General features: G+C 35.9%; 1 long non-coding RNA gene across 1 annotated transcript; it reads left to right on the forward strand.

Annotated features, from left to right (window-relative positions):
- The first annotated feature begins 25,102 nt into the window (after positions 1 to 25,102).
- LOC140013196 (uncharacterized) lies at positions 25,103 to 26,126 on the forward strand. The gene is made up of 2 exons (XR_011820259.1): positions 25,103 to 25,177; positions 25,961 to 26,126. It is a non-coding gene; the product is annotated as an uncharacterized lncRNA (long non-coding RNA).
- Positions 26,127 to 72,089: the final 45,963 nt, after the last annotated feature.

Below are 72,089 nucleotides of genomic sequence, written 5' to 3' on the forward strand. Positions count from 1 at the left end.
CGGAATAACAAATATGTGAGTAGTACACTCACCAAGTCAAACAAAGAAATTTCACAAATTTTCGCCCGACGTGAGCCTCGGATCACCGGCACGCCCTATAATAATCAAAAAAATACAATTAAGACCCAAACACAAGTCGAATACCTTTTGATAGGAACTATCAAGGCAAGACCCAAATATAGCTTGGAAATGAAAATACATAACATTTAGGGCTAAAAGTAGAAACAAACCCTATGACCATTCATTTCTATCAAATCTCAACCCAACTCACAAGAACCTAATATCCTAGACACTTGGACAGCATTTCCCCTAAAATTTCAGTTTTTCCATCCTACAAAACAACCATTAAAAGCCATCCAACACAACCACAATCACCCAAACAATTCATAAGGCATTCAATATACTTCATTAGGGTCACAATACCCCTCAATAATAGCCAATTAGAAGCTCAACAATCAACCATAGCAAAGCCCCAATTGAAACCCTAAATCTGGAATTTTCCGCACAAGCGGAAATTTTCCGCAATTAACGCACAAGAGAGCTATTTAATACCATTTAGAACCATCAATTCAAGCTCAATCATATCCATCATAGGAAAACAGAAAATTCCAGAAAAAAAATCCAGAAAAATCAGAAAATTAGGAAACTTCACTCCAATCCACCAAATCTTCCGTAAAATCGTGTAAATAGCTACTATAAGGCACCAATTGGCCAAATTTAGAAACAAAAGATGAGTTTCAAGCAAGATACCTTAGATCTTCAAGAAAGGTTGAAGCTTAGAGGGTTTCCTTCCAAAATAACACCACCAAGGTCTTCAAACACTCCTAGCAAGATGATTCTACGGACTAATTCAAGAAACAATCGGTTGATTTTAAGATTGAACAAGGATTTGGAGAGAGAAGGTTGAGGAATTTTCCCTTTTCTTGCTAGAGGAATTTCGGCCAAGAAGGAATGAAGAATGAAGATGATTTGGTCCAATTTTTGACTTTTATGTAATGACAAGAAAGTTAGGCAAAGTTAGGTAGCTTGGTCCAATAACACTTTGACACTTGTCACTTTGTTTTGTTTAGAGTTATCCTCTTGTTCCTCTAGATTTAATCCATCTAGGTAACCTCTAATCATCTCCCAATACCTAGTAATAAAATCCCTTTACGCAAAATTTAACCTAATCGGCCGAATTTCTCTCACTAAATACACTAGCGGGTCCCACGTCCAAAATACGTTCCAAATTTCTCACGAACTACCTTATACTAGAAAACTGATTTAAAAACTATATTTACTGATAAAATGTTGATAAAAGTAATATAATAAAGAAAATACAAGAAAACGGTGCACAGGAATAAAATAATAAATAAATAAAATTTTTTTTCTTTTCTGGGTTCTCACATCCTCTCCCCCTTAAAAAAAAATTTCGCCCTCGAAATTGCTCACCTGGGTTACTAAACAGCTCAGGATATTTCTTTTGCATCTCTTCCTCCATTTCCCAAGTTGCCTCTTCTATACCATGATTTCTCCACATAACCTTCACTAATGGAATTCGCTTATTCCTCAATTCCTTATTCCTTCGATCGAGTACTTGTACAGGTCTCTCTTCGTAGGTGAGTGCCTTATTTAACTCAATCTTCTCTGGTCGCACAATGTGGGTTGGATCAGGGTAGTATTTTTTCAACATCGAGACATGAAAAACGTCATGAATCCGAGCTAAACTTGGCGGCAACTCGAGTCGGTACGCTACTTTCCCAACTCGTTGAAGAATTTTGTAAGGCCCCACGAACCGTGGTTGAAGTTTCTTTCCTCTACCCGCAGTGACGCTTCGTAGTGGCGTGATTTTAAGGAAGACACGGTCTCCAACTTCGAACTCCAAATCTTTCCTTCGGTTATCTGCGTAGCTCTTTTGTCGGCTTTGAGTTGTTTGGAGTCTTTGACGAATCAATTTAACCTTTTCTTGCGCATCCTCCATCCAGGGAATGGTTGTTGGATCTAGAACTTTCTTTTCCCCTACTTCATCCCAGTAAATGGGTGAACGACACTTCCGTCCGTAGAGAGCTTCATATGGTGCCATTTGAATGGACGAGTGGAAACTATTATTGTAGGCGAAATCTACCAAAGTCATGTGTTGGCCCCAATTACCCCCAAAATCCAGAATACAAGTTCGTAACATGTTCTCGAGGGTTTGAATCGTTCGCTCCGACTGGCCATCCGTCTGGGGGTGATAAGTGGTACTAAGGTTGAGTTTGGTCCCTAAGTGCTCCTGAAATTTTTGCCAAAACCTCGATACAAAACGAGGATCTCGGTCTGAAACTATACTCACTGGAACCCCATGTAACCTCACAATTTCATTCAGGTACAACCGAGCTAGTTTATCCATGGAGTCCTTCACATTCACAGGTAAGAAATGAGCCGATTTGGTCAACCGATCAACGATCACCCAAACGGCATCATGTCCTTTTTGAGTTCTTGGAAGTCCAGAAACAAAATCCATCGTGATATTTTCCCACTTCCATTCGGGTATCTCAAGAGGTTGTAACAGTCCGGAGGGTTTTTGGTGTTCAGCCTTGACTTGCTGGCAAATCAAATAGGTTTGGATATATTGGGCAATCTCTCTTTTCATCTTATCCCACCAGTACAACCGTCGCAGGTCTTGGTACATCTTATTACTACCAGGATGGATCGTGTATTTCGATCGATGGGTTTCCTCTAAAATTTCTCTTTTCAGGTTTTCATCATTGGCCACCACTACTCGGTTCCTATACCTCAAAATCCCCTCAGGACCCACATTGAAATCTGGTAGTGCTTCCTTTTCTACCTTTTACTTCCACTTTTGTACCATCGGGTCCTTCTCCTGGGCTTCTTTAATTCGATCAAGAATAGCAGATGTTACCCGAATATTTCCAAAAGTTATTCTCTCGCATCCCAAGCTAGGGTTCCACTCACTAGCTGCTCCTAACATCTCCCACTCCTTGACCATCAACCCGGCTACTTGAGCCTTCCGACTTAGGGCGTCCGCTACTACGTTAGCCTTACCGGGATGGTAGTTGATCGTGCAGTCATAATCCTCTAAGAGTTCCATCCACCGGCGTTGCCTCATATTCAACTCTTTTTGGGAGAACAGATACTTAAGACTCTTATGGTCTGAATAAACCTCAAAGGTAACCCCGTAAAGATAGTGTCTCCACTTTTTCAGAGCAAAGACCACAGCAGCTAACTCCAAGTCATGGATGTAGACACCAAATTTTTGGTGTAATTTCATGTTTTTTTTATTTTATTTTTAGTTTTTTATTTTGTATAGTGTTAGTTTTATTCGCTTTTTAGTTTTTAGTTTCTAGTTTTATTTTTATTTTTAAGTTTTTATCATGGAATTTCTTGAAAAAGGAAAAAAGAAAAAGAAAAGCATTCAAAAAAAAATGATTTAGTTTTTTAAATTCAATGTTTTCTTGAAACTAAAAAAAAAAAAAAAAAAGAAAAATGAAAAATGAAAGAAAAGATTGAAAATGGCAATTTTGTTGTTTTAGTTTGTTTTTTTTGATGTAAAATTGTTATATTTTATTACTTAGCTTTTATTATTATTTTGTTACATTATTTTTAAAAAAAAAAAAAAAGGAAAAATTGTTGCCGCAGCATGAAAGCTGCGGACTTACGCCGTTTGCAAAGAAACCTGGGGCGGCTCCTGAAGCTGCAAATACAGAAGGATTGCTGGGGTTTTAGGGTTGAAGGGCTCTCATATAAAAAACAAAAGAAAGAAAACAGAGGAAATAGGAGCGACCGAGAGAGAGGGCTGGGGTGGCCGGCTATAGGAAGAAAAGGAACAAGAAAAATCTGAAAAAGGGTAAGATAGGCTCGGCTGAGGTTTTCGGCAATAGGGAGATCAAGAGGAAAAGAAAGAAAAGACCAAGAAAAGAAAAGAAAAAAAAAAGAGAGTCGGACTGAAACAAAGAGGAAACAGAGGCTTTGGAGTTGCGAAAGGAACAAGAACTAGAAACCCTGGAAAGAAATTGAGGGGGGGTGTTTCTGGAGTTCGGACCGTGATTAGAAAGGAAAAGCTGTCGGGCAAGCAAGTGAAAAGGGGAAGGAAGAAACAAAAAATAGAGAAAGAAAATCCGGAAAAGAGAGAGAGTGGAAAGAGGTCGACTTAGGAAAATCTGAGAAATTGCAATCGCCATCGCCGACCGCTTCTTCACCGCCGGCCGCCAATCGCCCCAACCCAACTCCTACGATGCTCAGGTCAATGAAGTCACCGCTGTCGGCTGCTACCGACCATGCCATCATCGACCTCCTAGTCTAGCGGCAGCAGCAGGTGGTTGCTGCCCACCAGACGTTTCCTAGCGCTCCGACCGCTATCCCTGCTGCTCAAAATCACTCAATCTGTATCGGAGAAACCACCGTGAGAGGCCAAGGTAAGTTTTTCTTTCTCTTTTACATTTCAGTCTTCCTTCAAGTACGGGTTCTGGAAGCTCTCAGAGCATGGCTGCCCTGGGTCTGTCATCATGATTTTTTTCTGTTGAGGGTCTGTAATTTTTTGTTCGCATATGTTTTCTGTGTGTGTGTTTGACTGAATTCCTTGTTTTTCTGATGATTTTGGGGCCGGTTGTAATGTAATTTGAGCAGAAATCTGTTGAGTTTTTTCATGCCCATTTGCTGTTAGTTAAAATGCCCGAATGAACCTTCTACTTGAAGATGATTAATTTTTTTTATGGAAGAAAGCTGTGTTGATTCGTTGTAGTTTTCCTGTTTTAGTCTCATACCTCTATGCTGAATTCGAATTGATGTTATGAGAAGGAGCATTGAGAGTCTCATTGTTCGTTGAAATGGTTAGAAATTGAAACCAGATTTCTGGTTGCAGAATGTTAATTGATGTTAGCTCGGCGGAGAAGACAATTACTTGTCAAAATTGTGATTTCAATCCTTCCATTTTGGTTTCGTGTTGTGTTTTTGCCCCAGAGTTCCAGAACTTCAGAATTTTGCCCCCCAAGCTGCTATAATTCATTCAATTGGGTCCCTGTTCTTGTTACATCTAAACCCCTCAAGTTGCCCTTTGTTCTGCATTGGCCCAGAAAATTAGATAATTTAACCAATTTTTGTCCTTTAAATGTTTCCTTCTTTGATACGATTTTATGTGACTTTGGATAGATTAATTTTGGGGTTTAATGCATAATCAGAGGTTAGCGATTTTTAATTGGGTTTTATCTTGTTGGACTTTTCATAAAAATAAAATTTGATTTGGTTTGGACTTTTTGTTTGGGCTCAAGCAAGTGGTTTTAGTTTATTTTGTTGGGTTTCTGACGTGGGTTTAGGAAGATAGAGCCCAACACTTTTGGTTGGGTTTTAGAATTGGGTTTGTGATTTAATTGGATCATTCTTAGGATCAGAATATTAGACTAGCCCATTTGTTTTGCTTGGATTTCTGTTGGGCCAAGTGAGTCTGGCCCAAACAAATAAAAATGGCCCATTCTTTTTTGTTTTGAACTTCAGATTGGGCCAAGTGGTTTTGGCCCAAGAAATAATTAAAATGGCCCAACAGTTTGTTTGATTAAAAATCTGATAATTGGATTTGCGAATCAGTCCCTGAATTTCTCTTTAATTGTACTATGGCCCTGGATATTTTCAACCTCTTTCAATTGGGTCCTTACTTTAATTGCAAATAAGTCCTTGAACTTTATTTTTTCTTTAAATTTGGCCCCAAAATTTTGTCAATCTTTGCAATCAAATCCTTTCTTCTTTTGACTTCTTAAATGTGGGTTGTTGACATGATTTAATTGATTCAAATTCATGTTTATTTTTTATCCTTTGTGATTATTTGTCAAATAAATTGGCACCTTGACTCCTTTATTATTTTGGAGGGTAAATAAGTTGATTTCACTCCATTAGAGCTTCATTTCAAGGGAGGTATAATTTCTTTTATCCCTTTTGTGTCTCCTATGTGATCCAATGTGCTAAGTGTGAATCGCATGCCTAATTTGCTTTCATTACCATTCTTTAGTTCCATTATTTCATTCATTCTTGCTTTTATTAAATTATTCTTTTAAATGGGGTATGTGTACACCTCTTGGCTTGTAATAGATAGGGCTGTGGCGAGCAATTTGATCCATTTTCCCTTTCCCCTTTTGTTTTAGTTAGTGAATGTAATAGGTTCATTAGTTTGGTTGCATGCCTACGTGTTAAGTGTCAATTTGCTTTGTTAGGGCCTTACATCTAGTCGAGCATGCTAAATGTTATGTGCTATGTGTTTATGAGTGTTTCGCATGTCTACTCGCTTTCCATATCCTTGAATGAATGTGATGGATGAATATACGTTTCCACTAGTCCAACGCTAGTCGGAATTCATAGAATAGGCTAGTCCAACGCTAGACCCTTAGGGATTTCCCCTCGTTAGTACATGTTTGCATGTTCATCACATGTCATGCATTCTTTTTAGTTTTATCATTTTGCATGCCCCTCGAACCCCTTTTCCCTCCATTTTTAGGATTTTTGCATTTCATGCTAGTTATAGGGTTCATTTGCTTGAGAGTCCCCTTAAATATGGGATATAGACGAGTGTGGCTTTTTCTAAACCTTAGCACGCTTGTATCCTCTCTATCAAAGGGCAAATTGAGTCACGATTTAGGTCTCCCCGTACCCATTATGCATGAATTCCCTAGGTTCATGCATCCACTCTATCATTACACTTTCATTTTTCCTCCCATTTTTGCACACGTGCACCTTTATGTTTCTTCACTTGCACACTAACACTTTTTATCATCACTTGCACACATGCACTTCATATTACCATTGCACATACCATACCTTGCCCACTCACGTGCACATTTTCACTTATGCATCTTTGTTTTTTTATTACTTTTTCAAATTTATGCCTTCACATTGCATACATGCATTCCCTTCATTTGCATCCCACTTGCATTATTCGTGACTTCTTCAAAGGATCGTTATTGGGCTTCACAATTAATGTGATTGGCACCACTTAACCTTTGAAGGGAAATTTCCCCCAATACCCCTAGGTCTAGGGTTTGCATTCACGTAGTGCATCCAAATGTAATAAATTCTTTGGTTAAAATAAGAAAATCTTTGATTAAATCATGCAACTAGCCTTGGCTAGGTCGAAAGGGTGTCTTGGATTTTTATCCTTGCCTTCCCCTTCGTCAAATGTGACTCCCGAACCTTTTTCATTGGTTTACGTGGACTAGAAGTCGTTTAAAAGGGGTTTCTTATAATTTTTTCCTAAAAAATTCATTTTTAGGTGACTTGGTACACCTTAACTCATTACCAAGTGGCGACTCCCATTTTTTTTTTAAAAACCCTTTTTAAACTATAATTTTGGGTCAAATCGTCGCATTTTCAAACCCCCATCTAGACCCATTTTTCTTTTAAATCACGATTCATTTTCCAATCACAAAATCCATTTTTCAAACCATTTATTTATTTCATCAAAAAATGGGGCGCGACAATGGATAGGGTAGTTTTGTTCATGGGTTTTTAATTTCCTAGAGGCAAAGGCAATCACGTTCTTATTTTGCATTAACACACACCCCAAACTTTCCTTCGAAGCATCGGTATAAACAGTGAAACTGTCCTTCCCACTAGGTAAGGCCAAAACAGGAGCTCTGGTTAACCTTCGCTTCAACTCCTGAAAACTGGTTTCACACCTAGTATTCCACACAAAACGACCGTTTTTCTTCGTCAGGTCAGTTAAAGGACCGGCCAACTTGGAAAAGTCTTTAATAAAGCGTCTATAGTACCCAGCCAACCCTAAGAAACTGCGAATTTCAGTGGGATTTTCTGGCCTCTTCCATTCAGCCACCGCCTCTACTTTCGCGGGGTCTACTGTGATACCTTCTCTTGAAATCACATGCCCCAAGAAAGAGATTTTCTCCAGCCAAAATTCACACTTACTAAATTTGGCGTATAGCTGATGATCTCTCAGGGTTTGTAACACTAACTTCAAATGCTGCTCATGTTCCTCACGGGTTTTAGAATAGACCAAAATGTCATCAATAAACACGACAACAAATCGGTCCAGATAGGGTTTGAAAACACGATGCATCAAATCCATAAAGGCGGCAGGGACATTGGTCAACCCAAAGGGCATGACTGCAAATTCAAAATGCCCATATCTAGAATTGAAAGCAGTCTTGGGTACATCTTCTTTCTTAATTAGCAACTGATAGTAACCCTGTCGGAGATCTAACTTTGAAAAGACCACTGCGCCTTGTAGCTGGTCAAACAGTTCATCGATATGGGGAAGTGGGTATTTGTTCTTAATGGTCAAGTTGTTTAGTCCCCGATAGTCGATACACAGTCTTAAAGTTCCATCATTCTTCTTAACAAATAGTACCGGAGCCCCCCAAGGAGATCCACTCTCACGAATAAATCCACGCCCCAACAGGTCTTGCAACTGCAACTTCAGCTCCTTGAGTTCAGCAGGTGCCATTCGGTAGGGGGTCTTAGAGATAGGTGACGCTCCTGGCAATAGGTCAATCTTAAACTCTATCTCTCTCTCCGGAGGTAAAGTTACTAATTCATCAGGAAACACATCCGGATATTCACTTACAATAGGCACATCTTCAACCCTCAGCTTATCAGTGGGAGTATTTATAAGAAAAGCTAGAAACCCTTGGGCCCCTCTATACAGAAATTTTCTAGCCCTAATACCCGAGATCAATGCAGATGAGGCTAAACTACCTCTTACATCTAACCTTAAGGTCGCCTCCCCCGGTATACGAAATTCCACTACCTTTCTCTTACAATCGAGCTGTGCATCGTACTTAGCTAGCCAGTCCATACCCAATATAACGTCGTACCCCTTTATAGCTAAACTTATAAGATTCCCCAAAAGCTTCCTCTCTCCTACCCAAATTTCACAATTTGAATACATCAAACCAGTAATCAAACGTTGGTTCCCCGTAGGAGTACTAACTTCTAAGTCATAAAGCAAGCTAACAGGTTTTATATCAATACCGCACATAAAATCGGGGTTAACAAAGGAATGGGTAGCACCAGGGTCTATCAAAATCCTAGCTAGACGATGGAAAACAGGGATCGTACCTTCTACAACCCTAGAGGAATCAGGGACTTGTTGTTGCTCAAGGGAGTAAACCCGAGCTGGCACCTTTGGCTTTGTCCCTTCTACCTTGGACTGTCCCGAGTTGGCCTTTGATGATTGGGTGGTTGCTCTCGCCTCCCGAGGTAACACTGGGCAGTTAGCTATTTGATGCTCTGCACTCCCGCAGCGTAAGCATCTTCTCTCCTTCCTCCAACAGTTGTCCTCAGTGTGGTTTGGTTTTCCACAAAATCCATAGGGTCCGCGTGCAACTGAGGCCGAACTTCCTTGTGAGGTGCTTTTCTGCGGGCCCCGTCCATTGTGACCACCCCTCGGCGGAGTCCCTCGCGTCATCCCCGGTTGCCTTCTTCCACCGGCACCTCTTCCAAACTTGGGAGGGGTCCCTTTATCCCCTTGGGTCGAATTACTCGCAGATAACCCTTGGTTTTTCACCTGAAAATTCCTTACTTGAAGCCTTGCATTTTCAACTCGCAAAGCTTTCTCCACGGCATCACTAAAAGTATGGATCTGGGCTACCGCCAGATCCTTTTGAATTTCCACATTGAGCCCCTGAGTAAAACGCCGAACTCTCCTTTGCTCCGTTAGAATGAGTTCAGGGGCGAACTTAGATAAACGAGTAAACTGGCTCTCGTACTCAGCCACTGATTGAGTCCCTTGACGGAGTCTAATGAACTCGTCCTCCTTCTTTTCCTGGACTAGAGGGGGAAAGTATTTCGCATTGAAGTCCCTCACAAAGTTTACCCACGTTCTTGGGGTTTGTTCCCGATCCCACTTCATTCGTATCACGTTCCACCAAGAACGCGCGGCTCCTTCCAGTTGAAAGACAGCAAAAGTAACCTGTCTCTCCTCGGAGTAGTGTAGGGCGGCAAAAATATCTATCATTTTCTCTAACCACTTTTCGGCCACGTCCGGATCTGGCCCGCCCAGAAATTTTGGTGGAGAGAACTTCTGAAATCTCTCTAGAGCCCGATCTTCACTCTCCACTACATGGCCAGGGTTCCCAGATTGCTGGATAGGAGGTTGGCCCTGCTGTTGCACTACATGGGCTAACAGGTCAGTCATTTGCTGCATAGCAGCAGCTATCTGGACACTAGGGTCAACTCTAGGTTCAGGATGTGGTTCAGTCGTGGTATCCCTAGTACCCTCGTCAGTTGTGGGTTGCCTAACCCCGCGCCCGCGGCCTCGTCCGCTACGAGTGCCTTCCATTCTCTAAGTTACTCTAAAGTCGAGGCACAAAAATAATATCAAAAGGGCATATCAATATAGTCATTAAGCATGAACAAAAATCAAAAGTAAACACCACATAAAGCACGTATACACATAGCACATTTATACATGGAACACATAATTGTGTCAAACAGTCGTACAAGCAGTCAAGCAAATATATACACAAGTACTCCCGTGAAGCCAAAAGATGGTCTGCCAAAATACACTGTACAACCTAGGTCTCAAAAGGTACAAAACAACTAACCAAAAGCTTTTCCTAGGTGTCCCTCACACGGGATCAAAACAAGGCTCAAGGAACCCTAATCTAGTCCTCCACGGAGCCAACCGACTCCCCCCCAGAACTAGAGCTAGGGGCGCCTCCCTAACCTGGAGCTCCACCACCTGGAACTCCCCCTGGCGCATTGGTGCCAATCACTCCTTGGATGAGTGCCCCACACTCATCGATAATAGCGCCAGACCGGTCTCTCACCTCTCGGACTACGCGAGTAAGGCGATCGTTCACCACCTGCAACTGCACTCGCAGAGCGTCCGTCCTCTCCTGCTCCATGGCCACGTCCCCCTGGAGCTCTCCAATCCTATCGGCCTGCATCCGCATGATGCTTCTAAGCCTAAGGGTCTCAGTGCGCTCCCTGGCGGCGTCACATCTCAGCCTCCGTCGCTCGGCAAGTACCGCCTCAACCACGTGGTCCGCGTAGAAGTAAAACTGGCAACGCCTACAGCGGCGGGTCCGGCTAGCGGTATACCACAGCCGGATCGGACCTCCGGGTCTCTCCTGATAGTCGATGACTCGGGGGCGCCTCTGAGGTGGCTCGCCTCCGCCTGCTCCACTGGTACCGGCCATAACCTACAAAGATAGCAAAGGTTTATAGCTTAAACAATATATTCACACTTAATGGTGTCTACACACAATCCCCAAGAGTTCTAAGAAACAGGTTTCAGGTTCGCCCAGGTTATTTCTAGCCTAGGCTCTGATACCACTTGTGACAGCCCCACCTTCCCCTAAGGCGTACCAAAGGAGTTAGCGGACTGTCTGCCCAGCTCTCGCCAGGACTACTAAAATGTCAAATCCTAACTCAAGTCGTTCGGAAAGCTATTAGCGCGCTTAGCCAACCCAACAATCGTAAAACGGAAAACAAATGTCAAAACGTAGGGTGAATAGTGACTGCCACGTCACCATCTGCCACGACCGAATCGAATACAGGTAATCCAACAATCACCGAAAAGAATATATACAAGCCAAATATAATACATTGGACCAGAGCACACTCACTATTACAAACCACATTCGTATGTTTACAAGCCAAAAGAAAGTATTCAATCCAAGTACAATTAAGGTTCCAACTATTGAGGAGCTATACAAAATCTCTTGACTAGCTCTACTCAACTCATTCTTCAAAAGCAAAAGTCCAAAAGATAATTCCCTGTAAGGAAAACAAAATTAACGGAGTGAGCTTTCGCCCAATGAGGTACTATCCCGTACATATACCAAGAGCACTTAAACACAAGAAATATTCAATCCAAATACGCATGTCAAGTAAGCGATAGTAACCACACCCAAGTGTAAGGAATAAAAGGATACGGGTGGCTCTCAGGAGCCCTTTTCCGCTTTTCCATACTTGATCTCATTTCATTGACCCTCCGTCAATGTATATCAGGTAATCATGACCGTAGACTCCTCTTTACTCCAATTATCCGTCCACCTCACTTTCTCCTTACCGGGCCCAAACACCAAACAGTACAGAATTGGTATTACTCAAGTATACCGGAATCAAGGGTCTCATACCCAAAGATTCCCAAATACAGTCCCCATGGCTTGTCAAATGTCCCCGACCAAGTCCTTACTGGCTCGAGTCCATTGACTTCCAATGAGGTAGAGCTCAGAGTGAACAGTAAAGGTTCAGAGATACAGTAAACAATGGTATCCAATCGACACCAAATCAAGTACATTCAAGAGTATTCAAGTGATATAATAAACAGTCAAGAGGCCAGAGAGTACGAGAGTGGTAAAGTACACCCCCGCCTCACCTAGTCCAAACAATCATCACAACTAGTCCAAATCACAGAATTCAAGTACAAGAAAGCCACGGAATAACAAATATGTGAGTAGTACACTCACCAAGTCAAACAAAGAAATTTCACAAATTTTCGCCCGACGTGAGCCTCGGATCACCGGCACGCCCTATAATAATCAAAAAAATACAATTAAGACCCAAACACAAGTCGAATACCTTTTGATAGGAACTATCAAGGCAAGACCCAAATATAGCTTGGAAATGAAAATACATAACATTTAGGGCTAAAAGTAGAAACAAACCCTATGACCGTTCATTTCTATCAAATCTCAACCCAACTCACAAGAACCTAATATCCTAGACACTTGGACAGCATTTCCCCTAAAATTTCAGTTTTTCCATCCTACAAAACAACCATTAAAAGCCATCCAACACAACCACAATCACCCAAACAATTCATAAGGCATTCAATATACTTCATTAGGGTCACAATACCCCTCAATAATAGCCAATTAGAAGCTCAACAATCAACCATAGCAAAGCCCCAATTGAAACCCTAAATCTGGAATTTTCCGCACAAGCGGAAATTTTCCGCAATTAACGCACAAGAGAGCTATTTAATACCATTTAGAACCATCAATTCAAGCTCAATCATATCCATCATAGGAAAACAGAAAATTCCAGAAAAAAAATCCAGAAAAATCAGAAAATTAGGAAACTTCACTCCAATCCACCAAATCTTCCGTAAAATCGTGTAAATAGCTACTATAAGGCACCAATTGGCCAAATTTAGAAACAAAAGATGAGTTTCAAGCAAGATACCTTAGATCTTCAAGAAAGGTTGAAGATTAGAGGGTTTCCTTCCAAAATAACACCACCAAGGTCTTCAAACACTCCTAGCAAGATGATTCTACGGACTAATTCAAGAAACAATCGATTGATTTTCAAGATTGAGCAAGGATTTGGAGAGAGAAGGTTGAGGAATTTTCCCTTTTCTTGCTAGAGGAATTTCGGCCAAGAAGGAATGAAGAATGAAGATGATTTGGTCCAATTTTTGACTTTTATGTAATGACAAGAAAGTTAGGCAAAGTTAGGTAGCTTGGTCCAATAACACTTTGACACTTGTCACTTTGTTTTGTTTAGAATTATCCTCTTGTTCCTCCAGATTTAATCCATCTAGGTAACCTCTAATCATCTCCCAATACCTAGTAATAAAATCCCTTTACGCAAAATTTAACCTAATCGGCCGAATTTCTCTCACTAAATACACTAGCGGGTCCCACGTCCAAAATACGTTCCAAATTTCTCACGAACTACCTTATACTAGAAAACTGATTTAAAAACTATATTTACTGATAAAATGTTGATAAAAGTAATATAATAAAGAAAATACAAGAAAACGGTGCACAGCACAGGAATAAAATAATAAATAAATAAACTTTTTTTTTCTTTTCTGGGTTCTCACATATTTCCTTTCGAATAATCTCTATTTTCTTATGCAGATCAGTCACATTTGTCACCTTGCCGACTCACTTAATTCAATGATAGCTTGCCAGCAACTCTAATTATGATTGGCTTCATGGAAGCTCTAGTCATATAACTTTTAAATTCATTCATTTCCAATCCAACCACGAGAAATTAAATTTAGCTATTCTCAAATGAGATAGACGAGAAAGTAGAACACAAGTGGAACAATACCTCAAAATACTATGTCACTTATTCCTATTCCGGAGTCTTAACACAAGGAGTATCATTGCCACTTATATACATAACAGTTCCCTAAAGCGTACTTTGTATATCGAAAGTTCCACATCCTATCTCAAACTCTTACATACAGGTATAGAACCCAATTCTTTTTTTTAAATCCCCATGTATAATTCCAAAACTCACGATCTCACCACGATAATAATCGAGTCAAGTCCATACTTAGACATTAGTGGATAGGTGTCAAGGAAGTATAGGAAAGAATATCACAAGAGGGGTAGAAATATCCATATAGTTGCAATCAAACCACCTCACATTCGAAATAAACACTTATCAAGTCTTCACAGTCATAGGAGAAGGAAATAGGTCTTCAGTGTAAATTTCCCAACGTACACTACAATCTAGCCACCGTCTATAGAAACTCTAACATACTATTTCTAGATTAGTTCATGATAACTTCTGAGATCCATTCCCTCAATCAGTCCAATAAGTAGGTCAAATGTCAGCATCTTTCGCGCCTTGACTTTTGCCATCAAAACTTATCTCTAGTGCCATCAAGATACATATCTTTATTCTAGTGCTCTCCACTTTTTGGTATTCAAGTACAAGAATCCGCAATAAGGTAATTCACAACTCGAGCCAGCCGGTCCCAAGAGTAAATCACCCATATTAGAGATTCCTACCCGACGTACATATCTATTTCTCTCAAGTACCCTGATAAAGGGTTTATGCTTATAACAGTCTTGATTCATAGCTTACGCCCAAGAACGTCACTTGATCCCAAGCTCACTTCGTGCAGAGACCACACGAAATAGCAAAATTATCTTCCATTTATTCAAACCAATTCTCGGCAGTTTCGGGATCTGGTCCTCTAAGAAATTTAAGAGGAGCGAACTTTTGGAACCGTTTCAAGTCCCTATCTTCATGGTCCCTTTGCTAGCTACCAGGTACTTGACTTTGCTGGTTAACCGAACGGGCTAGTAAATCAGTCATTCGATTGATAGCCGTAGCTACCTAGTCCCCTCCTTCACCTCGGGGTCCCTGGTTCTGGTTTGCTACATAACCTTATTTCTTTCCTTGGTCCTGAACTCGCCTGGATTCTTGCCCACGGCCTCGACCACGTTGTCGTCTAGTTTCCATTCTTACTCACTGGTCTAGGGCCCAAATATAATAATTAACGGGTAAGTATGAGTTGACACATAACAGGTACTTATTCATTTCCAAAAGCTAAATAAAAGTGAAATCAGAGTCACGATAAGTGAGTAAAATGCAAAGTAATTAAATTCCACGCTAAAATAAAGTCAAGTCATAGTCAGAAGTCAAAAGTCAAAAGTCAAAGTCAAGAGCCAAAGGTCAAGGTCAAAAAGTCAAAAGTCAAAATCAAAGGTCAAAAGTCAAAAGTCAATGATCAAAGTCAACAGTTAAAACATTATATATTAAAAGGCTCATAACAGTCATTTACAAGATAACAAAATCAAAAGTAGCAAGTACGAGCCTAAAAAATACAGATACAGCCATACAGTCATATCAAGTAAAAATCTTGTGTAAGTGGCCAAAAGAAAGCAGTACAACTACCGAGTCACCACATCCCCTATTCTCTCTATATACAGTAGTCAAAATCACCCAAAATAGTGGTCTAGAAGTAAAGGTTTAGTCCGCCGCGGGACTAGCTGACCCTTCAGTCTGGGCAGGTTCAGCTCCTGCCTCACCTCTAATGTAGAAAGCCTCATCGCTCACATCTCAAAGTAAGTTATCACAAATATTCAGAATCGATTCAACTCTATTCCTCACTTTCATGGCCCTCTTAACCATGCACTTGTGAGCTTTTCCAAGCTGTGCACAAAGGTCATCAACCCTTTCTCGGCTCTCGACCACATCATTCTCAAGCTCTTCAGTTGATTCACTTTAGCTTCAAGCCTAGCATTGTCCCTTGCAAGCACCTTCCACTCCTTCACAACGGCCAACACTATTTCAATAGGATAGGTATAAATATGCAGACACCCGCACCGTCTGTAGCGGTTAGATGGTCTCTAATAGGCTCTAACTCCTCCGGGCCTGATTTGATATTTAATCATCGGTAAGTTCCCATGAGACGGCTCGCCAACCAGTCTTTTGCTAGGGCTACTAGATTCGTCCCGTCCATCCTACAAAAGTGTAGAGGAAACTTAAATACTCTTAAGGGGGAAATAGTCTAATATAATCCTCAAGTTGAAAATTTCTAATTCACTCAGACCAATTCAAACCTAGGCTCTAATTTTTATCCCTGCCAACAGTCACTCAACTTCCAAACAAAATCCCACAGGCTGGCATCCTAAACTTTTAAGTTTAGGATACACTTCAAAGATTTGAAACCTAAGCTCTGATACCAACTGTGACAGCCCCACCTCTCCTTAGGGCGAACCCTAGGGTATCAGCGGATTGCCTGCCTAACTCTCGTCGGGGCTCAGTTGATCAAAGTACTAATAAGTCAAATGAAGCGGACGAAACATCTTCCATGCAAGGGAGTATAACCCTAAATAAAACATAATCACTTCACCAATTCTCCAAAACCTTATTATACATGTAGCCAAAAGTCAACTTACATAACAAGAGTCGAACTTATAGGTTTACACTTACAGGAGTCAAAAGTAAGGTCTACTTAAGCAAAAGGTTACACTCTCAAATACAAGTCCAAAACAATGTAAAGCTAAAAAGCTCTTGATCAAATCCATCCCCGATCTGTTAAGGAAAACAAAGGGAGTAGGGTGAGCTAACGCCCAGTGAGGTTCCAAGTAAAACAAGTAAACAAATAGCCAAATAAAGTCACAAAATAATTAAATAAACTCCGTACAGTAAGCTAGTAATTTAATCACAGTTCAATTCAAGGATACAGGTGGCTTTCAAAAGCCAATAACCACTGGAGATTGATCATAACTGGATCCGTTGACTCTCCGTCAACATTTGTATTCATAGAATGTAAGTCCGTAGAACACCACTTCCACCAATTTCCGTCCACCAATCAACCCCCTATGGGGCCGGCACGCTACAAACAGTAGTTTGGTAATACTCGAGTATATCGGTTTCCAGTGTTCAGTAAACAGTTCCTAAAGTTTATCGGCCTTCTCGACCAAGCCCATATTGGCTCGATAGAACCGACTCACCTATGAGGTTGGGTACCCAAACAGTAGCAGTAGTTGATGGGATATCACCCAAGCAACTTAAACACAGTCATATATAGAGATATCACATCTCATAATAACAGTTTATAGAGCCTCAGTGGAAACAAGGGAGGTCGAGTGCGATAAAGTACACGCTCGCCTCCATTTTTATCAAAACAGTGTTTGGCTCAAACAGTCGCAAATCAAGTATTGCAAGTATTCAGATATTTCACATAACAGGGTAGCAGGTAGTGGAACACTTACCTGTCAAGCAATGTAGTAGTCAAATGTCAAGTATCTCAATTACGACCACCTTCGTTTCCCAATTCTAGGGCAACGAGTGAAACCGTTAACAAATTAGGTTCATTTCCCACTCAATTTTAGGGTCATTAAGAGACCAAGTGAGTGGTTAAATCCATTCAATTCATCATGCAAATGAGGTCCAAAATGCAGTAAAAGTTCATGGGAAAACAAGTTTAATAAGTGCATGAAAGTTGGGCAAAAGAAAAGTCTCATTCAAGCTTAGAATGTTCTTCGCGGGTAAAACAGCCGCGCCCATACAGTCTCGGTAAAACGGCTATAACTCACTGTAGGAAGGTCAGAATTAGGTGCCGTCAGTAGCGTTGGAAATTAGACTCAAAGGGCTTTTCAACGGTACTAAATACACATGCTGGTTCATATCCTATCATCACCAGTAGCTCGGACAATTTGGCTGTTTTTTCAACTCTGGATCAGCCCTAATCTCAAGCAAATCTATATTAGTTCTTGGTGCTATCTTCATTTGTTTTGGTCCAAATTCACCCAAATCAGTCCTCAATTGTTAATATATAGGGGTCACATTGCCTAGGACCATTGGAGTTCAAAATATAATACATCAACATGAATAAGAATGACTATAGCAGCCAAGCCATCAAGAAGACCAAACCAGTCCACTATGACCCAAACCACCTCTTTACTTGCTCAAATTCAATCCAACTCACACATCAGCTTAACCTATGTCTAGCCATGTTTATTAGGCTTGATTAGGGTACAATAAAATCACAAAAAATCAAGGAGAAACCCTTCCTTCAAGAACCGGTCAGCCATGGCAAAGAAAACAGTCCACACTTTCTCATATTCACTCAACCTTCATCCTCTCATGGTTTCCTTTAAAACAACATATCAAGTGGTAGATCTAACTCAAAAGAGATTTAAAACATATTAATATCTCATAAACAAACATGAACAATGGTTAAGCATTTCATCAAACACATGGTAGGCATACTAACAAGCTTAACTACTAATTGTTTAATTCAAAAGATTAACCCCAAATCTCAACCAAAACAACTTGTATTTTGTCATAAAAACTTAAAGTAGATGATATAACATCATAACACTCAAATTTTAAAGGTCATTTACCTCTCTTACAAGTTGCTTATGTCACCAAACAATCCACCAAGATGGAAGCTTCAAGCTTGGAACAACCACTAGGATTGAAGGGAAGTTTCTCAACTAACTCAAGATCTTTCTCTTTTGATTTTTGCTCTTGATTTACTAGGGTTAGAAAGTAAGGAAAATGGAGTTTCTCTCTTCCTCTCTAAACTTCAAGAAATTCGGCCACTATAAGAAAAAAAAATGGCCAAACTTAGTTTAAATTATCTTCTAATCTTTGGTCAAACAAAATACTTGGCTAAAGTTTTGCCACTTGGCCCCATTCTTGTTCAATCCTCCCTTAATCTTTGACTAATGATATTTTAACCTTTCCAAATATACCAATACTTATTTAACACCTCTAATCCTTCATGTAAAGTCCCTACCACCAATAAAGGAACACTTGGTACAATACAAGTGGTGAATTATTTAAAACCAACTCAAGAAAATGTTTTACTTCAAGTAAAAAGGAAATGAAATGGAATACAAGAAAATGTTGTAACACATAGGAAATATAATGCAAGGGCATATAATAAGTGATTTAAATCTAGGGTAAGGCAAGTAATTTTGGAAATTTGTGTTTTAAAGTGAGGGTCAATACAAGGGAATTATTATAACACGTGTAAAATGCAATGGTAGGGCATATAATGAGTGGTTTAAATCTTAGGACAAGGCATGTAGCTTAGGAAAATTATATTTTAAAGTGAGGGTTCACACAAGAATGCTATAAATTGACTATGTGATTTGCTTATTTGTGAAATTAGGTTTGGGTGAGAGATTAAGTTTAACTTGTTAAATTAAGGTATAATTATCTTTCCTTTACTTGATATTATGAGTATTTAGTGTAATTTGAACAATTGTATAATGATTATTTTCCAAGTCTTGAGGAATTTAATATGACAAATATGCATATATTGTTTCACCTCTTGAATCATTGTAGTTGATTATGTATGCATTGTTTGAGGACAAGCAATGATTTAAGTGTGGGGGAGTTTGATAAGTGATTAATTTACGTTTTAATTGTATGACATTTTATATTATTTTTAGTCACTTTGATTATATTACTGGAAGAAAATGAATCATTTTGGCAATAATTGGTGAAAAATGCTTTTAAATAATTAAATGAAGTTTTTATCACTTTTTACTTGGATTTTGTGCATTTTGATAGTTTTGACACATTTTTGTATTTTGTCTATAATTTGAGTTACAATGATCGGATTGAGATGATTCTTAAACTAATTTGAAGATAAGAGATAGATCTACAACTTTGGTGAAGACATCTGAATCCAGTTTGAAAGTTTCTAGGTCAAAAAGCCGAATTACAGTAGCTAATTTCTATTGGTCGAAGCTGAAACAGGGCAGTGAGCAGTCAAGGGTATTTCGATTATTTCTCAGCGTACAAAAATCCAAATGAGGTGATTCTTGATGCATTGGAAAGCTAACTCAAAGGGCTACAAGTTTTAAGTTTAGTCAAGAGCTAAATTAGCTTTTATCATCAAGAAAGGTTCAGTTCAAGTTGATGCAAAATCGGAGCAGAGCTAGAAATTGAACAAAAGTGCACCAAAAAGTCACTATAGCAATCCGGCCAGAACTTGGCCAGATTTGTGGCTGGATTTCTAGCCAGATTATGGTCAGAGAAGGCTGCTCTTTACACGGAAAACTCAATTTCACCTCCACTAAATCACATGTAATGCTAGACACGTGAGAAACATTACCAGCTATAAAAGAGAGGTGTAAGTCTCATTTCTTAACCACCTTTCATCTTTATATAGTCAAAACTTGCAAGATTGAACAGAATAGAGAGAGATACGGGAGAAGCTTTGAGTGCAGAAATGTAGTTCTTACATCTTCTGAGTGTTAGATTAGTTTAGTATAGAGTAAGTGTAGTTCATCCATTCTTGTATATTGGCTAGATTAGGATGAAGATGTAGATAAAGAATGAGGAATTGAAAATCAAGTAACATGGGTTATCTCTTCTCCAACTCTTTATCTTCTGTACTTGATTCCAAATTTAGTTAAAAAAAATCGAATTATACCCGTTCACTACAAGTATACAGGTCAACTAGTAGTTTAGGGTATATATCGGGTCGATCCCACAAGGAAGAGTGAACAATTACTGGTATTACTAAAACTTCTCTATTATTTAGACTATCAATAAATTATAACAAATTAAATCTACTGAAATTATACAAAATAACAAATGAAAGCTCCTTAAGTTATGGTATCCTTAACTACTCATGCAAGTGCTATATTTGGATCATTGAGTACTACATCTAAGCTAGTTATGGTGTAATTTCCTTATGCATTTGAATCCTACTTTCATAGTGAATCAATTATACTCATAACTAATCCATACCTATTCTCATGTTTATCAAATTAGCTACAAGTTCATTTCTTCAATGAAATTACATGAAATGAATCACTAAAAACCACATAGGTGCACCTCTACTTTCGTGAGTGTACTCCCTATGTTTAGCACTTCTTGAACTAGTGTTACATCTCAATTTTCATTGTAAAAACAACACCTTAGATAATCACAATTAATGGTACCAAATTAATCATGATTTAAAGAGCTAAAGTGCTAAATAACTTGCTCAAATTATAGCAGTCAAACAGACAAATAATAAATACTAACAATCATAGAAAGTTCAACCAAACCCAAGGCATAAACTTTAAAGACACATAATAAACACAAAATCTAGAACTTGCATATTAACCATATTTAAGAATCTAATACAAAAGATAAAGAGTTGGAGAAGAGATAACCTATATCACTTGAGTTTCAACTTCTCTTTCTTCATCTCCATTTTCATCCTAATCTAGCCATTATATAAGAATGGATGAACTACACTTACTACACTATCCTATACTAAGGAAATGGAAGAACTATATTTCTGCACTCTTCAAGTTTTCTCCCGTATCATCCTCTTAGACCTCCCAAATGTCTCTGTGAGGACCCGAAATTTTTTATTTTATTTTATCGAATATTAGTAGTTTGTTTAAATATTTATTTACTCATTTTTCTCCAAATTATTTATTTCGATCATTTAAAATCCATTTATATGGAACGACGCCTCTTTTATATTTTTAAAAGCATTTTGTTGGAAAAATTCACTTTTCGAAAACTCGTTTAGTTCGGAACAACGAGTGCACGTTTTTTGAGACTATATCTGAATCGAGAGTGTATTAATATTGGAGAATTAAGAACGATCAATAATAGATTAAGAAAGGTTAATTGAGGAATTAATACTCAATTCACGTGAGGACTCGTAAAATTATTATTTTTAAACCCCTAATTTTGGCTCAATTAATTGTCTATTTGGATTTTTGCCCCGAATATTATTTTCTATCCTTATTAGACCTAAATATATGATTTTATAGTTTCATTATATTTCTAAAGTGTCTCATTTTAAAAATAAATAAAATAAAAATATAGATAAATAAACAAATATTTTCTTATAAGCTTGTTTAGCGAAAAAGTGAAAACGTGTCTGAAAACTTTAGCTAATTAGGAGTACAATAAATTCGGAAATTTGGAGACATGTACAATGGTTCTAAAATAGGTAAATTTAGATTTAAGTACTCAAGTGATAGTTGGTGGTACGATCGTTATAAGAATTTCTCGAAAGTTTCATTTTATTGCGCCTAAATTGGGAATACGTGTTTTCACGTTTGGACCATTATTTTGGGACAATTAAGAATGAATAATATTTATATGAATGTAAGTGCCCTAGAGGTTTAGTGCACTAGTGCAACAAACGTAAGAGAAATCGAACACAAAACGCGCGCGTAGGGCACTAGTTGTAATTGATTTGACGTATTTAAAATATTAGACGTCAAGCGTCTTTTGTACGCAAAGGAAACCAGAACCGCATCTCATTTCTTCTAGCTGCAATGGACGGATAGCTTCAGCCGTAACAGCTTCACCATTCCTTCTACAAATTCACCAAATCACTACCAAAACCTCCATAGATTCAACCAAAACTTCACATACACTTAACTCTACACTTGGACAACACTTTAAGCTGAAAAAGGGAGGAGCTTCACGGTTTTCTTCAGGCTTCAAAGGGACCGAAATAATAGATTAAGAAAGGTTAATTGAGGAATTAATACTCAATTCACGTGAGGACTCGTAAAATTATTATTTTTAAACCCCTAATTTTGGCTCAATTAATTATCTATTTGGATTTTTGCCCCGAATATTATTTTCTATCCTTATTAGACCTAAATATATGGTTTTATAGTTTCGTTATATTTCTAAAGTGTCTCATTTTAAAAATAAATAAAATAAAAATATAGATAAATAAACAAATATTTTCTTATAAGCTTGTTTAGCGAAAAAGTGAAAACGTGTCTGAAAACTTTAGCTAATTAGGAGTACAATAAGCTCGGAAATTTGGAGACATGTACAATGGTTCTAAAATAGGTAAATTTAGATTTAAGTACTCAAGTGATAGTTGGTGGTACGATCGTTATAAGAATTTCTCGAAAGTTTCATTTTATTGCGCCTAAATTGGGAATACGTGTTTTCACGTTTGGACCATTATTTTGGGACAATTAAGAATGAATAATATTTATATGAATGTAAGTGCCCTAGAGGTTTAGTGCACTAGTGCAACAAACGTAAGAGAAATCGAACACAAAACGCGCGCGTAGGGCACTAGTTGTAATTGATTTGACGTATTTAAAATATTAGACGTCAAGCGTCTTTTGTACGCAAAGGAAACCAGAACCGCATCTCATTTCTTCTAGCTGCAATGGACGGATAGCTTCAGCCGTAACAGCTTCACCATTCCTTCTACAAATTCACCAAATCACTACCAAAACCTCCATAGATTCAACCAAAACTTCACATACACTTAACTCTACACTTGGACAACACTTTAAGCTGAAAAAGGGAGGAGCTTCATGGTTTTCTTCAGGCTTCAAAGGGACCGAAATTTTCTGATTTGAACAACCATCAAAGTAGGTAATGATCAACTACCTTAAACTTGTCTTATGGAGGTTGATTTATGCATTTGAGCTGAAATCTTCACTTTAGGAGCTTGTATTGTTGGAAAAAAAGTGGGCTATATGAATTCCCACTCTTGGGTTGTTGCTGATTTTGTACTTGATGAAGTTTATGATATCGGATCAGTGTTTAAGTTAGTGATTTGTTGAAGGAAAACTGCTGGAAACTCACGTTGAGTGCAATGGCCAAGTTTGACCATTTTTCCCCTGTTTGTTCGGCCACTTTACTGCAGATATTTGAGGATTTAATGGCTTCATTGTGTTGTTTACATGTTGTAGAAGTTGTGTACAAAATTTCGTTGAAAAATATTGAGTTTTGGTTGATCAAAAGAATTTACTTTCCAAAGCTAGTGATCTGGAAACGGTTGTCGTCGTAACCAGACCAGTGTTCGTGTTTCGTCCATAACTCCATACTCCGACGTCGAAATCGAGTGCCGTTAGCGGCATTTGAAACTAGACGTTCCCATACTTCCAACTGTGTATAATGCACATTCTGGTTCCATGTGTGTGAACCGTACCATTCATCTGAATTCAGTTGTCCTGTCTCTCCGTTCTGCCGAAATGATTTGATGATGCTGCAACTTTAGGCTTAATTTCGAACCAGTTGCATGCTGAAACATGTAACGATTTCTTCTGTGAAATTTTAGCCCTGTGAATTTATTTTCTAACACTATCAACCATTCCCAATTCCAAGTTAAATTGAGGGAGTTATGATCAAAATACGGCGACTGCCTCGTTTTTGAAAATCTTAGATTTGGACAGATTGCCTTAAGGATTTTTCCAAACTTTGGTTGATTGATTAACCATCTTTCTGAGATAGAGATATACCCTTCATATGGGAGTATTATACTACAAAATTTGGTGTCAATCCAAGTCCGTTTCGACACTTAATAAAAGGTCCAAAGTCGGAACCAAATCTGGAAATTTTGTAAGAGTCTTGAATATTTCCCAACTTTGAGCTACCATATCTTGGTGCTCGAAACTCCGATTCTCGATCCACTTGTTCTGCTCTAAACCTTACTTGCACCTCTAATGGAGCTACAAATTTCAAGGGTTGGTTTGCAACAAGTGAATTCTGCTGAATTTTCAAAGTTAGCGAAAAACCAACCCCGGTTCAATCCTGGGTGATTTGGAACAGCAACTTTAAGCTCATTTTTGAACACCTTCCACTTAGATTCATGGAAAAGTGTCTTCCAAGAACTTTTAGTACTTTGGAAGAGGTTTCCAACGGTACCAAGTTTTCCAATTTTCGACATGTGGAATATGAGATACGATTTTTTCAAAATATCGTATCAAAACTGAAATTTTCTGAATTTCAAAGAAATGGAGTTTTTCAAGTATTCCTTATTCCTTCGATAATACTTGAACGTTTATGCTTGATTTCCAAGATAACAAAACTCGATTGCTCTTGTACATTAAGAAGCTCCACTTGAACCTCGATTTACTAGTAATTGAGGTTCATTTTCATGAAATTTCCCCAGATTATACTAGTGCACAATCTTCCTTGATAATTGGGATGTGTGAATGATAATTCACTATTAAATGCTCAGGCGCTCAAGAGGACCTTCCAGAGGATTTCATGGGAGACGCCTAAACCATCATTTGAACTCGCTACTTGAATCACTGTGAGTGTCAAGTGCATGAACTTGTTGTTAAGTGGTTATCTGTTTCTTATCCGTTATGTAAATTTGAAATTTTGAGACGAGGGTGTACTTTATCGCACTCGTTCTCTTTCAAATGAAATTATATTCGAATTTTGCTATGTGAATTCGTATCCGACTTGTACATGGTAATGTGGATGTGATTTGTACTTGTGATTCGTATATGTGATCCGTATTTGTGATTCCTATTTGGAATTGTCGATTTAAGCGTTGCTCATCGACTTATATTCGTATTCGTATTCATATTCGGGGGACGCCCAAAACTCGTTGGCTAACTTTGCGAATCGAGGCAGCATGGGCTTGGTCGATAAGTTTAGCAAACCATGAGATATTCGTAGAGCATGATCTATTGGAGAGATCTTGCTCGGCATTACTCGTGCAGTATTGCCATGATATACTCGAGTATTATCAAAAACTTTGATGAGCGGACCCGGTAAGGGGGTGTAACGATGACGGGATTCGAAGAAAAGTGGTGTATCTACGGATTTGATACTTATGTGGTTGACGGAGTGTCAACGTGAGATGTGATCAAGACTTCGACTCGACTACGTGGAATTTAGCTCCTGAGGGCTACAGTATCCTTGAATTGTTTCTGTTTATTTTTCCTATTCGAAATGTGAATTATTCGAATTTGATAGCCTTACCTACAATGTAATTGTTGTTGCTACTTGGATTATGTGTTTGCATGTGTGTTTTCTTGGCCTCACTGAGTATTGGCTCATCCTATTAGTTTGTTTTCCTTAACAGGTTGGATTGGAAGATTTTGGTAAAGCCGACTAGATTATACTTTTGATTGGAATCGGGGCTGTAAATGTGTAGTCGACTTTTAATGGTTGCATTTTGGAACTTGATGTATCTTTTGTGGACATGATGTAAGATTTAAATATTTAGTTAAGGAAGCGACTTTTCTTTATTTTGACTCGTAGTATTTGGTATGTATCGTTAAGTTCGATTTGATTTGTCTTGAGTCCTGACGAGGGCTGGGCAGGCGTCCTGCGGATACCCTTGGGTTCGCCCTTGGGAGAAGTGGGGGGCGTCACAGTCTCTGCATATAAACCACTCCAAAGCTCACTTTCCACTGGTCAAACTTTCCACACTTGATTCCGAAATCTGAAATTGTTAAGATAGTCAATAACAATTGTTTTTGACTTGAAAATAAGCCACCTTTCTTGCCCTTTTGTCTTCTGAAGCATGTGCACCAAATTCCCTTGCAACTTATAGATAGAAATTAGTCTGAACACAAGAGAAATGGTTGAGCAAATTGCAGAATTTCGGGTACAAAACGCGCCTACACAAAACGGGGCTTGAAGTCGCGTTTTATCAACTCGCGTTTTCAATTCTGTGTTTTTGGCTTCACTTCAACTGCAATTTTCTGTATGATGGAGGCCAAACTAGCTTTTGTATAAAGCACAAAAGTTTTAGCCCTTTGAATTAGCTTTCCAATGTTTCAAAAATCATCCAAATCGGAGCTTTCTATACTGAGATATGACCGAAATACTAACACCTAATCAAACTCCTGTTTTCAACTTTGGACAGCAGTGTTGAATTTTGGTATTTCAACTTTTTGACTGAGTAATCGGCTGAATTGGATTCTAATGTCTTCATACCGAATTTAGATCTATCTCTTAGCTTCGAAATGATATACAAATCACCTCAATCCAATGTGTGTAACTCCAGATATAGTCAAAATACTAAAATATGTCAGAGTTGTCAAAGCTGACTTTTCTTGATTCTTTTGTCCTCAAATTGCACTTCTTCTTTTACACTTCATATTTTATTTTCACCACTTTAATCCATCTTTAATCACCCAAATATCGTCTCAATGCACTTCATTTAATGATTGAATCATTAAACCTACAAAATATGAAATTTTTATAATAAAAATCCATAAAATGCAATGTTAACCATTTTGACATAAAATGTAGTTTTTTACCAAAATCTTAGTTAGTTCAGTTATAAAACTAAATAATCAAACCAAATTAACTAATAAAATGCACTTAAAAATACGTAAATTTTTTTGGGCTAATTGGATTGAAGAAAAATGTATGAGATTAATGGATTGCTCTAGGATATTTACATGCTGAATTTAGGTTTAATTTGCTTATCCTTTGAATTTTGGCATGTTTATTCTAGAAATTTAGGTGAAAAGGAGAATTAATGACCTTTTTAAGTTTAAATTCATGATTAAGGTGTTATTAACACTTAATTAGGTCATTTCGGAGTAGTAGTGCATTTGTTTAATTGCTTCCTCAAATGGGACTTATATGCTTCAATTTGGAAAAAATAAAAGGAGCATTTGTGGTTGAGAGTCAAGTGTAATTCTTACTTATGGTGTCAATTATAAATTATTAAATAAGTAAGTTGATAAGATTGTCTAATTAAAGATAAAGGGGTAAAAGTGAATGATTTTCATTATCTTTACTGAGCAATGTACCTATTAAATAAAGTGAATGTTTAATTATTGAATTTAGGTACAATGGCTCGCACTAAGAAAGCCGGTGTGAAGTCTCCTCCTCATAATAAGAGAGGAGAAACTTCGACGTCTAGACTCTCGCGCATGAAAAGAAAAGCAAGTAGACGTCTAGTGCTTGAGGACGAGCCATCATCCGAAGAGAAGACTCAACAACAAGAGGAACAAGAGGCACAACGGAAACAAGTGGGGGAAGTCCCATATGATAAGTCGCGCTTCACCTCCGCTGAAAATGAAGCCTGGTACAATGCTAGGAGGGGAACTAAGATATTGGTGGAGAAGGATGTCACTCCAGATGTTGAGGAGGTATACCATCTCAAGGCCTCCTTTGCCAAATTGGGATGGGAAAACTTTTTTAACATCCCAAACTTCTATTATGAGGAGCTTGTCCGAGAATTTTATGCGAATGTAGAGGACAAAAAGGTTTTTTACTACGACACAGAAGTGATTACCAGTACAGTGCAAGGAAAAAAAGTTCGAGTCCATAGAGTTGATTTGGAGCACTATTTTCATGTTTCGGATGTGGGATATAAGGTAGATTTGAAGAAAGCTTTCAAACCCAGTGACTTGGACTCTTGGAACATACTAGAAGCACTTGTACGCTTGGGGGTTGAGTACAAGGCTACTCAGAAGACCAGGTGATATTCAGTATTGACTTCATCATTTCCGGAATCGCAAAGTCTTCTAATTTACCTGTTTGCCTCCAACATTATTCCGAGGGCAAGTGGGACCAATGAGACGCGCACAAGTGACATCTATTTCTTGGATAAAATGAAGCATGGACTAGGCAACATCTAAGGCATTCCATTGGGAAGCATTATCATTAACCACATGTGGACTGTGGTTCGCAGTAATAACATCAAACATGCTTTCCCATATCCTCGGTTCTTGACCTTCGAGTTTCAAAGGGTTGGAGTGGATTTTTCTAATGCTATACCTACAGGTCTCAAGAAGAAGGACGTCTTTACTCTAGATTTTTGCAGGTTTATTTTGAAGAGTAAAGACGCAGGTGGTTCTTCAACTCAAGATGGTGCTCGAGCAGACATTCAGCAAGAGGAGGAAGCTGAGATTGAACGAATTGAAGGAGCTCAAGGGATTGAGACAACTATCCCACCGGTCTCAACTGAGCCGTCTTTCTCACATTGTCCATCCTCACCTCAAGACACTCGGTCGTTTCTAAAGAAGATAATGGATAAGTTTTTTTGTGTCGAGACTGAGGTGAAGAAAAGTCGACAAGAGAACAAACGGAACTCCGAGCGTCTTCGTTGCATTGAGACCAAGTTGGATATTGAAGCTCCTCCGACTCCACCCTCTTCACCTGACCAAAACGACTACTTGAGGGAGTGCTCGTCACCACTTGACATTGCCGCTGGCTTGTCTTTTATTTTCCGTAGTACTTGTGATGTTTACCTTTTTAGTGATTTTCTTTATTTCTTTTGTATGAACTAATCCTAGTGATCTTCATCTCTGTTGTGGTGTTAGTGATTCTGACTACTTAAGGTTGGAAATTCATCACTTGGACATGGATTCGGATTGCGCAAGTTCAATTGAGCAGTATTTTCTTTTACTCTTTATTTATTTTCTTTTTCTCACATTGAGGACAACGTGAAGTTTAAGTGTGGGGGAGGAAATTACTGGACTTGCATTTACTTGCCATGTGATGATATTTTGTGAATCTAAATGCTTAGAAATGTTAGAATTGTGTTTGATTTATTTGCCATGTGGATAATTTGCTTGAAATTGGATTTGTTGGCAGGGAGTTTCATCCATTTATAAGGGGAAACTCTGTCAAAATTTTTATAAAATCTTTTTCAATATTTCATTATAACCCAAAAATTCTTCAAATTTTTGCATCTTTATTTCAAAAAGGGCTAAATTGTTCTAACCTTAAGTGTTTGATTCTTCCAATTGTTGAAACTTTATATGTATTTTGGAAGGTTTAGTCTTCATTTAACTTGGAAATGGTTATTATGCAATTAGGATTTTTACATTTTAGAAAGTATATTCAGTAAAGTGAGGAAAATTATGCCTATACTTTTATATGTTTAATGAGATTTCTTCTCTTTACTTAATTTTGCAACTAAGTGATTGATATAGTCAATAAAGGTTATATTCCTCCTTTGATTATTTTTATATAATTTTCTATGAGGGATAAATCTATTTATTTTATTATAAAAAAAAGAAGAAAAGAGAAAAATATAAAAAAAAAGAAAAAAAAGAAAAAACTTTGTTCTACTCCAATGATTCTCGTATCGAATAACCGGGGGTTGGTATCTACAAATGTCGACATTCGCGTAAAAAGGTATTTGAATTAAGAGTATGTATAAAACTTGAAGAGGTGAAATGTTGAGTAACCAGAGATCTTCATCTAATAGTGTCGATTTTCACGTCAAAAGGCATTCTCACAATTTAAGTAAAATTAGTGTGAATAAATCCCTCTTAGTTGTAAAATTTTGAAAAAAAAAAAGAATGATTATAGGAAGAGGAAAACTATAAATTGACTATGTGATTTGCTTATTTGTGAAATTAGGTTAGGGTGAGAGATTAAGTTTAACTTGTTAAATTAAGGTATAATCATCTTTCCTTTACTTAATATTATGAGTATTGAGTGTAATGTGAACAATTGTATAATGATTGTTTTCCAAGTCATGAGGAATTAAATTTGACAAAAATACATATATTGTTTCACCTCTTGAATCATTGAAGTTGATTATGTGTGGAGTGCTTGAGGACAAGCAATGATTTAAGTGTGGGGGAATTTGATAAGTAACTAATTTACGTAATAATTGTATGATTTTTTATATTATTTTTAGTCACTTTGGGTATATTATTGGAAGAACATGAATCATTTTGACTATAATTGGTGAAAAGTACTTTTAAGTGGTTAAATGAGGTTTTTATCATTTTTTATTTGGATTTTGTGTATTTTGATAGTTTTCACACATTTTCGTATTTTGGCTATAACTTGAGTTACAGTGATCAGATTGAGATGATTCTTAAACAATTTGAAGATAAGAGATAGATCTACAACTTTGGTGAAGACATCTAAATCCAGTTTAAAGGTTTTCTAGGTCAAAAAACTGAATTACAGTAGCTAATTTCCATTGGTCCAAGCTGAAACAGGGCAATGAGCAGTCAAGGGTATTTCAGTTATTTCTCAGCCTACACAGATCCAAATGAGGTGATTCTTCATGCATTGAAAAGCTAACTCAAAGAGCTACAAGTTTCATGTTTTGGTCAAGAGCTAAGTCAGCTTTTATCATCGAGAAAAGTTCAGTTGAAGTTTACGCAAAATCGGAGCAGACCTGGAAATTGAACAAAAGTGCACCAAAATGTCACTATAGCAATCCGGCCGGAACTTGGCTGGATTTCTGGCCGGATTGTGATCAGTAAAGGCTGCTCTTTACGCGGAAAACTCAATTTCACCTCCACTAAGTCACATGCAATGCTAGACATGTGAGAAACATCACCAGCTGTAAAAGGGAAGTGAAAGGCCTCATTTCTTGACTTCTTTCATCTTTAGATAGCCAAAACATGCAAGATTGAAGGAGAATAGAGAGAGATATGGGAGAAAGCATGGACTGCAAAAATGTAGCTCTATCATTCTTCTTAGTGTGGGATAGTTTAGATAGTAGTTCATCCATTCTTGTATATTAGCTAGATTAGGATGAAAATAGAGATGAAGAAAGAGGAGTTGAAACTTATGTGATAAGGGTTATCTCTTTTTCAACTCTTTATCTTTTGTATTAGATTCTAAGTTTAGTTCATATGCAAGTTCTGGATTTTGTGTTCAATATGTGTCTCTAAAGTTTATGCCTTGGGTTTCGTTAAAATTTTTATAATTGTTAGTGTTTATTATTTGGTTATTTGATTGCTATGATTTGAGCAAGTTATTTAGCATTTTGGCTCTTAGAATCATGATTAATCTGGTACCATTGATTGTGATTATCTAAGGTGTTCTTTCTGCAATGAAAATTGAGATTTAACACTAGTTCAGAAAGTGCTAAACATAGGAAGTATACTGACGAAAGTAGAGATGCACCTATGTGGTTTTTAGTGATTCATTTCATGTAATTTCACTGAGGAAATGAACTTGTAGCTAATTTCATAACCATGAGAATAGGTGTGGATTAGTTATAAGCATAATTGATTCACTACGAAAGTAGGATTCAAATGCATAAGAAAATTACACCATACCTAGCCTAGATGTAGTACTCAATGATCCAAATATAGCACTTGCATGAGTAGTTAGGGATATCACAACTTAAGGAGCTTTTATTTGTTATTTTGTATAATTTCAGTAGGATAAATTTGTTATAATTCATTGATAGTCTAAATAATAGAGAAACTTTAGTAATACCAGTAATTGTTCACTTTTCCCTGTGGGATCGACCCGATATATACCCTAAACTATTAGTTGACCTGTATACTTGCAGTGAACGGGTGTAGTTAGATTTTTTTAACTTGTACGTATATTAAAATACCCGTCAAGTTTTTGAGTTTGATATGTGACTAATTTACGTAATAATTGTATGACATTTTATATTATTTTTAGTCACTTTGATAATATTATTGGAAGAAAATGAATCATTTTGGCTATAATTCGTGAAAAATATTTTTAAGTAATTAAATGAGGTTTTTATCACTATTTAAATGGATTTTGTGCATTTTGACAGTTTTGACACATTTTCATATTTTGGCTATAAGTTGAGCTACAATGATCAAATTGAGATGATTCTTAAATCAATTTGAAGATAAGAGATAAATCTACAACTTTGGTAAAGACATCTAAATCCAGTTTGAAGGTTTTCTAGGTCAAAAATCCGAATTACTGTAGCTCATTTCTATTGGTTGAAGCTGAAACAGGGGCAGTGAAAAGTCAAGGGTATTTTGGTCATTTCTCAGTCTACACAAATCGAAATGAGGTGATTCTTGATGCATTGGAAATCTAACTCAAAGGGCTACAAGTTTTATGTTTTGGTCAAGAGCTAAATCAGCTGTTATTATCGAGAAAATTTCAGTTGAAGTTGACGTAAAATCGGAGTAGAGCTGGAAATTGAACAAAAGTGCACCAAAATGTCACTGTAGCAATCCGGTCGGAACTTGGCCAGATTTCTGGCCGGATTGTGGTCAGAAAAGTCTGTTCTTTACGCAAAACACTCAATTTCACCTCTACTAAGTTATGTGTGATGCTAGACATGTGAGAAACATTCCCAACTGTAAAAGGGAGGTGTAAACCTTACTTCTTGACCAACTTTCACCTTTATATAGCCAAAGCTTGCAAGATTGAAGGGATAATAGAGAGAGATACGGGAGAAAGCTTGGACTACAAAAATGTAGCTTTGCCATTCTTCTTAGTGTATGATAGTTTAGCTAGTAGTTCATCCATTCTTGTATATTAGCTAGATTAGGATGAAAATGGAGATGAAGCTCATGTGACAAGGGTTATCTCTTTTCCAACTCTTTATCTTTTGTATAGGATTCTAAGTTTAGTTGATATGCAAGTTCTTGATTTTGTGTTCAATATGTGTCTCTAAAGTTTATGCCTTGGGTTTGGTTAAACTTTTTATAATTGTTAGTATTTATTATTTGGTTATTTGATTGTTATGATTTGAGCAAGTTATTTAGCACTTTGGCTCTTTAAATTATAATTAATCTGGTACCATTGATTGTGATTATCTAAGGTGTTGTTTCTGCAATGAAAATTGAGATTTAACACAAGTTCAGAAAGTGCTAAACATAGGAAGTATACTGACGAAAGTAGAGATGCACCTATGTGGTTTTTAGTGATTCATTTCATGTAATTTCACTGAGGAAATGAACTTGTAGCTAATTTCATAACCATGAGAATAGGTGTGGATTAGTTATAAGCATAATTGATTCACTACGAAAGTAGGATTCAAATGCATAAGAAAATTACACCATACCTAGCCTAGATGTAGTACTCAATGATCCAAATATAGCACTTGTATGAGTAGTTAGGGATATCACAACTTAAGGAGCTTTTATTTGTTATTTTGTATAATTTCAGTAGGATAAATTTGTTATAATTCATTGATAGTCTAAATAATAGAAAAACTTTAGTAATACCGGTAATTGTTCACTTTTCCTTGTGGGATCGATCCGATATATACCCTAAACTATTAGTTGACCTGTATACTTGCAGTGAACGGGTATAGTTCGATTTTTTTTAACTTGTACGTATATTAAAATACCCGTCAAGTTTTTTTGTTTGACATGTGACTAATTTACGTAATAATTGTATGACATTTTATATTATTTTTTGTCACTTTGACAATATTATTGGAAGAAAATGAATCATTTTGGCTATAATTCGTGAAAAATATTTTTAAGTAATTAAATGAGATTTTTATCACTTTTTACTTGGATTTTGTGTCTTTTGACAGTTTTGACACATTTTCATATTTTGGCTATAAGTTGAGCTAAAATGATCAGATTAAGATGATTCTTAAATCAATTTGAAGATAAGAGATAGATCTACAACTTTGGTGAAGACATCTAAGTCCAGTTTGAAGGTTTTCTTGGTCAAAAATCCGAATTACTATAGCTAATTTCTATTGGTTGAACCTGAAACAGGGGGCAGTGAAAAGTCAAGGGTATTTCGGTCATTTCTCAGCCTACACAAATCCAAATGAAGTGATTCTTGATGTATTGGAAATCTAACTCAAAGGGCTACAAGTTTTATGTTTTGGTCAAGAACTAAATCAGATTTTATTATCAAGAAAAGTTCAGTTAAAGTTGACGTAAAATCGGAGTAGAGCTGGAAATTGAACAAAAGTGCACCAAACTGTCACTGTAGCAATCCGGCCGGAACTTGGCCGGATTGTGGTTAGAGAAGTCTGTTCTTTTCGTAAAAAACTCAATTTCACCTCTACTAAGTCATGTGTAATGCTAGACATGTGAGAAACATTCCCAACTGTAAAAGCGAGGTGTAAACCTTACTTTTTGACCAACTTTCACCTTTATATAGCTAAAGCTTGCAAGATTGAAGGGAGAATAGAGAGAGATACGGGAGAAAGCTTGGACTACAAAAATATAGCTTTGCCATTCTTCTTAGTTTAGGATAGTTTAGCTAGTAGCTCATCCATTCTTGTATATTAGCTAGATTAGGATGAAAATGGAGATAAAGCTCATATGACAAGGGTTATCTCTTTTCCAACTCTTTATCTTTTGTATTGGATTCTAAGTTTGGTTGATTTGCAAGTTCTTGATTTTGTGTTCAATATGTGTCTCTAAAGTTTATGCTTTGAGTTTGGTTAAACTTTTTTATAATTGTTAATATTTGTTATTTGGTTATTCGATTGCTATGATTTGAGCAAATTATTTAGCACTTTGGCTCTTTAAATTATGATTAATCTGGTACCATTGATTGTGATTATCTAAGGTGTTGTTTCTGCAATGAAAATTGAGATTTAACACTAGTTCAAGAATTACTAAACATAGGAAGTATACTGACGAAAGTAGAGGTGCACCTATGTGGTTTTTAGTGATTCATTTCATGTACTTTCACTGAAAAAATGAACTTGTAACTAATTTCATAACCATGAGAATAGGTGTGGATTAGTTATAAGCATAATTGATTCACTACAAAAGTAGGATTCAAATGCATAAGAAAATTACACCATAACTAACCTAGATGTAGTACTCAATAATCCAAATATAGCACTTGTATGAGTAGTTAGGGATATCACAACTTAAGGAGCTTTTATTTGTTATTTTGTATAATTTCAGTAGGATAAATTTGTTATAATTCATTGATAGTCTAAATAATAGAGAAACTTTAGTAATACCAGTAATTGTTCACTTTTCCCTGTGGGATCGACCCGATATATACCCTAAACTATTAGTTGACCTGTATACTTGCAGTGAACGGGTGTAGTTCAATTTTTTTAACTTGTACGTATATTAAAATACCCGTCAAGTTTTTGAGTTTGATATGTGACTAATTTACGTAATAATTGTATGGCATTTTATATTATTTTTAGTCACTTTGATAATATTATTTGAAGAAAATGAATCATTTTGGCTATAATTCGTGAAAAATATTTTTAAGTAATTAAATGAGGTTTTTATCACTTTTTACTTGGATTTTGTGTATTTTGATAGTTTTGACACATTTTCATATTTTGGCTATAACTTGAGCTATAATGATCAAATTGAGATGATTCTTAAACCAATTTGAAGATAAGAGATAGATCTACAACTGTGGTGAAGACATCTGAATCCAATTTGAAGGTTTTCCAGGTCAAAAATCTGAATTACTGTAGCTAATTTCTGTTGGTTGAAGCAGAAACAGGGCAGTGAGCAGTATAAGGTATTTCAGTCATTTCTCAGCCTACACAAATTGAAATGAGGTGATTCTTCATGCATTGTTAAGATAACTCAAAGAGCTACAAGTTTTATGTTTTGGTTAAGAGCTAAATCAGCTTTTATCATCAAGAGAAGTTTAGTTGAAGTTGATGCAAAATCAGAGTGGAGCTGGAAATTGAACAAAAGTGCACCAAAATGTCACTGTAGCAATTCGGCCGGAACTTGGCCAGATTTCTGGCCGGAATGTGGTCAGAGAAGTCTGTTCTTTACGCGAAAAACTCAATTTCACCTCCATTAAGTCACATGTGATGCTAGACATGTGAGAAACATTCCCAACTATAAAAGGGAGATGTAAACCTCACTTCTTGACCAACTTTCACCTTTATATAGCCAAAGCTTGCAAGATTGAAGAGATAATAGAGAGAGATACAGGAGAAAGCTTGGACTGCAAAAATGTAGCGCTGCCATTCTTTTTAGTGTAGGATAGTTTAGCTAGTAGTTCATCCATTCTTGTATTTTAACTGGATTAGGATGAAAATGGAGATGAAGAAGGAGGAGTTGAAGCTCATGTGACAAGGGTTATCTCTTTTCCAACTCTTTATCTTTTGTATTGGATTCTAAGTTTAGTTGATATGCAAGTTCTTCATTTTGTGTTCAATATGTGTTTCTAAAGTTTATGCCTTGGGTTTGGTTAAACTTTCTATAATTGTTGGTGTTTATTATTTGGTTATTTGATTGCTATGATTTGAGCAAGGTATTTAGCACTTTGGCTCTTTAAATCATGATTAATCTGGTACCATTGATTGTGATTATCTAAGGTGTTGTTTCTGCAATGAAAATTGAGATTTAACACCAGTTCAAGAAGTGCTAAACATAGGATGTATACTGACAAAAGTAGAGGTGCACCTATGTGGTTTTTAGTGATTCATTTCCTGTAATTTCACTGAAAAAATGAACTTATAGCTAATTTCATAACCATGAGAATAGGTGTGGATTCGTTATAAGTATAATTGATTCACTACGAAAGTAGGATTTAGATGCATAAGGAAATTATACCATAACTAGCTTAGATGTAGTACTCAATAATCCAAATATAGCACTTGCATGAGTAGTTATGGATATCACAACCTAAGGAGCTTTTATTTATTATTTTGTATAATTTCAGTAGGTTAAATTTGTTATAATTCATTGATAGTCTAAATAATAGAGAACTTTTAATAATACCGGTAATTGTTCACTCTTCCCTATGGAATCGACCCGATATATACCCTAAATTATTAGTTGACCTGTATACTTACAGTGAACGGGTGTAATTCGGTTTTTTTTTTAACTTGTACGTATATAAAAATACCCGTCAAGTTTTTGAGTTTGATAAGTGACTAATTTACGTAATAATTGTATGACATTTTATATTATTTTTAGTCAATTTGGTTATATTATTGGAAGAAAATGAATCATTTTGGCTATAATGGTTGAAAAAAGTTTTTAAGTAATTAAATGAAGTTTTATCACCTTTTACTTGGATTTTGTGCATTTTGATAGTTTTGACACATTTTTCACATTTTTGCTATAACTTGAGCTACAATGATCAAATTGAGATGATTTTTAAACCAATTTGAAAATAAGAGATAGATCTACAACTTTGGTGAAGACATCTGAATCCAGTTTGAAGGTTTTCTAGGTCAAAAGGCCGAATTACTGTAGCTAATTTCTATTGGTCGAAGCTGAAATAGGGCAGTGAGTAGTCAAGGGTATTTCAGTCATTTCTCAGCCTACACAAATTCAAATGAGGTGATTCTTGATGCATTGGAAAGCTAACTCAAAGAACTATAAATTTTATGTTTTGGTCAAGAGCTAAGTCAGCTTTTATCACCAATAAAAAATTCAATTGAAGTTGACGCAAAATCGGAGCAGAGCTGGAAATTGAACAAAAGTGCACCAAAATGTCACTATAGCAATTCGACTGGAACTTGACCGGATTTTTGGCCGGATTGTGGTTTGAAAAGTCTGCTCTTTATGCGGAAAACTCAATTTCACCTCCACTAAGTCACATGTGATGCTAGACATGTGAGAAGCATCAGCAGCTATAAAAGGGATGTGTCAAGCCTCATTTCCTGACTGCATTCATCTATATATAGCCATGGACTTGCAAGATTCAAAATAACTTTGCAAGGTTAGGAAAATTCATCAAAAATGTAGTATTCACTAGTTTTTCTTAGTTCATTAGTATAGTATAGATAGAGTAGTTTATCCTTCTTGTATTTGTAGTTAGATTTGGAGGAAGATTGGAGGAGCAAAGATGGAGAATTTGAAACTCATATGACAAGGGTGACATCTCTCCTATCACTTTCTCTTTTGTATTTGAATTCATGTTTAACTATAATACAAGTTTGGTGTTTGTTTTTACCATGTTTAGTTAAAATTTATGCCTAGAGTATGGATGAACTTTCTACATCTTGTTTATGATCTTTACTTGGTTATTTGATGATATTATTTTAAGCAAGTTATTTATCATTTTTGCTTTTTTAATCATGATTAACTGGCCATTAATTGTGATTATCTAAAGGCGTTAAGTTTGCAATGAGAATTGGAATTTAACACTAGTTCAAGGAAGTGATAAACCTAGAGAATACACTCACGAGAGTAGAGGTGCACCTATGTGGCTTAAGTGACTTGTTCATGTAATTTCATAAAAGAAATGAACTTATAATTAATTCATAACCACGAGAGTAGGTATGATTTAGTTACAAGTATAGTTGATTCACTACGAGAGTGGGTTTTACATGCATTAGGAAATTATGTCATAACTAGTCAAGATAATAAATCCCTCTTAGTTGTAAAATTTTTTAAAAAAGGATGATTATAGGAGGAGGAATGCTATAAATTGAATATGTGAGTTGCTTATTTGTGAAATTAGGTTAGGATGAGAGATTAAGTTTAACTTGTTAAATTAGGGTATAATTATGTTTCCTTTACTTGATATTATGAGTATTTAGGGTAATTTGAACAATTGTATAATGATTATTTTCCAAGTCTTGAGGAATTAAATTTGACAAAAGTGCATATATTGTTTCACCTCTTGAATCATTGTAGTTGATTTTGTGTGGATTGCTTGAGAATAAGCAATGATTTAAGTGTAGGGGAGTTTGATAAGTGACTAATTTATGTAATAATTGTATGATATTTTATATTATTTTTAGTCACTTTGGGCATATTATTGGAAGAAAATGATTCATTTTGTCTGTAATTGGTGTAAAATGCTTTTGTTCAATTAAATGAGGTTTTTATCACTTTTTACTTGGATTTTATGAATTTTGATAGTTTTGACACATTTTTGTATTTTGTCTATAACTTGAGCTCCAATGATCGGATTGAGATGATTCTTAAATCAATTTGAAGATAAGATATAGATCTACAACTTTGATGAAGACATCTAAATCTAGTTTGAAGGTTTTATAGGTCAAAAAGCCGAATTACAGTAGGTAATTTATGTTGGTCGAAGTTGAAACAGGGCAGTGAGCAGTTAGGGGTATTTTTGTCATTTCTCAACCTACACAGATCCAAATGAGGTGATTCTTGATGCATTGGAAAGCTAACTCAAAGATCTACAAGTTTTATGTTTTGGTCAAGAGCTAAATTATCTTGTATCATCAAGAAAGCTTCAGTTGAAGTTGACGCAAAATCGAAGCAAAGCTGGAAATTGAACAAAAGTGCACCAAAATGTCACTGTAGCAATCCGGCCGGAATTTGGTCGGATTTCTGGCCGGATTGTGGTCAGAGAAGTACTCAATGATCCAAATATAGCACTTACATGAGTAGTTAGGGATACCACAATCTAAGGAGTTTTTATTTGTTATTTTGTATAATTTTAGTAGGTTAAATTTGTTATAATTCATTGATAGTCTAAATAATAGTGAAACTTTAGTAATACCGGTAATTGTTCACTCTTCCCTGTGGGATCGACCTGATATATACCCTAAACTACTAGTTGACCTGTATACTTGCAGTGAACGGGTGTAATTCAGTTTTTTTTTTTAATTTGTAAGTATATTATCCTACACACGTCAAGTTTTTGGCACCGTTGCCGGGGAAGATTTGGCAATATCGATGTGAAGAGCAATTTATTAGTTTAGACAATTTATTAGTTATAGTGTGAACGTTATTTTCTATTATTTTAGTGTTTTATGTGTGTATGAATTTTATCACCTATTTTTCTTACTAATTTTGCTCTTAAGTTGTTTAAAAGCAATTTTAGATAATGAGGAGGGTAGGTCAATTTGGAGGACAATGCTTAAGAAATGGAAGATTGGCAATGGATGGTTACCAAGTGCAAAACTCCTTCAATAGAGGTAACCAAGAAATTACTGAAGGTATGTTTTTTGAAAATGGTTTAAGGTGTTTAAAGGCAAAATTTGATGTTATTTTGTTACAAGTTCAAATGGACACAATTAGGCATTAAATTGAGCAAAGGAGGAATGCTAATGCTTTTAACTCTTATCATGTGATTTGTGACTTATGTGGAGGTTATCATGCTACTCATACATGTAGACAAGCATAAAATGTGGATTATTATGATGAATTTGGGCATTGTAATCCTTACCTTGATCAATATGGTCCTAATTGGGGCAATTCTTGTGCTTATGGTTGGGATAATCAATGTGCTAATAGTGCTTCTTTTTGTTTATATGATTACCAATTCGAATGTGTCCACTATGAATCAAAACCATCTTGGGAATTGGCAATAGAGAAGTTAGCTAATGCACCTCTACCTTGGAAATTAGAAAGTGAACCATTAGCTAATGATTCTAATGCATCTTAGGAGCAAGCTGTAGAAAATTCTTCTAATCAATTTGATTTAGCCATAGAAAAGCTAGCAAATGCAACCTCCAACCATTTTGATAGGGTTGAGGAAATGTTAGATGAATTAACTTCTCACTTTGATAGAATGCAAGACCAATTATATGCATTGTGTGAAGTTATTTTTTCTAATAATTTGCAAAATGATCCTAGCATGAATGGTGGGATTGTTGTATGTGAAAATAGATTCCATTTTGATGAAAATGATAAATATCAATTTGTGTTTTAGTGAGCAAATGTCCATTTCACATGATAATATCTTTGGAACTAATTTTGAACCTCAAGAGGTGAGATTTAATGATTCATTTTTCACCCCTCTTGAGGAGTGTATTGAAAGTATAGGTTTGAAAGGTAATATTGCCCAAGAAACCCATATGACATATCCTTTGGTGAATTCTCAAGTGGTGCATATTCAAGGTAATATTTATGACTCATTTGAGATAGGTATATTTCTTCCACCTCTCATATTATTTGAACATGTGGCTTTTGCTATTAAGCCATCTTTTAATGATCCACTACGACAAAAATTAGTGAATTATTCATTAACAAAACCTCCTTGAGATATGAGGTGAAAAAGTTGAGCCAATGACTATAAACAAAAGCGCTTATTGGGTGGCAACCCAATGTTTTGGCTATTTTATTTTGGTGTGATTTCATGTTTAAATTATGTATTGAGTTATTTTGTTATTTTTCATTTGTTTCTCATTTTCCATCTTTAGGTTAATATTACTAATGTTTATCAAATGGAACGCATGAAACATTGGAAATAAGTAGACAATGGTTCGTGAATTTCATGCTTTGACATTTCGATCACAACAATAGGGGAATATTACTTTTTTTTATCTTGATTTTTCTTTTTACACATTGAGAACAATGTACATGTTAAGTGTGGGGAGGGGAAGAATTGAGATTATATACATTGTATGGGATTGACTTGTTGGTTGCAAATATTGGACTTGTGTTTAAATTCAAAAAATTTTCAAAATCTTGTCCAAATTTGTGAATTTGCCCCAAATAGTTGCAAATTTTTTCAATTTTATCCAAAAGGGTAATAAGTTTTATACCATTAGTAGTTCAAATTCCTTTTACATTTGAGATAAATATATGTGATTTGGAAACTTCTTTCTCATTTAATTTGGAAATAAATATTATGTGATTATAATTTGTACATTTATAGGAAAGTATATCTTGTAAAGTGGAGAAAATTATGCCTATTTTTTTGCATATTTAATAAAATTTCTTCTCTTTATTTGATTTTATAAGTTAAGTGATAAATATGGTCAATAAGTGCAATACTCTTCTCATGATTATTCTTTTGAGAAAATTATTATTATCTTTGTTGTTAAAAAAAATGGAAAAAAATGAAAAAATGAAAAAAGAAGAAAAAGAAAATAAGATTTGTTCTACTCCAATGATTCTTGTACTTAGTAACTGGGTGTCTTCATCTAAAAATGTCGACTTTCCCGTAAAACGGTACTTAAATTAAGAGTATGCAAAGCAACTTGAGTATGTGAAGTGTTGAATAACCGGTGATTTTCATCTAAAAATGTCGATCATCGCTTCAAAAGGCATTCTCACGTCTTAAGTAATATTTAGCTATGTTATATGAATAAATATCTTTTTAAGTAAAATAAAAAGATGATCATGAGTTTAGGAAGCATTATTATTGACCATATGAGTTACTTACTTGTAAGATTGGGTAAGAATGAAAAATTGATTTGAATTTGTTATAATGACGGTATAATTGGCTTTCTTTTACTTGATATTATGAGTACTTGAACTTAATTGAATAATTGCATAATGGTTGATTACCTTGTTTTTAAGAAAATGAAGTGAAATGGTGCACATATGTTTATTTTCAAAAATTGAATCATTGTTGGTTTGTATTTCTTATTACTTGTATATCTCAGTCCATAACTTTTGATGATTACAAAACAATTGGATGTTACTAATATTTTTTGAAGAGTTTGTTTCAAGAATTGGAACAAAAACAAGATCAAAGACTTGAAGCCAAAACAGGATCAAAGATTGACAAATTACTGAAATAACTGTCGGACGCACAAAACGACCATATCGAACGGCCGACAGCCATTGAATAACTTTGGACACATGAAGAACTCACACTCGGATGTCTGAAGATAATAAGCCAAGTCTTCTATGATCACTGACCTCGATCGGACACACAATACTTCAGTACTAGACGTCCGACAAACGTTGCAGTACTTCGGACGCAATACACTGAGAGCACCGGACGTCCGAAAGATATGAAAAAGGATTTGTAAGTTTACATTCGGACATATATTGTGGAAGGACAGAACGTCCTAAGAATCTCAAGAAAATGTCTTGAACTCACTGTCTTCGTTCGGACGCAAAAAATCAGAGTACCGGATGTCTGATACCACCAACGGCTAGTTGACTCTTCAGATGCCTTCTATCCGTTGATAGCATTAATTGAAGAATTTTTTGGTTTTCTATAAATAGAAAATAGTCAACTACTTCAAAATAATTTTTACACATTAAATCTACATCAGATCTTGAGTGATTCAAGTGTAAGAATACTCCAAAAAGAAGATTTATACTCTTAGTTGTGTAATTTTCATTTAGCTTTTCAAGTGTGATTCAGTTTCTTCAATAGTGTAGCTTTGTGAGGGTTATCCGAGTGATTGTAAAATTTTCTTGCTTGATCAAGTGAGACTTGAGGCAAGGAGGAAGTGATTCTTCCTTTGTATACAAGAGATTGGTTGTAAGTTGATCAACTTGAAAAAACTTGGTATATAAAGTGATATTCAAACTTAAGTCAAGTTTGAAACTTGGTCTGCCATTCTATCCCTTTACTTACTATCTTGCAATATATATATTGCTTATTTCTTCTATTCACAAATTACTTGTGCTAGTCCATTAATTGTTTCTTTGTGAGGTCCTTTGGAAAAAGAAAGCAAGTTCTAGAAAAAGTGACTCATATCTTGACTAGTTTTTAGATAATCTAATTCACCCCCCTCTTAGGTTGTATTCTATCCTTACAATTGGTATCAGAGTTTGGTCTCCTAGAGATTAAGCTTAATCGGCTTGAGAGTAAAAATGACAACCAACAATACCATATTCTTTGAAGGACAATCTGTCACTAGACCTCCAATGTTCAATGGGTCAAACTATGTGAGTTGGAAGGAGAGGATGATCATTTTCTTACAATCTTTTAATATTGAGTTATGGTTTATTGTTAATGAGGGTCTATATGATGCTTCTATTATTGACGATAATACTCATAGGTCGAGACAAAAAAATAAGAAGTGAGTTGACTGCTGAATATAGAACTTATCTTACTCTAAATGCCAAGGCTATGAATGTATTATATAGTGCTCTAGATTTAAATGAGTCCATTAGAGTCAAAGGCTGCAGATCTGCGAAAAAAGTTTGGGATAAATTTAGAGAAATTCATGAAAGAAGCGAGAATGTGAGAGAACAAAAGAAATCCATCCTGGTCACTAAGTATGAATTTTTTATGATGGAACCTCATGAAAACATTGATAAGGTGTACTGCAGATTCAATGATCTTATCAAGGATTTAGAGAAAAACTACTCTCTAGGTGAGAAAAATAAAAAAATTCTGAATGCCTTATCAAAGGATTGGAAGAGTAAGGTGACTGCCATAGAGGAAGTTAAAGATCTAAATATCCTACCTATTGAATCTCTTAGTAACTCTCTAACCTCTTATGCGTTGAAACTCAAATTCAATGTGCAGGAAGAAGAAGACACAAAGATGAGGAGGAGTATTGCTTTGAAAGTTTCACAAGATAAAGAGGATACAACCTCCCTGGATGGAGAAGACATGGAAGGTGATGACAGTGACATTGCACTCATCACAAGAGGCTTCAAAAGAATACTCAACAAGAGAAGATTCAAAAAAGGTGATCCGAGCAATTCTTTCCAAAATCAGTCCAACAACTTGAGAAAAAAGGGAAACTAGAGTTTAACAAAAAGCAAACTGATAAGTGTTTTGAATGCTGCTAACCTGGACATTATGCAAATTAGTGTCCAACAAAAAGGAAGAAGGAGAGCAAGGTTAACGAAAATCAAGATTCAACAATTTTCAGATTACCTGGAATGGCTGCAATTCAGAAGATAAAGTCAAAGAAGAAAAGGAATCTGCCCAAATGACCTTCATGGCCATTGGTGATGAAGAGTTAACTCGTGTAACTCTCTAACTGATAGTGACAGTGAATCTGATGATGATGTTAATTCGTTTTTAGAAAAAATGTATAACAGTTTGAAAGAATTCTATGTCTGGAACAAGGAACTAAAACAGAAGATCAGCTTTTTAATTCAAAACAATGCAAATTTCTATCGACAAAACAAACACTTAAAAAATGAAAATGAGAATTTGAAAAGGATTGAATTAGATTTGCATGCTAAACTCGAAAGAAAAACAAATTGCTGTGACATACTAAAAAATGAACAAAATTGTTTGAAAAGAAGAATGAATGATCTTGGCCAGTGGCTTCAACATCAAAAACAGAATTACTTTCAAAGGAATGTTAAAAAATCTCACTTTAGCACTCATCAGAATAAGTTAAATTATCATGCAAATGATTTTACCATCTATAGGAGATGTCAAGTCAGTTTTGTTAAACCTGTTCATTTTAATGATCCATCAACTATGTGCAGCTTTTGTTGTCAATTTGGTCACATGAATAGCAACTGTTATGTTAAGAAAAACATGAGAAATGGTATGAGATACATGTGGATGGTTAGACATAATGCTAACTCTCAAGAACTCAAAAAGTAATGGGTACCAAATATTATCTTGTAAATTTTATTGTGTAGGCGAACTTGGTAAATATTGTTAAAGAATCAAAATGGTTTATAGATAGTAGATGCTCAAGACATATGACCGGTGATGCATCATAGTTCATCAAGTTCAAGCCAAAAGCAAGTAGAAATGTAACTTTTGGAGATGATAATAAAGTCTAAACTGTTGGAATTGGTGATGTTGGTAGGAATGGTCAAACTTTTGTTCATAATATCCTTTTAGTTGACAACTTGAACTATAACTTGCTAAGTGTTAGTCAATTATGTGATAGGAACCTGTTTGTGTTATTTAAAAAACATGAATGCCTTGTTCTTGACTCAAAGTTCAACATTGTTTTCAAAGGAAAAAGAGTTAATGACATTTATGTAGTTATTCTTGAAAAAGTTGATTCTTCCAGCCTTAGTTGTCTCAAAGTAGCAAATGAGGATCCCTGATTGTGGCACAAAAGGCTTTGTCATTTCAATATGAATTTTCTTAAAGAGATTTCTAAAAAAGAACTGGTTAGAGGGCTTCCAAAACTCAACTTTTGTAAAGATCGTATCTGTGATACTTGCCAATTTGAAAAATAAGTCAAGGTATGTTTTAAACCCAAGAAATGTGTTTTTACTATAAAACCCTTAGAACTCTTACATCTTGATCTTTTTGGTCCTACTAAAACCACAAGCTTAGGTGGCAAAAGATTTTATTTTGTGGTTGTTGATGACTACTGTAGATACACTTGGGTGATATTTCTTACACATAAAGATGATGCTTTCAAAAACTTTGTTTCTCTGTTTGCTAAGGTTGAGAATCTGATTGGTTTCAAAATCATAAAAATCCGAAGTGACAACGGCATAGAATTTCGTTTCTGCGGCTTTCCAGAATTTTGTGACAACAATGGTATTACACATGAGTTTTCTATTGCTAGAGTTTTCCAGCAAAATGGAGTGGTTGAAAGGAAAAACAGAACTCTTCAAGAGACTGCTAGAACCATGTTTAGTGAATGCAATTTACCAAAGTATATTTGGGTTGAAACTATAAACACTGCCTGCTATACTATGAACAGAGTTCTTTTAAGACCAATCTTGAACAAAATTTCGTATGAGCTGTTGTTTGATAAAAAATCTATTATTGGTTATTTTAAAGTCTTTGGTTGCAAATGTTTCATTCTAAACATCAAGGAGTATCTTGGTAAGTTTGATAAAAAATTTGATGAGGGAATTTTCTTGGGATATTGTGAAAATAAGAGAGACTTTAGAGTTTATAATCGTAGAATTCTGGCTATAGAGGAAGCTATACATATCACTTTCGATGAATCTAATGGTGACATTTCCATGAGTTGTGGTGAAGATGATGATGCAGGTGTTCTAGAAGAACTAAAGAAACTAACAATCAGTAACCAAGGCACAGCATCATCAAAAAATGACTCAAAGGAAGATGAAAATCAAGACAGTCCTGCTAGGGAAGACAATGACAGAGACACTACCATTCCTAATGATCTTCCAAGAGCCAGAAAATTTGTCCAAAACTATCCTAAGGAACTTGTTATTGGTGATCCATCCGAAAAAGTCAGAACACGTTCCTCTTCTAGACAACTAATAGATAACTTTACATTGGTGTCACATTTTGAGCCCAAAAATGTTGTTGATGCATTGAAAGATGAGTTCTGGATTGTAGTCATGGAAGAGGAGTTAAATCAATTTGAAAGAAACAAGATTTGGACATTAGTTGCTAGACCACAAGATCATCCTATCATTGGCACTAAGTGGGTATTTAGAAACAAGATGAATGACAAAGGTGAGGTAATTAGAAATAAGGCCAAATTGGTAGTTAAGGGATATACTCAAGAAGAAGAAATAGATTTTGATGAATCATTTGCACCCGTAACTAGGTTAGAATCTATTAGAATGTTTTTGGCTTTTGCATGTTTCAAGAATTTTAAACTATTTCAAATGGATGTTAAAAGTGCTTTCTTAAATGGTTTTATAGATCAAGAAATTTATGTTGATCAACCTCCTGGTTTTGAAAATGAAAATTATCCAAATCATATTTTTTAACTCTCAAAAGCTTTATATGGATTTAAACAAGCTCCAAGAGTATGGTATGAACGTTTGAGTGATTTTTTAATTGAAAATGGTTTCAAAAGAGGCATAGTAGATACTACTCTTTTCACTAAATAAAGTTCACGTGATCTTCTAATTGTACAAATATATGTGGATGATATTATATTTGGTGCTACTGATGAGAGCTTGTGCAAGGACTTTTCCAAAATAATACAAAATGAGTTTGAAATGAGCATGATGGGAGAATTAAATTTCTTCCTTGGACTCCAAGTGACACAAACCCAAGATGGAATATTCATCAATCAAACCAAATACACCAAGAAACTGCTAAAAAGATTTAGAATGGAGGATTCAAAACAAGTTGGAACACCCATGTGCACATCTACCAAACTTGACAAAGATGGAGAAGGTACAAAAGGTAATGAAAAAAAGTATAGAGGTATGATTGGTAGCTTTACTTAACAGCTAGTAGGCCTGATATTATATTTACTGTGTTCTTGTGTGCTCGTTTTCAGTTTTGTCCAAAGGAATCACATTTAAATGCGGTAAAAAGAATCTTTAAGTACTTAAAAGAAACTTTGAATTTTGGCCTTTGGTATCCTAAGTGTCATGAACTTCCCTTGTGTGGATTCTTTGATGCTGATTTTGGTGACTGTAGAGTAGATAGAAAAAGTATAACTGGTATATGTAATTTTTTTGGAAATTGCTTAGTATCCTAGTTCAGCAAGAAACAGAATGCTATTTCATTATCTGCAACCCAAGCAGAATATGTTGCTGCTGGTGCTTGCTGTACTCAATTGTTGTGGATGAAAAACACATTGAATGATTTTGATTTAGTGTATAATTGTGTGCCTATGTTTTGTGATAACACTAGTGCCATCAATTTGACAAAAAATTCCATTCAACATTCTAGGACCAAACACATAGACATTAAGCATCACTTCATTGGCGATCTTGTCCACAAGGGTGAAATTGCTGATATCCTCACCAAAGCCCTTCCACTGGATCAATTTGTGTATCTGGGAACAAAACTGGGCGTTTCAGAAAAAATTTTCTGAGTTTCTCTTTGGTCACTCTTTATCGGACGTCCGGTAGATTAGAATGGACGTCCGATAATGTTCTTCATCCCTTTTTCAGAAAAATTCTGGTTCGGACGGTTGCGTCGGATGTGTCACTTCGTTCGGCCGTCCGACACTCAAAAATTGCTTCATATAAGGAAGCCACCTACCTCATTAAGTTCATTTACTTTCTTAGTCTTGGACGCAACCCTTCAGTTTTCTCTCAAAATTCAAATTTCAAATTACTCTCTCCTCTAATTAAGTTCCAAAAAATTGATTCAATCGACACCATTACACTCGTATTGCCCGTTATCTGGACATAATAACCTCTTCCAACTTCCAACTGCCTCATATTTCCAATTCGTATCCGAAGCCCTAAGTTCTCAAAACCTACTCTTTATGGTTGGTTCATGCATCAACATTAGTTCATATTGCATTCTTCATCTATCTCATACACTTTGCATTACTCCCTACATCAACATCCAACTACATTATATCATGATTAGAATTAGAGGTGGTTCTGCAGGGGTCGGACGCTCTTTTAGACTTAGGGATGAGGATATTGTTATCGTGGAACCCTCCACCAAAGCATCAAAAAAGAAAACTGTAAATCGAGGTGGAAAGGTGAAGCAAACTGTTCAAAAGAAACGAGATGCTCCAACTGTTGAGCCATCTGATGAGCAGATGGAAGAGTATCACTCTGAAGAAAATTCAGTTAGTAGGAATGTAGAAGAAATGAAAGAGTTCACCCATGCTGAAGTAACTGTCACGAAATCACCCGGGGAAAGAAAAAGATCTGCCCAAAAGAGAAGCACTGCTCAATCAAATGCAAAGAAAAATGCTGAGGATCAGCACACCCCTGAACCATCTACCAGAAAATCTCCACAAACAAGGCCTCAGGTTCAGAATACCGAGTCGTCTGCTAAGCAAACTGCAAAAAGAAAACGTTCTGCAAAGGAATCAATGACTCAGCCTGCCAAGGAACCTACTCCTCTGCCAAAATTTATTGATGATAAGGCCAGAGACAGATTTGAATTGGTCTCACAAAAGGGATTCATCACTCAAAGGACTATTTCTCCTTTTGAATTTCGTAAGCTTGACCTCGAACCTATCATTAAACTTTTTGAGTTCCAAAAATGGGTTCATCTTCTGTCCATCCCCAATACTTTTTACCCTGATATGCTTTATCAGTTCTTTACAAATCTCAGAAAAGGTAATTCACACACAGAACTCATCTCTAGGGTCAACTTTGTAGACATCACGTAAACTCCTGACATTGTGAATTCTATTATGAAAACAAGTATTGAAGCTGATTTTAAAGGAAAAGTTACAAATTTCTTTTTATATGAGGAATATCCTTCCGCTTATCATTATTTTCACATTGCTAAACTCATGACCTATTTTCGATCGTACTCAACACTTCTGCTGAGGCAAGATTAGAAGATCTTAGCCCTCAGAACTTGATCACTTTTACCATCATTTCAAATCTGTTGGTGCCCACTAATGGCCACAGAATTGATGCGAACAAAATGAAACTTTATCTATTTTACTATTTTGTTGAAAAAATTAGAATTGACTTTGGGTTTGTGATGCGCAAATTTCTGTTCAAGATTAGCACTGATAGTCATAGGAAACTCTCTTATGAAAAATTTCTGACTCCTATTTTTACCCATTTTAAAATCCCTTTTATTGAAAAATCACTCAAAGACAGTGCCTCAACAGTTTTCTCACAAGCATATTTTGAATGAAAGAATCTAAAATTTTTTGAGGGCCATTGGTGTTATAAGGAGACAGTTGCAGAAACTAGGAGAAAGAATTTTCACGAAATTCCTGTCACTCCTAGGACTCCTCGTGATCAGTCCATGTATGTCTCTCCATTCACCATCCACCCTAAAAAATCAGCCAGCAAGTCACTCTCTTCCAATTCTAAGGTCATCTCCTTGCTTGAGGACCTCAAACAGCATGTTCTGCTCATTGAAGATGGTTTCATGATGACCATGTCCCATGCCCAGCAGTCTATTTTTATTGAAAAAAGGAATCTCCTTGTGCCTCCAATCTCAGAATTCAATGAAAGTGCTCATAAAAAAGAGCCAAGATCTCAGCCCACAGAGCATACTCCTGGAACTGAAGCCACTCCAGAAGCACATGCTTCTACCTCTCAGCTCAAAGATAAAGGCAAAACTCCTGTAACTGAGGAGGCAACTGAAGAAGATGATGAAGAGACTGAGGAAGAAGACCAAGTGAATCTTGAGCAGTTTCGTCTAACCAGGAGAAGACTTGGATCATCTAAAATCACCATCTAGGCACTGCTAGGACACTGCACTTCATCATTAGGACAATAATTCATCTTTTGCATTGAAAAATTTCTAGTATGCTACGTATTGAGGATCATATTCCTCTATTGGTCTGTAAACCTAGTGCTATTCTGTTAACTGATGTCTTTTCTATGATGTTTCTTCTATGAATGGATATCTTTATCCCTTGCTGTGAATGATTAAGGTTGTTCTTTGCTGATTACTGCCTGTTTGGATTTTGCTGATTCTGGATGGATGTTGATACTGTTGCTGATATTGTTGGATATATTTCGTCTGATTGATAATTCCTATTGAATGTTGACAAATCTGTTTGGTACAACTATTGATCATATGGTTGTTTTATGATGACAAAAAGGGGGAGAAAATGGATATGGAACTTATAAGTGAGGGGGAGTTGCGAATACTCTTGACATGGAATCTATAAGTAAGGGGGAGTTGCGAACACTCTCGCATTATGCAAAGGGGAGCTGCAATCAATGTTTTGTCCATCCAATATTTTGTCATCATCAAAAAGGGGGAGATTGTATATCTCAGTCCATAATTTTTAATGATTACAAAACAATTTGATGTTACTAATATTTTTTGAAGAGTTTGTTTCAGGAATTGGAACAAAAACAAGGTCAAAGACTTGAAACCAAAACAGGATCAAAGATTGACAAATTGCTGAAATAGCTGTCGGACGCACAAAAGGACCATATCGGATGGCCGACAACTATTGAGTAACTTCGGACGCATGAAGAACTCATACTCGGACGTCCGAAGATAATAAGCCAAGTGTTCTATGATCACTGACCTCGATCGGACACACAATACCTCAGTACTGGATGTTCGACAAATGTTGCAGTACTTTGGATGCAATACACTGAGAGCATCGAACGTCCGAAAGAAATGAAGAAGGATTTGCATGTTTACATTCGAACGTATATTGTGGAAGGACCGGACGTCCTAAGAATTTCAAGAAAATGTCTTGAACTCACTATCTTCGTTTGGATGCAGAAAATCAGAGTGTCGGACGTCCGACACCACCAACGGCTAGTTGACTCTTCAGATGCCTTCTATTCGTTGACAGTATTAATTGAAGAATTTTTTGGTCTTCTATAAATAGAAAATAGTCAATTACTTCAAAATAACTTTTATATATTAAGTCTACATCAGATCTTGAGTGATTCAAGTGTAAGAATACTCCAAAAAGAAGATTTGTACTCTTAGTTGTGTAATCTTCATTTAGCTTTTCAAGTGTGATTCAGTTTCTTCAATAGTGTAGCTTTGTGATGGCTATCCGAGTGATTGTAAAACTTCCTTGCTTGATCGAGTGAGACTTGAGGCAATGAGGAAGTGATCCTTCCTTTGTACACAAGAGATTGATTGTAAGTTGATCAACTTGAAAAAACTTGGTATATAAAGTGATATTCAAACTTAAGTCAAGTTTGAAACTTGGTCTGCCATTCTATCCCTTTACTTACTGTCTTGTAATATATATATTGCTTATTTCTTCTACTCACAAATTACTTGTGCTAGTCCATTAATTATTTCTTTGTGAGGTCCTTTGGAAAAAGAAAGCAAGTTCTAGAAAAAGTGACTCATATCTTGGTTAGTTTTTAGATAACTTAATTCACCCCCTCTTAAGTTGTCTTCGATCTTTACATTACTTGAGAACAAACAATGGTTCAAGTGTGGGGGTATTTGATAAGAGTACATTTTACGTATTTTTAATGTGTTTTATTAATTAGTTTTGGTGGGTTTTATTTAGTTTTATAAATAATTAACTAAGATTCTAGTAAAAATATATATTTTGTGGTTAAAGTGTGAAAATTGCATTTCTATGGATTTTTATAGTAAAAATTTTATATTTTACAGGTTTAATGATTTAATCGTCAAATGGAGACCATTGAGATGATATTTGGATGATTCATGATGATTTAGAGTGATGAAAATAAAATATGAAGTGTAAAAGGAGAAATGCAATTTGAGAACAAAAGAATCAAACAAAAGTCAGCTTTGGCATTTATTGGTATTTTGGCTATATCTTGAGTTACATATATTGGATTAAGATGATCTTTATATCATTTTGAAGCTAAGAGACGTATCTACATTTGGTATGAAGATATCAAAGTCCAATTCAACCGTTTTCATAGTCCAAAATTTGAAATACCGAAATTCAACTCAACTGTCCAAAGTTGAAAACAGAGCTCTGACTAATCTTTGGTATTTTGGTCATATCTCGGTCTAGAGAGCTCCAAATTGGATGATTCTTGAGGCATTGGACAGCTATTTCAATGGACTACAACTTCTATGTTTTGCACAAGAGCCAATTCAGCCATCATCATAGAGAAAATAGCAGTTGAAGTAGCCAGATTCTGGTTAGAAATAGTTGCTCTCCACTGGTATAACCTGTTTTCTCCTTCAATAATTCACAACTATGGATGAACATATGACAACCAATTAGCAGCTGCAAAAGGGATGTTTCAAACCTCATTTCCTGACTACATTCATCTATATATAGCCATGGACTTGCAAGATTCAAAATAACTTTGCATGGCTAGGAAAACTCACCAAAAATGTAGTGTTCACTAGTTTTTCTTAGTTCATTAGTATAGTATAGGTAGAGTAGTTTATCCTTCTTGTATTTATAGTTAGATTTGGAGGAAGATTGGAGGAGCAAAGATGAAGAGTTTGAAACTCATGTGACAAGGGTGACTTCTCTCCTATCACTTTCTCTTTTGTATTTGAATTCATGTTTAACTATAATACAAGTTTGGTATTTGTTTTTACCATGTTTAGTTAAATTTATGTCTAGAGTATGGATGAACTTTCTGCATCCTGTTTGTGATCTTAACTTGGTTATTTGATGATATTATTTTGAGCATGTTATTTATCATTTATGCTTTTCTAATCATGATTAACCGGCCATTAATTGTGATTATCTAAAGGTGTTAAGTTTGCAATGAGAATTGGAATTTAATACTAGTTCAAGAAAGCGATAAACCTAGGGAATACACTCACGAGAGTAGAGGTGCACCTATGTGGCTTAAGTGACTTGTTCATATAATTTCATAGATGAAATGATCTAGTAATTAATTCATAACCATGAGAGTAGGTATGATTTAGTTACAAGTATAGTTGATTCACTACAAGAGTAGGTTTCACATACATTAGGAAATTACGCCATAACTAGTCAAGATAATAACATTTACTTAACCGGTATTCTCATTTGTAAGAGTAGTAAGAATTCCATATCTCTAAGAGCTTTCTAGTGTTATTTTCATTAATTTTATATTTAAGCTAGTCTGGATAATAAAGGAGTTTGAAAAACACTAGTAATTGCAATCTTCCCTATGGGATCTACCCTTAATACCCTATACTCGCTCACGATTCGTATACTTGCGATAAATCGCGTGTTGAGTATTTAAGAGTTTATAAATGTAAAACTTGATTGGGATGAGCTAATATTATATGTATACCCCGCGCATGTCAAACTTGGAATCAAGTACAAAAGATAAAGAGTTTGGAAGGAATGTAACCCTTGTCACATAAGTTCATCTCCTTGCCTTCTTCAATCTACATTTTCATCCTAATCTAGCTAATATACAAGAATGGATGAACTACACTTACTCTATACTAAACTAACCTAACACTCAGAAGATGTAAGAACTACATTTCTGCACTTCAAGCTTCTCCCGTATCTCTCTCTATTCTCTTCAATCTTGCAAGTTTTGGCTATATAAAGATGAAAGGTGGTCAAGAAATAAGGCTTACACCTCCCTTTTACAGCTGGTAATGTTTCTCACATGTCTAGCATTACATGTGACTTAATGGAGGTGAAATTGAGTTTTTCGCATAAAAAGCAGCCTTCTCTGACCACAATCCGGCCAGAAATCCGGCCAAGTTCTGGCAAGATTGCTACAATGACATTTTGGTGCACTTTTGTTCAATTTCCAGCTCTGCTCTGATTTTGCGTCAAATTAAACTGAACTTTTCTTGATGATAAAAGCTAATTTAGCCCTTGACTAAAACATAAAACTTGTAGCCCTATGAGTTACTTTCCAATGCATCAAGAATCACCTCATTTGGATTTGTGTAGGCTGAGAAATAACCGAAATACCCTTGACTGCTCACTGCCCTGTTTCATCTTCGACCAATAGAAATTAGCTACTGTAATTCGGCTTTTTGACCTGGAAAACCTTCAAACTGGATTCAGATGTCTTTATCAATTGTAGACCTATCTCTTATCTTCAAATTGGTTTAAGAATCATCTCAATCCGATCATTGTAGTTCAAGTTATAGCTAAAATACGAAAATGTGTCAAAACTGTCAAAATGCACAAAATCCAAGTAAAAAGTGATAAAAATCTCATTTAATTACTTAAAAGCATTTTTTACCAATTATAGCCTAAATAATTCATTTTCTTCCAGTAATATAACCAAAGTGACTAAAAATAATATAAAATGTTATACAATTAAAACGTAAATTAGTCACTTATCAGATTTATAACTGTATATGAAAGTGAGAACACTGGCAAACTCCCTAGTTTACAATGCTAGACATTGATGATGAAATCTACCTCTCTTCAACAAGCATGTAAGTCCCAAAGACAACCAAGAGGGGGGGGTGAATTGGGTTGATTAAAATCCTAACCAAATTTATGCACTTTTCCTTTAATTGAAATTTACCTTCTTTTCTAATAATGATTAGCCAAGTAGATTAGAAGATAGGAGCAATATTGATCAGAAAAACAAGTATAGAAAAGCAATGAGAATTTTATTAAACAGAAAAGTAAAATAGGGAATCAAACCAGGTGTCTACCAAGCTATCCTCAAACTTGAAGACCAAACACTAGGAAGAGCAACTTCTCTTTGATGAAAGAAGATCAACTAGATGTACAATGGAGGGAGCACTTCCTCCTTGCCCTAAGCCTCACTTAGTCAAGCTAAGAAGTTTTACAATCACTCAGAAAACCCTCAACAAAGCTACACTAAAGATCCTTTCAACCACAAAAGAAATGCTCAACAGAAATTCACACCACTTTAATACAAATCTGCTTTGGAGACTATTTTCTAGCTAAAATATCTCTTGAGAACTTGTAAACAAAGTGTGCAAAAGTCCCTACTTCGTTTTGACCAGTTTGATTTTAAAGGGATCCAGAAATGGGCTTCATCAATGCTTCCAACGGATAGAAGGCAGCTGAAGAGTCAACTAGCCGTTGGGGCTGTCGGACGTCCGACGATCGAATCATCGTCCGAACCAATCGTCCGATGATAGCCAAGTTGAGGTTCGGACGTCCGATAAGTTCTTTGTCGTCCGACAGCACAGCGTCCGACCTTGGGCCGAGAGCTAGCAAGTTATCTTGGAATTTTTCGGACGTCCGATGCGGTTGATGTGCGTCCGAGGTGTGCGTCCGAACCTTCCGGACGTCCGATGACTCTTTATGAGCGTCCGACATAGCTTCCTTCTTGATGTTCTTACTTCTTTCGGACGTCCGACAGTTTCCTTTCGGCCGTCCGACCTGTTTGTCCTGTTTTTGCTTCTCCTTTTGATTGTTTTGCATTTCATGACACATTCGAACCTGATTCTAAACACAAACACTCATATTTGAAGAAAGTTAGATAAACATTTCAAAGTACCAAGAATAACACACTTGACGTACTAACAAGACAGTATCTTTGATTGGAACAAAACAATGACTAAATTCATTCATATTATTTCAATCTTGTTTGCCACATCCAAAGCATCGTAGACTGAAGTCAATTAAACATATGCTTTCTTTGTTTCATCAGGCCTGATCAAAGTGTTTACTTTCTTGGTCTGTATAAACAAACTTTTGTGATCATCAAAACCAAGAATAACAAAGCAATTTTGGACAAGTTTCAAGATCAAAGGCATTTCTGCAAAGGTTTCTCATTGGAATCAAAACTCTTAATCATTGCTGGGGCAACCTATCCATAGTTCATGAAAAGAATTGCTTGATCTAATCATTTTTTTGGTGTAGAAGAATTTGAAGATCTTCAACGAACTAAATTTCATGTCAAATTTGGTTCAAAGGTCAGATTTGTTATTAGGCTCTTACACAAGTTTGTGCTTTGTGGGGAAAAGGTTTTGATCTTTTGCCATACCACTGCACTGCTCCGATCAATCAGTTGATTGAACTATTTGTTGATTTTTGTTAAGTTGTATTTCCCAACTAAACTTCACAAATGACACTCAACAATTTAGATAATAAGAATCACTATTATAATTACTGAAGTACATATTCATATTTTACAAATTCTACCCAACTGTATTTTCATAGCGCAACAAAAGTCATACCTAAATAATTTTGAATTTTGTAAGTTATATGAGTTTGTAAAATTATATCCTTTAACCCAAATTTTAGCCTTTTTAGATGTGGTATCAATAGTGGATTCATTATATCCATTATAAGATTTCAAATATTCTCAGAAAAGTGAAAGTTCTTTTTGTTAATTTTGAAAGTGATGCTACTTTATGTGTTACACACTAGGTTAGACAATAATTTATAGCATGGATATAAGAAATTAGAATATTCAAATAAAATATTTTGAACAAAAAATTAAGCAATAAAGAGATCAAACTAAAAACAACTAAAGATTTCTTTTGAAAAATGAAATTTATAAAATTTGTATACCATTAAGACTTCATTATCTTTACCAATGCTAATATGAGTGAATAAGACTTTGAAGAATTTCACTAGTCTTTTTTTATTAGTATTTAGGTTTAGCGGTGCAATGAACATTTATCCAACTTAATGAATTGCATTGTTAATCCGTAAAGCCATGGCCAAGGTCTACTTGACTGTGGATTCCTTTTTTTTAATTGTTGTTTGAGCAATATTAGGGATATGATTCACCATTACGCATCCATTGAATTGGTGACATTTCATTTCCTTGCTTACAATGACATTAAATTTGATTAAGTTCAAAATCACAATTTTGATTAACATTTCTCATTTTATACACGTGCAAAGCACGTTAATTATATTTAAGAAAGAAAGCAAATATTTTACTAATCTACTTAAGAATTACATCTAAATATACCAAATGTAAATTGCATATGTTACATGGATTAATAAACCTTAAATGTAAATCTCACGATCATAATGAAAATCTACAAAATGGTAGGAAAAGAAGAACACAAAATTTAGAAAATTGAGAATTCACAAAACTTACCAAAAGATTTTGTTTCTTACCATTTAAGTAATAAATAGCTTTACCAAAAATTATGCTCACAGGAAATAGATGGACCAAGTTTTATGGCAATGTCCAAAGATTCTGATACTTGACGAAGGGCATAATAACCCAGTGAGTGTGAAATCAAGGCTAAGAAAAAATTAATACAAATATCAAACTATTACTTACCAGTGCCTTATTTTAGAATAACTGTGGGGAGTAGTTCCACACTCTTTGTCTAGCAAGACCAAACTTTGTGACAGAGGTAACAGAAGAGCTGGATCCAAAGAATAATCGGAATAAAAAAGATTCAAAAAATCTCTTCTCAAAGTAAAATAGATCAAGAAAGATATTCATTGACAAAATTTCAATGATTGTCATCTTAAATATACCTTGAGAAAGATTAAAGGATTTAAATTTTTTGAAGAATCCAATACTGGTGGATTTATAAATGTATATGAAGGTGAGAACACTTACAATCTCCCAAGCTTACAATGCTATACATTGATGATGAAATCTACCTCTCTTAAACAAATAATTTTGGACAAGTTTCAAGATCAATGGCATGTCTACAAAGGTTTCTCATTGGAACTAGAACTCTTGATCATTGCTAGGGCAATCCATCCTTGGTTCATAAGAATAATTGCTTGATCTAATCAATATTTCAGTGTAGAAGAATTGAAGGATTTTCAAAGAACTAAATTAGATGTCAAATTTGGTTCAAAGGTCAGATTTGTTATTTGGCTCATACCCAAGTGTCCGTTTAGCAGGGAACTGGTTTTGATCTTTTGTCACACCTTTGCTCTAATAAATTTGTTTCTTGAGTTATTTGTTCATTTTTGTTAAGTGGTAGTCCCAAGCTATACTTCACAAATAACACTCAACAATTTAGATAATAAGAATCATTGTTATAATTTCTATCCAACTGTATGATCATAGTACAACAAAAGTCATAGCTAAATAATTTTGAATTTTGCAAGTTGTATGAGTTTTTTGAATTATACATAGTTTAACCCAAAATTTATCCTAATCAGATATGGTATAAACAGAGGATTCATTATATCCATTATAAGATTTCAAATATTCTCAAACAAGAGAAAGATTTTTTTGTTAATTTTGAAAATGATGTTGCTATGTGTTACACACTAAGTTAGACAATAATTTAAAGCATGGATTTAAGAAATCAGAAAATCCAAATAAAATATCTTGAATGAAAAAGAAAGCAAAAAAGAGATCAAACTAAAAGCAACTAAAGATTTGATGAAACAAGAAATTTATAAAATTTGTATAAGTCTACATTATTTTTATCGATGCTAATGAGTGAATAAGACTTTGACGAATTTCAATGGTCTTTTTAATTAGAATTTAGGGTTAGTGGTGCAATGTACATTTTTCCAATTTAATGAATTGCACCATTACTCCGTAGAGCCATGGGCATGGTCTACTTGACTGTCGATTCCTTTTTTTTTTTTATTTGTTCTTTGAGCTATATTATGGAAATGACTCACCTTTAAGCATCCATTGATTGGTGACATTTAATCCCTTGCTCACAATGACATTAAATTTGATTAACTTCATAATCACATGTTTGATAAATATTACTCATTTTATACATGTGCAAAGCATGTTCATTATATGTAAGAAAGAAAGAAAAAATTGTACTAATCTACTCAAGAATTACATCTAAATATACTAAATGTGAATTGCATATGTTACATGGATTAATAAACCTTAAATGTAAATCTCAAGATCATAATGAAAATCTTCAAAGTGGAGGAAAAGGAAGACACAAAATCAAGGAAATTGAGAATTCACAAAACTCACAAAAAGATTTTGGATTTTGTCATTTAAGTACTAAAAAGCATTAGAAAAAATTATGCTTTATCATTTAAGTACTAAATAGCTTTAGTAAAAATTAATCTCAAAGGAAATATGTGGCCCAAGTTTTACAGCAATGTCCAAAGAAATTATTACTTTCTAGCACCTTATTTCGACATAATTGTGGGGAGTGTTCAACACTCTTTGTTTGGCAAGACCAAACTTTGTGAAAGTGGGCGGGGTTAGCCAAAAAAAAAAAAAAAAACTTTGTGAAAGTGGTATTAGAAAAGTTGGATCCAAAGTATAAGTGGAATAAAAATGATCCAAAAAATCTCTACTCCGAGGAAAATAGAGCAAGAAAAATTTTCATTAACCAAGTTTCAAAGCTAATCAGTTTAAATATACCTTGAGAAAGGTTAGAGGATTTAAATATTTTGAAAAATCCAATACTGGTGGATTTATAAATGTATATGAAGGTGAGAACACTAACAATCTACCTAGTTTACAATGCTACACATTGACGATGAAATCTACCGCTCTTCAACAAGTAATTTTGGACAAGTTTCAAGATCAAAGGCCTGTCTACAAAGGTTTCTCACTGGAACTGGCACTCTTAATTAATGCTGGGGCAATCCATCCTTAGTTCATGAAATGAATTGTTTGATATAATCAATTTTTTAGTGCAGAAGAATTGTAGGATCTTCAAAGAACTAAATTTAATATCAAATTTGGTTCAAAATTCAGATTTATTATTGGGCTCATACCTAACTGTGTGATTAGTAGGGAAAATGTTTTGATCTTTTGCCATGCCACTGCTCCAATCAATCTGTTTCTTGAACCATTTATTGATTGTTGTTAAGTGGTAGTCCAAAACTGAACTTCACAAATAACACTCAACAATTTAGATATTAAGAATAATGGATATAATTCCTCAAGTACGTATTCATATTTCACAAATTCTACCCAACTGCATGTTCATAACCCAACAAAAGTCAAGCTAAATAATTTTGAATTTTGTAAGTTATATGACTTTGTGAAATTATATATACTTTTAGCCAAATTTTAGCCTTTTTAGAGATGCTATCAATAGTGGATTCATTATATCCATTATAAGATTTCAAATATTCTCAAAAAAGAGAAAGATCTTTTTGTTCATTTTGAAAATGATGTTACTTTATGTGTTACACACTAGGTTTGATAGTAATTTAAAGCAAGGATATAAGAAATAAAAAAAATCCAAATAAAATATTTGAACAAAAAATAAAGTAATAAAGAGATCAAACTAAAAACAACTAAGGAATTCTTGATGAAAAAAGAAATTTATAAAATTTGTATACCATATAAGTCTGCATTATCTTTATCAATGCTAATATAAGTGAATAAAACTTTGAAGAATTTCACTGGCCCTTTTTTATTAGAATTCAGGTTTAGTGATGCAATATATATTTTCCAACTTAATGAATTGCATCGTTAATTCGTAAGGCCATGGCCAAGGTTTACTTGACTGTGGATTCCTTTTTTAAATTATTTTTACAAATATATTTTGGGAATGACTCTCTTTTACGCATCCATTGAATTGGTGACATTTCATTTACTTGCTTACAATGACATTAAATTTGGTTAAATTCAAAATTACATGTTTGAAAAACATTACTCATTTTATACACGTGTAAAGCATGTTCATTATATGTAAGAAAGAAAGCAAATATTTTACTAATCTACTCAAGAATTACATCTAAATATACTAAATGTAAGGGTAAAAAACAAAAAAGCCCCCTGTGGTTAATCTAATACACAGAAAAGTCCCCCATGGTTTCAAAATATACAACACGACCCTTCATGCTTTGAACTAAATTGTAAAGGTGACGGAATCCGTTAAATTTAACGGAAATAGACGAAATGACCAAAATGCACTGCTATAATTAAGCAAAAGATAGCTCAAAAAATCATTTGTTTTAGTCTCTAAGTAGAGAGAATTGAGGGTTAAAGGGTAGAATAGGTATATTTGATAAAAATTAGGCATAAAAAAATTTTTTTAGGTTCCAATAAGTCATTTCCGTTAAGTTTAACGGATTCCGTTACCTTTATAATTTAGTTCAAAGTATGAGGTGTCGTATTGTATATTTTGAAACCATAGAGGGATTTTCTGTGTATTAGGCTTACCACAGGGGGCTTTTTTATTTTTTACCCTAAATGTAAATTGCGTTTGTTATAGGGATTAATAAATCTTAAATGTAAATCTCAAGATCATAATGAAAATCTATAAAATGGAGGAAAAAGAAGAACAAAAAATTAAGAAAATTGAGAATTCACAAAACTTACCAAAAGATTTTGTTTTTTATCGTTTAAGTACTGAAAAGCTTTACTAAAAATTATGCTTTATAATTTTAGTACTAAATAGCTTTACTAAAAATTATGCTCACAGGAAATATATGGTCCAAGTTTTAAGGCAATGTCCAAGGATTCTGATACTTGATGAAGGGCATAATAACCCAATGAGTATGAAATCAATGCTAAGAAAAGCTATGATGAAAATTAAAACAAATATCAAGCTATAACTTTCCAGCACCTTATTTCAGAATAATTGTGGGCAGTATTTCAACACTCTTTGTTTGGCAAGACCAAACTTTGTGACAGAGGTAATAGAAGAGTTGGACACAAAGAAAAATAGGAATACAAAAAATCCAAAAAATCTCTTCTCCAAGTAAAATAGAGCAAGAAAAATATTCGTTGACAAAATTTCAAAGCTACCTTGAGAAAGGTTATATTGTTTTCAACATGCAGCTGTGGAGACACTGCATCTGCGGGACTTTCCTCTAGGGTTTCTCGAGCTCTTCTAGCTTTGCCAATGGCTGCCCTTCAGTCATCAACTGAAGCGCACCCACCTCCGCTCACGAAACAAAAGTCCTTTGCCCAGCTATTTGCATTGGCTCCAACCTCTCCTATCCCTATTAAACCACTCTCATCTCATAGAGAAGAAGCTGTTGTATTTTTCTCGATGGAGGACATAACCAAATTAGTGTTTTCTTTTCGATTATCACTGGTTGGAAAATTCTCTTGGGGCCGTCCCAAACTGGAGGATATCAAGAAGTTCATCTACTCCCTAGACTTGAAGGATACATGCACGGTAGGACATATGGATGCTCGCCATGTACTCATTCACTATTCGTCAGAATCGGACTTTCATCGTCTTTGGATGAGAGGAATCTAGTATGTGGATAAATTTCCCATTAGAGTCTTCAAGTGGTCTCCATCATTCCATGTAAATAAAGAGTCATCGTTGGTCCTTGTTTGGTTCTCCCTCCCAGGCCTGCCTGTTCATTTTTTTAAGGGTAAAAAACAAAAAAACCCCTTGTGATAAACCTAATACACAGAAAAGCCTCCCATGGTTTCAAAATATACAACACGACACCTCATGTTTTGAATTAAATTGTAAAGATGACGGAATCCGTTAAACTTAACGGAAATGACTTATTGGAATTAAAAAAAAAATTTTATACCTAATTTTTATCAAATATACCTATTCTACCCCTTAACTCTCAATTCTCTCTACTTAGAAAATAAAACAAATGATTTTTTTGAGCTGTCTTTTGTTTAATTATATTAGGGTATTTTGGTCATTTGACCATTTCCGTTAAGTTTAAAATTCTGTCACCTTTACAATTTAGTTCAAAGCATGAGGGGTCGTGTTGTATATTTTGAAACCATGGAAGGCTTTAATGTGTATTAGGTTTATCACAAGGGGCTTTTTTGTTTTTTACCCTTTTTTTAACAAGCACTCCCTATTTTCTATTGTCCATTCTTTGGGGAAGCCGATGTTTCTTGATGCTGCAACTGTCAATTTAGCTAGGCCAAGCGTTGCGTGTGTTTGTGTTGAAGTTGACTTACTTCTTCCTCTCCCATCGCGGGTATGGATTGGAATTGAGAACTCTAGTGAGGGTTTCTGGTAGCCTTTGCAGGCGGAGAATGTACCTCAATATTGCACCAATTGTTGGCACTAGAGTCACTCAAACAACAGTTGTCAAAAAGTTGATTCGGCTGGGCCGTTGTCTCATCCGTTGGGGAAGGATTCCAAGGGCTTGGTTGCATTGCAAGAAGGGAAGGAGCAGCCCGACGAGCAGCTTAATCAGCGGTCTGGAGGCCCCATTAACTCTACTGCGCATGGTCAGGCCGCTGACCAAGAATGGGTTCCAGTTTTGGAGAGTGCTCATGACATTCTTCCAGCAGTCTCTTCCTCGGCATCCATGATAACCCCTGCTGATGTGGTGGTCGATTCTTTGCAAATGATAGCGAGGCAGTAAGGTCTTCCCACTATGATTGTGGCGGGCATGCCATCTTCACCAATTTTTGCTGATGCAGTAGTTGTTGTGCCTGCTTTGGGGGCTGGAGAAGAGTGTGCTACAATGGGTGTTGAGGAGAAATGTCAGGCTTCTCTTGCTCAGCAACCGCTAGCTACAGAGGGGACTGTTTTGCCTCACCTCGTGGCTGTGGAAATGGTCACATTGAGTGAGGTACCAGGGGATGAGAGTAGTGTGCTGCAGCTACCCTCTACAGCATTAAATCTTTCCCCAAGTGGCCAACCTATGCTGGAGGTGGTGCTGCCCAGCATTTCAAACGTTTTCGGTGTGTGCGTGATGACTCATTCTAGATTGTTAAAAGCATAAGGGGTATCGCTCAATAGCCCCTTCAGATAGAATACTATGCTCTTCAACAACCAAATCACAGAATTCTTTCCAAGCGTTAACTCACTCTTCTGGAATATAAGAGGTTTGTCTAAACCTTCTCACTTTAGGCGTTTATGAAAAATTATATTGCAGAATCACATTCAACTTCTGGTAGTTTGTGAAACTCGTGCCAATGTTATGCTTGCAGAATTTTTTCGACAAAAGCTCCATTTTGATAATGTAGTGTGCAATACTTCTGGGTCACTATGGTTATTTTATAATGGCCCATTTAATCTTGTGCTGGTGGGTGAGGAGGAGCATCATTTCTCCTTTCTTGTCTACCATAATTTTTTCGCAGCCCCTTGACTATCTCTTCTGCGTATGCTCTTTGCACGGGGGAGGAGAAACGGGCATTATGGAGTGGTTTGCTGCGAGATAAGCCTTTATATGGGTCGTGGCTTGTAGGTGGGAATTTTAATGTTGTGGTAGATATGGGGGAAAAAAAGGAGGTCAGTCTTTCCGTCTGTCTGAGGCACTTGACTTTTTGGATTTTATGGCTTCTACGGAACTATTTGATGCTAGTTTTTCTGGCTCCTCTTATACATGGTGTAATAATCGTTTTGGACAGGCACGAACTTGGAAGAGATTGGATCGGCTCTTGATCAATACCTCATGTGTGAGGACCCAAAAAAAAATTCTTATTTTTATCTTATTTTACTGGCTTATTTAAGTATTTATTCACCTATTTTCTCCGAATAATTTATTTCAACCATTTTACATTCATTTACATGGAACAATGCCTTATATTTTAAAAACGTTCCGTTAGCAAATTTAATTTTTCTGCGACTCGTTTAGCGAGAAATAGCGAATACACGTTTTTTGAGATAATATTCGATTCGAGAGTGCAATAATCTTGGAGAATTAAGAATGATCAATAGTAGGCTAAGAAAAGTTAGTGAAGGGATTTGAGATGAGTGAATTTATGTTAACCTTTTCCCGCGCGCGCGTCGATAGTTTCCCAAAAGTCGCGCCGGTACAAAATAATTGGAGATTTGAGAAATTAATACTAGACTCATGTGAGGACTCATGTTTTTATTTCTAAAATAGCTATTTTTATAATTATTTACCCTAGTACTAGTTAATTGTATTATCGTTACATGAATTACTCGTAAATTTCGGCTTATCGCGCGCGAATCGAAAGTTCGCGTAAATCGAGCCGGAACGGTTAAGTGGAGATTTAAAAAACTTATACTAGATTCCTAAGAGTGAATAATTATAGTGTTAAAGGAATTACATTGGAGGTTTAGTGTATAAGTGTAACAAAAAAAAAGAGAAAACGGTGGTACGACACCCGCACGCGCACTATTCCTAGTTGATTTTTGTGCAACTATCTTTGGCCACAAATTTCTTAAGCTTCCAAAGGAAGCTTCACAACACAAAACCATCTCTCTCTCCCCACTCCATAGCTCAGCCGAACCAGCAAAGAAAAGAAAGGAAGAAAAGCTTCTTCATCTTGTTCAATTCTTGCTTCCATTTCATCTCCAAAATTGCATCCAACCTCAAGACCACTTGGAGATTTGCTTGAGCTTGGTGAAAGGCTTTATCTTGTGGTGATTTCTTGGAGTTTTAGTGGTGAAAATTTCTGGTTTAATCAAGGACTAAGGAGGCAACCATCAACTCCTCTAATCTTTCCATTTAATACAAGATTTATGGTTGGAAGTGCAAGGGTTTGAACCCTAAGCATGGATTAGGCTAGCGGACTTGAGGTGTTTAATTTCTTGCTTTAAATGTTAGGCTAGCGGTCTTGTGGTGACCTCTAGGTAGCTACCTTGAGGATTAAATGCTTGTTTAATATTGTTTATGTGTTGAATAACAGGAATTATGGTTAGAAATGGAGAGAAAGTTGAGAAATGAGAGGAACTAGAACTGGCCGAATCTGTCCAGTGCTTTTCGTACCTGCATTTCGAATTTTGTGGGTTGTTTTCCTGTAAAATTGGTTGATATATGTTGTATATGGTGTGTAGAAAGTTTCTACCAAAAATCATTTGAATTGGTTGAGCAAAACTTGAAATTTCGAAATTTGAAGAAAACTGGAAAATGTGTTCAGGCAGTCTAAATAGTACCAATTTGATCGAACATATCTCTTTGTATAAAAGTCAAAATCGAGTGCCATTGCGGAATTTGAAACTAAACACTTGTAGCTTTCCAATGGTATAAAATTCACCTTCTAGTCCAAAATGGGTGAGCCGTAGTGATTTGGCAAATATTGTTGTCCTGCTCTGATGGTCTATCCGAGAGAATGGTAGAAGCTGCATTTTGTGGCTCTATTTTCTCTCACTTATGAACTGATTTTGAAAATGACTTGTTCTGTTGAAATGTAGAGTTTTGAGTCTAGTTCCAACGCCACCAACCATTCTCAATTTCAAGTTGTATTGAGTGAGATATGGTTCAATTTACAAACTGTGCCAAAGCTGGAAATCTGGAAAACCCTTTCTTCTTGCTAGCCGACTGGTTAGGTTTTATTTGGGACGTTTTGTTTCGAAAATCTTGATGTCCATTTCTTTTCAAATGCTTATTAAGTATTCCTAGAACCTTGGTTTAAAAAATGGATAGAATTGGAGTTTATTTCATTGGGCAAAATGTTTGAAAAAGGAAAAGAAAGCAAGAAGATAGATTTGCTTTAAGAATTTCCTAAATTTTGGTAGTTTTGTTAACTACCTTCCCATATGCGTTTTTCCATGAAATTTGATAGGGGAGTATTCCTCATATGGAAGTTGAATTGTACCAAATTTGGTGCTATGCTAAGACCATTTCGATACTCAAATGATGTCCCAAAATTTACTTTTAAATCTGGAAATTTCACTGTTTATTAGTGAAAAAGTACTGATTTTGAGCTGCTATATCTCGATGCTCAAAACTCCGAATTTAGTTCTACTTGTTATGTTTGAAACTTTGTTTGGAACTTATATTGTGTTTACAAATTTCAAAGGCTAGTTCACTTTCTGTTAATTTTGCCGAATTTCCAAAGATTGCCAAAAAACATGACTGAAACTGCCTTGCTTGTTCAGATCAGCAATTTTGAGTTGAAATTTGAATGCCTTCTGTTTAGAATCTTAGAAAAGTTCTTCTAGGAACTTTTAGTACTCCAAACCAAGATTCCAACGGTGTAAAGTTTTCCAATTTTGGACCTACTGAGTGCAACTTCTAATCTTTCTAAATTTGACGCGCAACACTGAATTTTTCCGACTTGATGGGGAACGAGTTTTTGAAATCTTTTCCCTAATCTTTGATTTTAATTGATTGTTTTAAACTTGATTTTATGGAGGAAATCAATTTTTCTTGTGTTATTAAACCCCACTTTTGACTCTCAATTTTCGAGTAATTAAGGCTCTCTTTCATGATATTTTCTTAGTATTGTACAAGTGTACAATCTTCCTTGTTAGCAAGGGGTTTGTAAGTAATAGTGTGTGATAGTCAATTATTATTTTCTCAGGCGCTCAAGGGGACTTTCAAGAGGATCTCGAAGTGGACGCCTAAAAACTTATTTGAGCACTTACTCCCTTATTTTGAGTGGTGAGTGTCAAGTGTATGATTTGTTGCATTTATGTGAATTGCTTCTTATGGACTGAATGGTTTACAACTGTTGAGTCGAATGTGTACGTTATCACACGCGTTCTCTTTTAACTAATTGTACAACTGAACTACTCATAACTAAACTGTATTTGTTTGATTGAATGTCGTTGGAGTGAATCTCCTCGACTTATAATTGAACTATGGGGACGCGCAAATCTCAATTGGCCGACCTTGCGACTCGAGCCAGCAAGGGCTTGGTCGAGAAGCTTGGTGAACCATAAGATAACTGTAAGTTTAATCTATTGAGAGATCTTGCTTGGCCTAATCACGTAGTAGTGCTTTTTATAGAAGTTCGGGCCCGGTGCGGTGTAATGGTGGACAGAACTGTGAAGTAAGTGGAGTTCTACGGATTTAAATACCGACCCGATTGACGGAGTGTCATCGCGGGGAGGTATTCAATCGAGCCTTGGCGAAGCAAGTGGAACCCAACTCCTGAGAGTTCCTGTATCCTCATTGAATGTGTTTAATTGAAAATTGTGAATTACTTGAATGTTACAGCTTTATTTCTCGCTTAAATGCTATCACTACTTGAACTATGTGTTTTGCATGTTTTCTTGGCCTCACTAAGCATTAGTTCATCCCATTAGATTTGTTTTCCATAGCAGGAGCTGAGACGGAAGGAGTTATGGAGAAGCCGACTTGAGGCATTTCTGATTAGGGTTTTAAATGTATTGGACTAGACATCTTTTGGAAGTTGTATATTTTGGAAAAGTGGATGTACTTTGAAACTTGTGATGTAAGATTGAATATTCATGTATGGAAATGACTTCTTGTCTTTATTTCGACTTTGGTTATTAGTCGTTATCCTTTAAGTTTGAATTGGAATTATACCGAGTCCTGGCGAGAGCTGGGCAGGCATCCCACCGATACCCTTTGGTTCGTCTTAGGGAGAAGTGGGGGTGTCACATCATGGTTCGATGCTCGCCTTGTGGTTCTGTTTCATATCTAGCTATGGGCCCGTTAGATCACTCTCCCCTTTTGCTCTCTTTCACTATGCTAGTTGATGGCAAGCCTCGACCTTTTCGGTTTATAAATGCTTGGACTACTCATTCAGGTTTTACGGATGTTGTTAATGCCTCCTAGCAGCAAGAGTGTGTTGGCTCTCTTATTCAAATAGTCTGCACTATACTATTACGCTTAAAAGTGGATATTAAAGTTTGGAATAAGCAATGGTTTGGAAATATTTTTGATAATATGAGGAAGGTTGAGAAGGCTGTGCTTGCAGCTGAGAAGCATATGGAGGAGGATAACTCAGGTGCTGCGTAGAAGTCCTTATAGTGAGTCAAAGTAGAGTGGCGGCGGTGTTTGTTAGTAAAGGAGAGTTTTGGAAGCAGCAAGTGAGAGTCTGTTGACTAGATTTGGGGGACAAAAACAATAAGTTTTTTCATTCAGTAGTTAAGTAGAGGAGATTACAATCAATAGTTCATCGAGTCCAAGATAAGAACGAAAATTGGCTAACATCGGAAGATGACATAGGTGTAGAAGCTGTTCGGTATTTCTCCTTGCTTTTTTCGGCTGAGCCTACCTTTTCTTGGGATTTATCACCCATTATCCCCAAGTTAATTTAGCCTTCTGACAATGATACGTTGGAAAAGGTTCCTACAATGGAGGAGGTATGGTGTGTGATTTTCGATATGGATGGGGCTAGTGATGCATGCCCTGATGGGTATTCACGAAAATTTTTTACTTTTCCTTGGGATATAATCGCTCAAGACATTTATAATGCAGTTGTTAGCTTCTTCTGTGGAGCAGAGTTACCAATGAGGGCCACAGCTACATTAATTATGTTAATCCCCAAGGTGCAAAACCCAAATTCTTTTGCTCAGTTTCGGCCTATTAGTCTGTGTAATTTCCTTAATAAGATGTTCTCGCGGATCCTTGCTGAGAGGTTAGCTCCATTGCTGCCCCGCGTTGTCTCCACTAATCAAAGTGGTTTCGTACGTGGTCGGCAAATATCTGATACTTCTTACTTGCTCAAGAGATTATTATGGGTATTGGAAGGAAGAATAGGGGGATATGTTGCATTAAAATTGGACATGACAAAATCTTATGATAGGTGTCTTGGCTCTTCCTGGTTAAGGTCTTGCGTGCATTCGGATTTGGTGAAAGGTGGATAGATATAATTTGGCGTCTAGTCTCTAATCCATGGTTTTTTGTCCTCATTAATATGATGCATCGTGGTTTTTTTTTTTTGCTTCGCAAGGGCTCCGGCAGGGGGATCCTCTATCCCCTTCCTTGTTTATTTTAGGTACGGAGGTCCTATCTCGTCTGTTAAATCAACTTCTGTTACATCCTGGATTTCGTGGATTCAAGGTTCCTAGGGCTTGCCCTCCTATTACTCACTTGGGTTTTGCGGATGATATTCTTATCTTTTCCAGTGCCTCGGCGCCATCTTTGAAGCTGTTAATGGAGACATTGCTGAGGTATGAAAGCGTCTCAGGCTAGAGGAAAAACGCTGCAAAGAGTGGTTTTATGGTTCACTCAAAAAAGCCTCGAGGTAGAAGGGCTGTAATTCAACGCATCATGGGCTTCTCTTAGAAGGAGTTTCCTATATGCTATCTTGGTGTCTGCTATTCGTGGGGCGACAGAAGAAGGCCTTTTTTCAGGATTTAAGCAATTTGGTGTACTCTAAGATTAATTCCTGGAAGAATCGTTTGTTGTCTCAAGGAGGCAAGATTGTTCTTATAAAACATGGATTGTCCTCTATTCCTCTTCACTTGTTGGCTGCGTTTCATCCTCGAAGTCTATCTTGGCTACAATTGAGAAACTTTTTGCTAACTTTCTTTGGGGTACTAATGATGGTGCCTTCAAACATCATTGGATTCGTTGGAAAGATCTTTGTGCTGCTAAAGAAGAGGGTGGGATGGGTCTTAGGTCCATGGCAGATGTTGTTAATGCTTTCTCGGTGAAGTTGTAGTGGAGGCTTTGACAAAATTTGTCTCTCTGGGCTAATTTCATGATGCACTACAAGAAAATTGGTTTTCATTGACAAGTCATTTTCGTCACAAAAAAATAAAAAGCCATCACTGATAATTTTTATTGACAATTTTTTAGTCGTCACAGAGTCGTCACTGAAGGCCCGTCGGTAAAAGTATACAGTGACGACGTTAAAAGTCATCAGTGAATAGTACTCTTTTGTGACAACTGGTGTCATCAGTAATTTTTGTAATTTTAGTGATGGCATAGTATTTTGTCAATAATGTACAAAGCAATATCGTCACTAAAACTATTCCATAGTTGACAGTGGAGTAAACTAATTACTGACAACTTTTGTTGTCACTAAACACTTTTGAATTCTATAACAATAGATGGTTGTCAATAGAGAAATCTGATTCAGTGACAATACTTGACCACCATGAAATTTGAAGATTTTCTTATTACAATTATATCTAAAAAATGAAAAAAAAACAACACCCTACATAATGAAGGCATCCATTACATTACGAAATGCCAAAATATCATTTAAAGCATTCGAATATCATAATCAAGTTCAACAACACCCAACAAATACTTTGCTAAGTGGTACTTGGCCTAAATTTCACATATAAGTCAAGGCAGTTTTAGAAAACAAATCCAAGTCCCCAAAAAAAAGTGTTGTCGAAACATTTCTTGAGTATAAGATTTTATCTATAGTTCTTGAGTCAATTAGCAACTCTTGCTGCTGATCTTCCAAAAATCTAAAATGCACAACATATCTGCA

This window comes from Coffea arabica, chromosome 8c (assembly GCF_036785885.1).
Source record: "Coffea arabica cultivar ET-39 chromosome 8c, Coffea Arabica ET-39 HiFi, whole genome shotgun sequence".
NCBI lineage: Eukaryota > Viridiplantae > Streptophyta > Magnoliopsida > Gentianales > Rubiaceae > Coffea > Coffea arabica.